This window comes from Mya arenaria, chromosome 11 (assembly GCF_026914265.1).
Source record: "Mya arenaria isolate MELC-2E11 chromosome 11, ASM2691426v1".
Lineage (NCBI taxonomy): Eukaryota > Metazoa > Mollusca > Bivalvia > Myida > Myidae > Mya > Mya arenaria.
In genome coordinates, this window is record NC_069132.1 from 10,374,278 (window position 1) to 10,446,366 (window position 72,089).

A 72,089-nucleotide genomic window follows, 5' to 3' on the forward strand; every position below is an offset into this window, starting at 1 on the left:
ACTCTCGTATATTAATAATTGATATGATTTTAACGTTTTAAACAATGGACTTCGATGTAACAGCTCCATGTAACTCTATTTATCGCAGGGTCATTTCCTCTCATCCTCTTGAGTAAGGGTCGCTACACCTGTGCGACTTTAGAAATATCTTTTGACAGCCACGGCGTGTCTTCTTCGCTCTGTGTGCTCTGTACATTCCCTATTTTTGTAGAATAACGCAAACGTTAATGGTGTCAATGCTTACACTATCGACCTGTTCTTATTACATAAGCAGGATACTTGTAAGTTGATCGATCTTGTAACATTCTATACAAACAAATTCTTGTAAAAATGTCCTTTAGAAGTACAAACAACATGAAATAATATCACTTTTTTACCTTTGATTAAAGTTAACCATTGATAACAATAAAATATACACCATGTCAAAGCCCTTTAGCACCGGATTGTACTGATAATTCGTTTAATTTTACTAGTCTATTTTTGCAATCTTAAAGACTTACGTCAAACACTTTCGGACTATTTTCAAATTATTGTACGATGTGTTTTAATTACTGTGAGGGGTGATGTAAATATAGGTGTTTATTGTTGGTTAAAGCACAAGTTTAAATGATATAGAAACTTTTATTGTTATGACTTCATGGAATTTTATAAGTTCGAGGCCAAGTAGTGCTCAAACCTATTAAGCATATATATGTACATGAGTTATGGTTGATCTTGTTTGCATTGTTATCGGCAGTATTTTCAATAAATGATGAATGATATTTTGTTTTCAAATTTAATGCAGTAGTTATGCACAAAATAAAATGAATATATCACTCTTCGCCTTTATCAAGAGCCGAAAAATCTCCATGGACACGTGAATTGTGAATCAGCCCGAAAAGGAGTTTCCAAATTATACATTGTCGAAACATTCACCGTTCAAACGTTATTTGTGTAATGATGTTCGAATTTTAAACAAATCGACAAATTGAGCATTTTTATTGCTAAAATGACATGTACATGACCGATATTGAAGTTTCCAAAATATTCCGATCGTGTTGCAGCAGACTAAATCTTCGAAAATAGAATCCCAGTCTACTGTGACGTCAGCTTTATCATACAATACCATTTTCTTTCATCGGTCAAATTTAAACGGCAGCCATGTTGGATTTTACGGAGAAAGAAAACAAACAATCATTTACCATTAAAATGATAACCAACCTTTTGGAATGAAAACATATTTTATGATTAAAGACAATTATTTAATTACCTAATTGAACAATCGAAAATGTGTAGTATGACCAATGTTTATCAAAGTTTAGCCAAAACAGGAATTTTATACAAGTTCTAGAATCAAGGGAAGTTATAAGAAATAGCAGTTACTGAGTAAGGCCGTCAATGGAATGGTTAACATATTCATATAGATTAAATTTAACAGTGAGTCACATGGAATAAATGACACGAACTATTTCATGCAATACAATTTCGTGGCATGTCAGTGCCAACGGAAGTCAAATGGAATAAAATAGAATTAAACTTATATGCAAATACGTATGCAAACGGGTTCTTACTCAATGAAGCCAAATGTATGAATATGTGCTAAAGCACGTAAAATATTAACATATGAAAGTGATGACGGTGAAGGGGCACATTGATAAAAAGATAACTAAACATGATTTAGTAGCATTTACATGGTAAGTCCATTTTTACTACATTCAGTACATGATTTAGTTTTGTGTGCTGATTCGCACTGCATCAATATAATTGATGATAAAACAAATTATTTTGTGTGTAATAACCATGGATTATATGTTAGCATACTAAGATGTAACTTAATTCACTTCAAGTAGGTATTGTCGGCACTGTGACCAAAGACTCTTTGTTTCTCCAAGATCAGCAGCAGAACTTGACAATAATGCCTGCCCGGTTGACATTTACTTGTTGATTGATAGTCCGGTCTAGCTAATGCAGAGGCTAGATTGTAGCTAGACCGCCTGGTAGTGTTGTTCTGAATTGTCAGTTCGCTAAAATGATATATTCAAAGGAATCAAAAGAACGAAATAATAGTCAAAAACTCAAATTATGACGCTTCTTCTAAAATTATTTGGAGATCCATTATTTCTGTTCCAACCTTGACACGCATTCAATGATCAATAGCTAAGATTTACTTATTTTACAATGATTGTGAAATGTTATCTTATCAGTAAATATAACTTTCTTCACAATAGCTCATTCCACACTGGTTCAAGTCATGTGGCGAATAATAACATGTTTGTGCTCGCCATTGTAGAAAAAAAATCTCCGAGTTAAAACATGTGGCCTCTGTTATCCAAACAACATCACCCCCAGTTTAAAACAGGAAATTACCATAAATGTCATATTAAACGAGCAGGACGGGTGCCTTTCGAGAACTTTGCGCGCTTAAAAAGTCCCGTTTTGTAACTTTTTGAAATTCTTCTAATTTCGCGTCAAACACATGAAAAAGCGATCAGTAGCCGCTGCAGCATAGCTGTACACATACCATGCTGTGTAAATCAGTAAAATAGATTACTGAATACATGCATTGGCTTAAATTCAATATATCAATACAACTCTCCGCAATTTTTATGTCACTCATCAAATGTATGCAATAGGGTATGTTTATTCAATAAACGCATAACAAGAGGTGCTATAAAAAGCGGCCGTAAGAATGCTTTTCATCGTTTTTTTTAGTTTAGGGTTAAGGTCATCATAGTTCATGTCTAAGAATTGGAAAATTAGACCCTTGAAATACCCGTAGTACGTTTTATTAGGACATGCACATTTAGTAGGATATTTACGGTATGAACATATGACTAAGGATGTAACAGAACACACATCTGCATAAAACTCCGATGAATAAGTGGGTAAAGCGCACATGCATGGTAATAAAAGGTACAGCCCACTATAGGAATAAACTATAAATGTTCTTCGTCTGTCTCACTCAAATTTCGCAAATGTATCAAACTTATTTAGTAGTGACCGGTTTTAATCATTGCAAAAACAAATCTGAAATATTACGTATAGGAATAAGCTGTGACAATCAAGCCCAAAACAACCATTCTTTGCAAAGGTATATATCTTTACAAGGAAGTCGATATCTTCTTGAAATTGATTCTTACAACCCCTAATCGAGCAATGTGTAGGCATCACATATATATTACCTGATACACACGTTCAAACGCCCATTACACAACTATGTCCACAGCTGTAGGTCTATATTGGACGTTATATATATGATTTTTTTCTATCAGCAGCTTGTTCACGGATAGTAGTGTCTGTCGATTTCCGTTACAGGTTGGTAAAAATCAGAGTGAAATGGAATTTGATGGACTGCGTATTTGATAATTTCAAATTATTATGTTCCTGTAGCCATAGCATGTACTGCCCTGGGGTCCAAGGAGTTCAATATAACGTATGTATTAAAAACTTTTGCAAATTTTATTTTTTGAAACCGCAAGGCGGAGGCCCTTGAAATAAGGTATGAATATTTATGCGAAAAACTACAGAAAAAAGCTCAGTAGCAAAAAGTTTAAACATAAACCCGGTTTAATGGCACTGAGTAAACGCCAAAGACATAGAACATAAAAACAAAATATCACCAATAAAAAACATGGAAGAACAGCACAAAACTCCACAAAAAGCACATTGCATACATACTATATAATATAAAAAAATCTAGGTATGTTTATCAATGATTGTTAGGTAGCCATATGTTCTGGTCGTTTGTTCAAATTATTTTCTTGCCCTCACGACTGGCCCTACACCTGTTGTACTAGGTTTTTATTTACTTTTATAGTCTTATTTAAGTCCCCTCTTAAACTTCATTCCAGAGGCAAGCCTGATGTTGTGGCTCTTGTTAAAATATACATGAGGGGCTTACCATGCCCTGGGAGTTATATATCTCATGACCCGTAATATACTAACTTTGAAATGACTTATGTAAGGAAATGACTGCAGGTGTTTTATGAATACCTTCCTAGGGATCCCATATTTCATCTCAAATCACAAGGCCAAGACCTTAGATATTGGTATGAAGACTCATTTAGTGCTTAGTTACTAACTACAACCATAGCAACCAATATTTTGTTTTTGTTTAAACATTTTATTATTAGAAGTTTTTATAAATATAAACATAGAATTACATAATGGAGACTCGTATATTGGATATTGGTTAAGTATGAGGTGTTCATAAACTTGAGCATTCGGGAGATATCATTAGTGTCATTTGCAAGTATACATAAGTGATGTGAGCCTACGACTAAAGAATAAGTAACTTTTAATTACACACTTGACAGTTGTTTTAACGTTGAAATTTCAGCGTCTACAACTCTTTCTAGACCTATCATAATTCGCCAACATTTCAACGTTGAAAAATGGCTTTCAACGTTGTTGTGTCTGCTGGATCATTTATAAAATATGAATATCGACCCGGTTGTTTCAATGTCTTACTGAGTCATAAATTTACACATTATCGCAACTTTAATTTCGATGTTGCCCTTTGAATAATAGGTTTTACAAGGTTTTTAGTTCGACCTATAAAATTTTCGATTTTAGTCAACACACCATCGATATAATCAAGGCATTGCCGCATTCAGCACTTTCAGTGCTTTGATATTATATTTGAGAAAAAAAAACCAGTCCCTTTGATGAGCACGCTGATACAGTCAGTAAACGATGTGTCTAAATAAAAAAAAATACTTACAAAATATTTGTGGCAGTTTTAATACAAGGAAGTGAATATAACGACTTTATTTGTTAGTTTATTTCATCGTCTAAATTAACTGAAGCACGAACATCGGCATATTTGAATGTTATTAACGAAACACAAGATGACAACGATATCCAACCACTAACACTAATTTAATACCGTATATTCCTATAATATTTTGGAAATCTTTGGCGTCACCCTTTTTGGCGTTATGGCGCTTCTCAGTGTCCTGGTGGCCATGTTACTCTTAGTGGCAAATGACCTCTAGTTGCGCGATATGATTAGCTCGGGTGGCCCTTTCCTCTTTGTGGCAGGTGGCGCTTGCTGCTCCAGAATGTGTTTAGCTCAGGTGGCCCTTTCCTCTTTGTGGCAAGTGACCCTTGCTATGCCTAAATGTTTAGCTCGGGTGGCCATATTCCTCTTTGTGACAGATGGCAGTTTGCTGCGTCAAAATGTTTAGCTCGGGTGGCCCTTTTCCTCTTTGTGGTAGATGGCCTCTTGCCATGCCAGTGTTAAGCTCGGGCGGCCCTGTTCCTTTTTTGTGGCAGATGGCCTCTGCGTCAGAGTCTTTAGCTCAGAGTGTTCAACTCGGAAGGCTATGTTCCCCTTTCTGGTAGATGACCTCTTGCTGCGCCAACCGTGCATCCGCTCAATATTGGAATTCAGGACATGCATTTTAGCAGCAAGGTAAAATCAGTTACTATCAAATTCTGTAAGCGAAATAAGTGATTTTGTACTGAATGCAAGCATTATATGTATAAGCTATGTGTACCAACCTTAACAAATACTCACTGCGGTTTTGTTAAGTGGTAACCTTATTCTTTTATTTTACATGAACTTATGTGAATTCACGGATATGACATAACACACGCCTATTTACACACATATTCATATAATTTATATAAATAAATATTGGAGTGATATTGTAAAGTTGAGGATAATAGGATTGTGCAGAGCGAAATACTGCAAAGTAAACTACAGGGAGAAACCCAGTAAACACACAATCTGAAGGCACTATGAATAAAATCAAATTCTTTAATGTATAGGAGCGAAATATCGAACTAAATTGTCAAACAAACATAAAATTCTACTCAGAACCAGTTCCATTAGACAAGTACAAACCGTAGATGATGGCAAAATTATGGAATTGGATTTGATTACCAAAGCATAGTATATACCGGCTAGGCGATAAAGGGCGCTTGTAAATTTCATCTGTTGTTACGGAAAGTGATGTGATTTGAATTTTTGATAACCATAGCTTATTATATACCGGCTAGACGATAAAGTCGTTGGTTAAGTAACATTCATTGACAGGAAGCGATACAAAAATTTATTATTCATAGTTCTTGACAATAGGAAGACATAAATAACTACTACTTTGGAAGCCTCTTATTTTAGAAGGCAGCTATTTTAGGTAATATTAGATAGTTCAAGTGGTCTTTTACATACAGTTAAAAACCACGTGAACAATCTAACATTATAAAAAATAGCTGTCTTCTAAAATGTCCGAGAAGGTATAAACTTTTTTTCAACTGTCTTCAAATATGCCCCTCTAAAGATTATGAGAGCATGATGTTACTGACAGATGTGAACAATAATTCGTATCTTCAGAAAGTCTGATACAACCAAGAGATAAAGATTTCATTCTACTTCAAGTACAGTGGTATTGAAGTATCATTTTCACGAAATTGAAAATTAAACACTACCAAAATAAGGCGACGCAATGTCCATATTTACACTTACACCACTGTAGTTGTTGTATTTAAACAAATAACGAAACATTCTTGTAAACAATTTTCATCGTGTAAGTTTTTCGACACTGCACGACTTTAAAAACAAGAATAACCGTTGATAACATTGTGTGTTATATCAGGGGCCAAAAATACCATTGTATGATATTTAGAATTACTTTAATATTATTAATTGGCCAAACGACGTTAAAGCTATTCCAGTCAGTGCGCAATACTGATATCACTTATCAGGAATGACCGGCGTTTGATCTAGACGTAAAAGGCAGGTTCTGTTAAAAATTAGGAAAATGTTTAATTTTCGACCCGTAACAGAAATCTGTTTTAATAATGTTGGCTGTTTTTGTAATAATAACTGGATAAGTAGGTTTTATCATAAACATAAGCAACTTATGCCTAGGTTATATTGTAATAATCTTACTAATGAATTTCCTTTGATTGAAATCTGTTTGAATAGACATGCTACGAACGAGTTTATTCCGTACTTTTAAAGGAGTTTTTTTAAATGGCAGTAGTGTGAAAGCATTTAATCTGAATGTTACCCTAAAGTTAACGTGTTTGAGCGGAGCCATTACATTGTGCTCCTTCTCGACCAAGATCATGTAGCGGCCTTAGTTTTTGAGTTAGATGTAACCGATATGAGAATAGTAGGGGTGAGGGTTTGTTAGAAACGTTTTATAATGTTATTCTTAGAGGTTCATTGATTCAGTGTTGACTGGAGAAATGGTCGTTAATTTGTTTTGGAGGTTTTTCTGTTTAAACTTGATGGATGTTTATTCTGTGTTCTGAATTAACGTAATTGCATTGAAAAGAAGAGTTTTGTATGAAACGCTTATGTTGACTGTATTATAGCCAAACTTTGAAAACGAATATATTGTCAGTTTTGCAAGATAAACTATTATCACAATTGTTGATGAAATTCTTAAAATTGATTGTTTAAGGTATAATGCTTATTGTGCTAAAGATTCCCTTTTCATATTGTAATTTATTCAATATCCGCAAGAACTTGCAATACTCCAGGCACAAGGGATCCCTTTTTTATATTATTATTATTATTATTATTATTATTATTATTATTATTATTATTATTATTATTAAACGCCGAAGGCAGAAAAGATATTATTATTATTATTATTATTATTATTATTATTATTATTAAACGCCGAAGGCAGAAAAGATATTAGTTCTAGAGCTTTGATTAAAGAACACATCACTTCCAATAAGTAACAGGTAATTTGATAAAATGAGATTGGAAACTCCTACACAAGAACTAGAGAAAACGTTTGATTTATGAACAAGAAGTATCATACTTTTCAAAATACAAATAAATCACTTGCACCACATGCGAAAATGTCACTGAATTCCAATATACAATACTTTGTTACGGCTTTGTGAATTTGGACTGTCAGATATTCAGTTTTGAAGAGAAAAACATGAACGAGGTGAGGTAATTAAAACAAATAAAACATAACGTCTACGTAGAAGTTAAGAACAAATCTTAGGGCAAAATCGTATTTTAGACAAAACATGTTAACGAGTAGAAAAGTACTTTTAGGAAAATGAGTGCGTTTCTGAATGCTGACTTATGCCTTCAAATAAACCTTGGCTGCGTGATTGAGTAACAGTTTATACTTGCGTTACTGCAGAAAGACGGCGTTACCTAAAGATGCACGTACGCCACTATGTGCGACCATCGTGCAGTGATTCAACGTGTCCCGAAGAATAGTTTGACAGCTTGTTTGATTTCAAAGACATTTGTTTCGTAATGACGAGTGATTACGGCTATTTGAAGTGTACTTACTTAGTTCCATATATATTTATTACATAAATTGTCATGTATATTTTGGTTTTGAAAGCACATTGTTAGATATGTAGTTGTTTTTGTTATTTAAAACTTCATCGACAATGTATCTAAATTTTATTTTAGTTTTTATTCATATTACAAGAACGTCAGCTAAAAAATAAAATTGACGTTAATCATTTACAATACTTGTTTCTTTAAAACCATCGAACGTTATGTTGTTTATATAACAACGTCATTCCAACGTCGTGACGCTCGATTATCTGCATATTTCAGTTATTTGTGCATATTTTGAAAACGGAAAACAGATTTGTTTTCAGAAATTATTTAGCTTTCTTACTAATGAAAAACCTAAAAATGTGCAAAAAATGTCCGAAGGCCCAAAATCGCACGACGCGGCCCATATAGTAATTTGTGTACACTAAACAGAAAATGCATGACATGTTAATAAAATGAATCAAATAAGCTTGGTATTTATCCTAATCATAAGGATGTTCACTTTCTTGTTCTTTACATTCTGTGATAATATAATCAATCCATAAAAAATCATTAAGCGGCTAATCAAACAAATTCTAGGACACAACATTCTCAATGGCTAACCTGGTTCACATAGATCTTATTCTTGTAGTAAATCAAATTTTATACCATCTGCATACGACACACTGGGAACACATAGCAATTTCTTTATCAGGACAATTTTGAATTAACAGACATGCCCTCAACTATTGCGCAGTAGCCCCGACTCTGGGAGGGCATGTTCTAAAACCTGGCCTGGCCTGGCCTGGTCTGCTGACTCAGCATTTTGTGTCGGGCCAGGCCAGGCCAAGCCAGGCCATATTTTATACATATTGAGATAAAAAGGACTGAATATACTGGAACACAATGGTAGATCTTTTTAGAAATGAAACTGCATGTTAAATGTTATGATTTTTTTTATTTAAATTAAAAGTAGTTTAATTGGAATATTGTTAAAACTAATCAGACATTTTTTAATTTAACTGCACAGATCTGGGTTTACAAATCGAATCTTAAAATAAAAGTAGATTTAGTATATATTATTTTTTACATACATATATGTTTTATTTTTGATGATTTTTATGTTTTGTCTTTATATAAGATGAAGATATTCCATCTCACAGTTCATATAGTTGAACATCACATTGTTCAAAACTACATGCATAGTTCAACTGTAAACTTGATTTTTGTATAAGTAAATTAATTAATTATGCATTCAATCAAACTAAAAAAAATATCTAAATAAAACTCAGAAAAAAATATATATTAACGATGCAATTTAGTTTCTTAATAAGGGTCTATCATTGTGTTCGAGTATATTTAAAGCTTGTACTCTCATTATGTATAAAATCTGGCCTGGCCTGGCCTGGCCCGGCCTGGCCCGACACAAAATGCTGATTTAGCAGGCCAGGCCGGGCCAGGCCAGGACAGGTTTTAGAACATGCTATCTGGAAGTGATTCAGGCTCAGATCAAGCGTGTTGTTCTCCATGAGAGAATCCTTCTGCCAAAATTCCCCTAGGATATTAAAAACCCATGTATATGTTATAACCCAGTCATTTTGTCAAACGTCCACGCTTTAGATACGGAATAGTTTTGTGTGTGCCTTCCTCAAATGTATGCAGTGATTTGATCTTGCATTGAGATAAAAGCAAACTGATAATGTCTGGCCGGAAAATGACATACCCTTCCAGTATATAGTGATATGACGTTTTAATCACCTGGTTTTACACAGTTAAATATACATGCATATTTTCTTTCTGAACGGAATCATTAGTCTCTTCATTAATATCTCTAATGTCAGTTCTGTTTTGTTCTATTTTATTCCTTTGAGGGGTCCATTGAATTCTTTTTATAGGACTTAAAAGAGGTAAGATTTAGCGTTTAAAGTGTAGGGAATCAACATTATAGAGAGACGCAAACACTATTGTCTTCATTGACTTCTTATTACATTAGCAGACGCTACCAAAGCTTATTGTAGGTCAGATCTTGTAATATTCCATGCAAATGCATGCAAAAACAACATAGCAAACATCACCAATTAGCCCTGGATTGAAATTGATCATTGCCAACAATAAAACACACAACACTGCCGAAGCCCTTTAGCACTGGCTTGAGCGACATTCTATTTCATCTTCCCTACACTGATACAGTCTAAACTTGCTTTGTCGATCTCTGATATCTCGATTTTCCGATTGTGTCGAACCTTTTCACCGGTCCCAAATTTATTCCTTCTTTTTCTATATAAAATAATTCTGCATATGTTGATTTTCTATATCGATTTTTTTTTCTTTATGTCGAAGTCATATTACAGTCCCTTTTGTCGAATTACACACATTTTCTGTGTTGTTTATGTCGAAAAACAGATATAGCTTTAGGTGCGAAAAAAATCATGACGGTCTGTGCCATGCCGCTAAATTACCGAGCGTATAAAATCACAAACTGTGGAGTAAAATTGGAAAGTGTGAATAATTAAAGTTGTTTGCTTTTGTTTTTGATTAAAGAGACATTTATTTACCAAGCTCGTGATTTTTTGTTTATGTTTAAAACAAGAGATTTTAATTGTTCGATGTCATTCTCAAATGGGCCCAGAGCGAATACTTTTAAAATGTCAGATGTTAGTTCCACTGCTCTGGTCGACCAAATCAGAAGGACCCGGTGTAAAATGATTGTTTTATATCTGTGATTGTGTAATCAATAAACGTGAAGTTGAGTTTAGTTCTGTTGTTCCATGTTTCTTGTTTATGATTGTTTGTTTTGGTTTTCTATGTCTTCGATGTTTACCCCGTGCCATTTACGGGGTTTATGTTTAAACTTGCGGCTATTGAGCTTGTTTCTTTAAATTTTACATATAAATATTGGGTGGTATTGAACAAATTGAGGAGCTCTTGGATGGAATGCTTGTACGGTAAAAGTTATCTAACCGATTCATTTTACAATAAGAGGCTTAAGAGGCTTCACGTGATCAAAGGCAACTCTAAATACGTACGGATTACAGTTCATTTCAAGACGGTCGGGTAAGCAAGCTTAGCGTCTTGAAGTCGGGCTTTACTGCCAAGTTCTGGCGCGTGGAAACAATCATTCAGAACGCAGATTAAAATAGTTTACCTCATGTAAGTCTTCTGTTCAACGCCAACAAACAAACAAATCGTTTTCTTATTATTAAAATGTTATTTTTGGTATAATTTCGAAATAATCCTGTATTAAGTTTCATTTTTGAGCGCTTTTGTATGTTTATACATTCTGATAAAATCATGACGTATAGTTTTATTACACGAGTACAGTGATATAGAAATATCATTTGCGCATAAAATGCAACGAAAATATTATAAAAAACGACGTATTGCCCATATTAACATTTTAACAATGAATTCTCATTTTTGAAAATTAGTGAAACGTTCTAGACTTTGTTTTATATTTCTTTGACACTATTCATCTGCAAAAGTAATAACCGTTGAATGTATTTACGTATGTTATCTTTGCGAACGACGTCGTGCTATATACGATTCGTGCGCAATACTGATATAACTTATAAGGAATGAATTGCGTATGATACTTAAAATAAACGTCATGTATTTCTCTAAATCATATTCCATGGAACACATTAATTTTGAAACCATAGCAAAACAACGTTTTGATTATACATGCATTGGCTTCATTTGATGTAATAAATAGATGCTTTAGTTTCGTGGCAAGCCTTTTCTATGGTATGTGTAGTATAAAAAATATGACTCGTGAATTTTTGAAGACGGTGCATTTTATAGTGATACTACTAACAACTATTTCCCGTACTTTCAAGATGAGTAAAAAGATTTAAAAAATGGTAGCGTCAATGCGTTATATGATATATTGTTTAACCTGATTGTGTTTATTTGGTTTAACGTTGAGAGCGTTAAGAGTTGGTTGTTAGCGATTTGAGAATAGCCGAGCTAGAGGTTTATAAGAAACAATCACATCTATTTATATATCTCTTAAAATGAAATTGTTTCATTGTTTATTATATATTACATGATTTTGCGATAATAATCTCCAACCATGTTTACTTATTGTAATCTACTTTTCACTGGAATTCCCAATGTTACAGATACAAGAGCTGCCATTTGTCATTACTATGAAAATAAAGCACGCGGTTTGGACTGCCCATAAATGTAACTAGTAACTAGTCCTGGAACAATCTATTACAAGACGGAAACGATATTAGATGAGGAGTTATGACTTTAGCACACGCCACTTTCAACAAGGAACGTGTAAATTGATATCTCGAGGGGAGACTCCTACACAAGAACAAAACAAAATGTTGGTTGGATTAATTGACATGTGATATATTTCAATAACTATAAATAAATCACTTTCAAGACATGCAAATGTGTCACAGAATGCAACTAAACAGTGTTATACGGCTTGTTGAATTGGGAAAGGCAGATATTCAAATTTGTGGTGAAAAACTTGAAGAGATGAAGAAATTAAAACAAGCAAAACACAACGTGGGCGTCCTTGAATCGGTTGTGTCGCAAACAGTGTCTTTATGTATATAGTTTCTGATGATACAGAACCTGATAAATTTATCTCATATATGTATGTTGATATCAAAGTATATATACGTTACTCACTACTCGACTAGGCGTATTTAATGCAAAGACAGCCATTGTACATACCACGTCATTTGATGTCATATTGAAACAGAACGTTGATATATTTTTTGAACGTTTTACAGCCAGACATAAGTATTTCCCACCAAAAATGACCAATGCAACAACATGATGATCGCGTGAGAACAATGTTTACGTACGACAGAATTAATTAAGAACTATTTAGTAGCACATGTGTAACAGAGGGACGAGCAAATAGATATCCAAATATTCACGATCTAGATACGGGAGATTTTGGTAAGTATGTGCACCGGCTTGAATGTTATTATATTTCATCTGCCCACTACTGGTAATTTGATGAAATGAGACGAAGTCAGGAGCTTTTAAATGGTCGGATCCCTTGTATAGCAAGGTAAATTTTACCAAATCATTATACAATTTTGAAGACTGACGTGATAAAAATATAACAGACTTTTTTCGATTCTTTTACTCTACGTTTCTGATTACTGTGAGAGGTAATATATATGTAGCTTATGATGTACCGGTTTAGTTAAGGTCGCTGATTCACCAACATTTATAGACAAAAAAAAGCGATTCATATCATTACTATACATACTTCCTGTTAATAAGAAGAAATAAATACTACTTCAGGAAGTTAATTTTCATTGAATGGGCTGGTCACTCCTTGCGCGTTAAATACCTCGTTTTGAACATACTTCACAACTATATAAAAATAGCTGTCATCGTGTAGATTCTCCCCAATGAACTTGAAAAATCAGGTTACGACATGTACAAATATCCTGGAAAAGTGGACTAATTTTTAGACGACACTTCATCCACTACGTTTATATAAACATGCACGGACTATTCAACGTTCTTACCATAGACTTACATTTTTAAAAGTTTTTCCACTAATAAAACATGCACCTGTTAACAAGTATGTTATTTACGCGTTCCTTGGGATCAATATTAAAGCTACCATGCTATTTACGCGTTCCTTGGGATCAATACTAAAGTTCCAATGCTATTTACGCGTTCCTTGAGATCAATACTAAAGCTACCATGTTATTTACGCGTTCCTTGAGATCAATACTAAAGCTACCATGTTATTTACGCGTTCCTTGGGATCAATACTAAAGCTACCATGTTATTTACGCGTTCCTTGAGATCAATACTAAAGCTACCATGTTATTTACGCGTTCCTTTAGAGCAAAACTAAAGCTCCTAGTATGGTCAAAGGTTATAAGGAGGCCAGAGAGGCGGTATCCGATCGTGTCCAGCCAATCTTTAGGCTCAAGCATTAATAGCACAAGAGGGCGGCTCGGAGTTCGAAGTTTGCATATCCAAGAAGGTAACGTCATGCATGACGCTACCGCACAGAAACCTTGTAAAAAAACCGGTGTTTCTCCTTCTGGCGGTCGGCATGGTGCTTGAAGTTAGGCTCCTTCGTCAACTTCTTTTGAATATAGACACAATAAGGAAGGCGCACTGTTAAAATTTTAAATCAAGTAAAGATATCACATTTTGTTGTCTGCACAACAAATCGAATAAACCAGTCCCGCCTTATTTAGTTACTGGTGTAATTTTCTATCTGAAACTTTCGAGAAAATCGGTTTTAAAAGTTCATTTGGAATAAAAAAAATATTCCAGACAGAAAATTATGTTACTGGGAGATATAATTTTTCAGTACCTTAAAACATTCTGAAACAAACAAGATATATGGCTTTTTACGACTGCAGTGTTATAAATATTCCATTTTAGCAGAAATACCGATGCAAAATTACACATAGTGCGACGCAATGCCCACATTTGCACCTGCATCAATGATTTATTATATTATAATACTGATGTAACTTATAAGCCTGACTTGCGATTGATACAAATATAAACATCCAAATTTTCTCCAATACCGATCACTAACGAAATTTTTAAGTTGAAACCGTTACAGAATATGTTTTATCATGTTGGCTTTATTTTATATAATAAATATACGAGAATGTTGTATGATACACCTTAGCAACTTCTAAGGAATTTCTCGTTATTCATTATTTATTCTCACTCATGAATTCAAGCTTGCTATTTATTGTTACTACCAACAACTATATTTCAAGATGAGCTATTTCACAAAGGTAGTAGCGCCAATGCATTTCATGTGAATGTTACCCAAAAATTTATGTGCTTGAGCGGGACAGTTTCTTTGCGCTCCTAACAGACCAAGATCACGTAGCCGCCTTCGTTTTGGAGTTGGTTGTAACCGATCTCAGTAGGAGGGATTGGGGGCTTATCAGAAACAATCACATGTTTCTATTTTGCTAATAACAAAGTCACTGCTGCGGTTTTAATTGCCAATATTTGAGCTTAAAGTTACAAAAAAAGATGAAGCCGATTTTCATTGTGAGAAATAATCATGAATAAAATTTTGGATGTTTTGCTGTTTGAACATGGCGTACTATATGTATGATTTTATGTATGATACATTAAGTTTCATATTTAAAAAGCAATACATTAAAAAGAGGTCATGGCAATTTTGATGTAACATTCAATAATTTGTTAATGATTGTGATTTAGGAAAGTCCGATAATCAGTTTTGTGGTGAAAAGCAAATTTTTTTTAGATGAATGTATGAAACACAACTTGCGCGTAACGTAAACTTTAACTAAATCTTAGGGAAAACATTCATCGGAATTTGAGGTAAGATCATCAAACGAGAGGAAAAATTGAAATACTAAAATTAACAATCTCATCTCAAATGAGAATATTTTAACGTACATAAAGTAATGTGTGTGAAGTTGGCTCAGCCATCGGCAATCGACAATCGACATTCGATATTATATAGCAAATCTTCAATGTCGAGCTGCAATGTCGAGCTGGACCGAATTCTAGCTCGACATTCGATATTATATAGGAAATATTCAATGTCGTGATGAATCGTCGAGCTGGACGGAATTCTAGCTCGACATTCGTTAGTATAAAGCAAATCTTCAATGTCGACCTGGAAAGTCGAGCTGGACGGAATTCTAGCTCGACATTTGATATTATATAGCAGATCTTCAATGTCACCCTGGAACGTCGAGCTGGTAGGAATTCTAGCTCGACATTCAATATTATATAGAAAATAGTCAATGTCGTGAAGTATTGTCGAGCTGGACGGAATTCTAGCTCGATATTCGATATCATATAGCAAATCTTCAATGTCGTGATGAATTGTCGAGCTGGACGGAATTCTAGCTCGACATTCGATATTATATAGGAAATATTCAATGTCGTGATGGATTGTCGAGCTGGACGGAATTCTAGCTCGATATTCGATATCATATAGCAAATCTTCAACTTCTTTCAGCTCAGATACCTTAATGTGGTTAACTGGTATCAGCACTCATTTAGGTGGTTAAACCAAAAAACAAATTGGCCAAGAAAGCTCTTGTACAGCAAAGGAATTGTCAGGAAATCAAAAAACCACATTTGAATAATGTTGAAGGTGAAATCATTGCAAAGACAAATATGTATTTTGACCTTAAACGAATCAAAATCTCGTTTCCCCCATTTGTAAACAACATACTGGTCGAAGGTTTTCCTTCAATAACGTTTTTTATTCCGTAACCTAAAAGCAAGAAATAAAAAGCCGAGGGAGGCATGGTAATTGTATAGCAGAATGCACGTCATGATGTTTTGGAAATATATACTTTATACTACATACAAGGCGAAAACAGGTTCCGAAAATCCTATTTTGTTCATCGTTTCGCCACCGTCTTGCAGCTCAGATACAAAAACCTCACTTAAATCATTGCAGATTCAGAATTCGTGTACCATCCTGTGAATGGCGTCTCCAGAAAGATTAAGGAGTAGAAACATCGTATTAAAACAGGAATAATAAGCATTTTCATTTGAAGATAAACGAAATCTGTTTTGTTGATTCACAGATAGTTTGAAAAATCTCTTTAATCAACATTCTCATGTGGTTTGTTGTTCTTTTTTGAAAGACTTGATGCCTGTGTTCTCCCGACGAAAGACGGAGTGTGGAAGTTATACAACATCTTCCGTTATGCGATTACATAGAACAAAGAAAACATATCATATTAATTTATAAAACACATTAGTGTTGTTATTTATCTAAAACGTTTGGATTTTCCCCTGCCTTGATTCTTAAAAACTGTGTCAATAAGCGGATAAAACAAACAAGTATTATAGAAAGCATATGCGGTTGTCCGGATTCCGCAGTGGTTAGCGCACGCGCCTCTCACCAAGGCCACCATGATTCGATTCCCGGCCTGGATGCATGTGAGTTTGGTGAGCGGAACTGAACAAGTGGGTTTTCTCTTGGTACTACAGTTTTACCACAGAACACAAGACTACGCTCCCGTGCAACATCGTGCCAACGAGAGTGATTTAGTACATCATATTTTTCTCCACAGTCGTTGTATAATATATAATTTTAAAACTAATCTTTAAACTTAGATCATATGCTTAATCGATTGCAGTGTTAACCTTAGTGGTAGATACCTCTTACTGCGGTGGCACAGAGATGACATCCGCAACACATAATTTTTATGGTGACCACAACTAAGTAACTTGAGGCCACAACTTAGTAAATTATGGCAACAACTTAGTAACTTGTGGCCACAACTTCGTAACTTGAGGCCACAACCTAGTACATTATGACAACAACTTAGTAACTTGTTGCCACAACTAAGTAACTTGAGGCCACAACTTAGTAACTGCAGGTCACAGCTTAATAAATTGTGGCTACAACTTATTAAATCGTGGCCTCACCTTGGTAACTTGTGGCCACAACTTAGTATAGCTGATCAAAACAGCTGTGTCATCTCTGAGCCTTTATGGCTTTTACCGGTGATAGTACGGTTCTATGAATAGCCCGTATATATTTTGCCTGTACAAACAAGCCTTAATCAGTCCTGATGGAAGCAATAGGAAGAAGAAAGTGAAGGGAACGCTGTCATGCTAGCGAGTCATAGTTAGGGACATGGATGATAAACTCAAACTTAACGCCCAATTCCTTCGCCAAGCACCATTGTCTCATAATTCTGTAACCATGATTACGTCCAGAATGCTCGATCACGTTGTCAACAAAGTCACAAATAGAACGAGCGTCACTGTACTCTCTTCGTCTCAATACTCTATGCATAGGACTTATTTGAATTACTAGTATATGACTTTTCCTCAAAAAGGTAACAATTTAAGCATAAGAAATACCTTCCTAAAAGTAATCTGATATAAGACTTCGTCCATATTATTCACCTTTGCTGGATACAAATAGGGTTTTTAGTATCAGGGTGCTTACTATTTTATAACTATAAAACGGCTGTTTTGATTGGCTACACTAAGTTGTGGTCACAATGAGAATAAAGAATTGGGGATGTCACCTCTGTGCCACCGTATGTATATGGGATAAATTCTGAACGCATGGCAATTTCCTTTTCAAAACATTGACATTTCTACTGCCATGTGACCAGCTTACCGTTCGCCATGAGAGAATCTACAGCTGTGTATACACATCTTTTATATGATACATCTCTTGAAGAAGCTTAAAATTGTTAGGACAGGTCCAAATAACATTTATTGTGTCTGTTTAGAACCAATATTTTATAGAAATGCTACACTATGTCTCCATTTTAACTCATTCTTATAGGATAAGCAAGTCGCTGGTTAACCTGGTCGTAGTTAATCTAGATCTTGTAATTACTATAAACTGAATTATGCAAGAGATTATAAGAATCACAAACAGCATAAACAATATCACCATTTTACCTCGGATTGAATCTGATCATCGAAAACAATATAGGAAATACCATCAAAGCCCTTTGGCACCGGTAAGAGCGGCGTTCCGTTACAACTGCACTGAATTTATTGTAATTGGATCGCAGTTGAAGACTCACGTGACCAAAGGCTTTCAGACGACTTCTAGTACGATATGTTCTTTAAACTGTGAGGGGTGAGTTAAGTATAGGTGAACCTTTAGGGTTAAAGCATTTAAAAAAGTAAAACAACGACTTCCATAACAACATTTTGGTCTCATTCATGCGCACTCACTAGTTTCAACAATTGAAATTTTAAATATTTCACACAAAACAAAAACTAACAGCAATACAAATTTTAGCTAGTAACAAAAACTACATATAACGTTTAATAAAAATATAAACACTTTGAAAATGCTAGGGAATACTTCAGGTCACAGCTTCATACGCATGAATAGGAGTATATATCAGGACAATGTCGGCACAATATTATACGCCGTCTCAGAAAACGTACTTGTATATACAATTAAATTACCTAATAACTGTCATTCTATATGGAAAAATCACGTTCTTGAAACATTTAAACAATAGGACTAAATGATAAACAACTAACAAAAGAGTTGTGCTATTTTTGATACATAACAGGCATGAGAATGAGTTGTACTGTCAATTGTCAACTTAGATGCCAATACATAAAATAAATAACGAAAATGTATAAACAATTTCAACGGTTTCTTAAAATTAATTAAACACTACAACACTGCATATTTGAATGTTCACTAACGAAAAACAAAACATTCCAAATAACAAAAGAATTGATATAATTGGCAAGAATGATGACATCAGACAATTGACACAGGCTTGATGACGTCAGATTCCTGTATGATCTTCTGGAAGTCTTTGGGGTCACCCTTCTTGGCTTGGCGTCGTCTGTCCGTGTCTTGGCGGTCTTGTTCCTCTTTGTAGCGGATGGCTTCCCGCTGGGCCAGAGTGTTCAGCTCATCACCCTGCATCAGCTCCCTAGTGGAAGATAAGGACATGTATTTGAGTCGCCAAAAGTCGGATGAATTACTTTTAAATGTTAAAAACGAAATCAGTGAGTGACTTCGTACTGTAAGAAAGTATTGCATGAATTAGCTCGCTGCAGGTGATAAGAGTCCCAAGCATTTAATAACTCACTGTGAGATCAAAAAACGTATGTATTGAATTTATCTTTATAGCTATTAAAGCCACAAAATATAGGCTTGATAACTTTTTTTAAATTACATATTATGATGTTAAACTCATTTGACTTAAATGATCAAATCAAACACAGCAAATGATTGGTGTACTGTTGATAAACAATAGCGATATTTTGGCGCTTTTTTAACCACGTAGCTATTAATTCATAAATCCCACTTATTATTCCTTATATTCTTTCATCTGTGCACAAATCATATGCTTTTTTGTTTTTAACATTAAATGTAGATCGGTTACACAACATAATGCAATACACTTGAATTATACGCCTTAAAAAACAAACAAACAATCAAACAGTATAAGCAATTGGCATTATTGAAATCATGTTTTACATATGCTGTATCACTGAAACTAAACGCCCGAAATTGCAACTTATCAACAAGTTCAGATCTAGATAACCCATATCTTCTTAGCAATTGAACCACACTCGAACACTTATTACTTCATATCGATGGTACCGCTGTTGTCATCGTCCAGTTTCTTCATGAGCAGGTCAATCTCAATGTCCGTCATGTCGATACCCGCATTCTGCAACATGCATGAACCAACAAGTTATAAATAATGCAGTGGAAATGCAAAAAAAACTATTCAATACAATCTTGCTTAATGGCGACACAATTATTTATTTGAAAAGGAATCGGATAAATACACGGATTTGACATGAAACCGTACATTTTACACAAATAGTCATGTATCATCTGGTATCAAATAATATTGGGGTAACCGTCTTGGAATGGTCAGGTTGCAGTCTACGCTTACAATAACAAATACCATTCGGAATACCTCGGTCATTTTCCATCAAAAACAACCTCGGATATATGCCGGTACATCAGAAGAAGTAGTTCGTGCTTTTTTAAAATAATAGTATTAATTAATTGTAGTGTTTGAACATGTATTTTGTATTACTAAGTTTAAATCGATTGCCAGTGTTTTATTGCACAAATAATTAAGATATTAATGACTAAAGTCATAAAATCGAACTGCTAAAATGAAATTGCTACGCGATGTATTTGCAGTAGTTAAATGTAAACATTTCTGACATTGTAAACCGCCCATAGACATCCGCGGTTGTTTTCAATGAAAAATGGCCTTGGTGTTCCAAATGTAACAAAGACGATGTAACTGCAGAGCAAAACAATGCAAAAAGAACAGGGAAAATCATTGTAGCCACACAACCTAGAGGCATTAAGAACAAAATCAAATTATTGAAAGTAGAAGAGCATACATAGAACTAAAATGACAAGCAATTAGAAACTATTACTCAGAATCAACTTCCCTACAGTATACGAGAACAAGCCTTGAATGACTTCAAGCAGAACATGCAGTGTCTTCCATTTTTATGAAATGCTATTTCTTCGAATATTTGATAAATACAAACATTTGTTATAAACGGTCGCTTGTTCGTTTAATTCCATTGTTAGAAAATATGATGTTTTTTTGTTACCAAAGCTTAATGTATACTGGCTAGGCAATCAAGGCCGCTGGATCATTAACATCCATAGACAAAGAAAAGCGATACCAATCGTTATAACATAGATCACGACAATAGGAAGGAATAAATACTACTTTATGAACTTCATTTGCATTAATAGAACCGGCTGTTCTATAATTATGTGTTAAATACCATGTACAATGCATACTTCCCGTCAACTATAAAAAAATAGCTGTCGCTGTGCAAATTCTCCCTATATATCTGAGAAATAAGTTCAGATAGGTCATTGAAACAGACACAGAATAGTCCACTTTCTTATCTTACACTTAAAAAGTATGTCCACTAAGACAGCATACACACTCCTTACATGGATTCCATTTTTCAGTTCCTCGAGATCAATACTAAGGCCTCCGGTCCGGTCAAACGTTAACAGGAGGTCAACCAGGCGAAAATTGGTCTTGTCCAGCCACTGCTTCAGCTTGGTCATGGGGTCGTTGGCGTGGGCGGCCCAAGGGTCGTACTTGGCGCATCGGAAGGAGGTGACATCAAGCATGACGCCTCCGTACAGGATCTCAATGCCGCGTTCCTCCTCTAGGCGGTCGGCAAGCTTCTTGAAAGTTGGCTTCACCGTCAAGTTCTGGCGAACATAAGCAAATGTAAAATGCAAACTATAATTATTTCACCTCATCTAAAGTTATCTTATTTTGACAGTTGTCGTCTGCTTGGTGACAGGAACATTACCAGTAGTTGCCTTTTTGTTATAGATTTTTATTTATCCATTGTTTTTGTAAACAGTTTTGCAGACAGAAATATTCTTGAATGTTTTCTATTATTCAAGATTTGACAGCATACACCTGTAAGAACACTAATAACCCGTTGATTGTAAACTCGTGTTTCTTTGTATATGTGTATAAACGACGGTGTGCTATTGCAATCATTGCACAATTCTGGTGTCACTTAAGCAATGACTTGCGTTTAATACAAACACATCCAAGTTTTTAACTGTTTGAAATACTAAGAAAGTGTATATTTTGGAAATATAACGAAACAAATTTTTGATTATGTGAAACAAATTTTTGATTATGTAGGCTTTATTTCATTTAATTAATGTTTTATGAGAAACCTTAGCCACTTCGAGATATAGAAAGGCTGTGATATTCTTACTCATGCCTTACTGTTTTCATAGACCTGTGCATTTTATAGTGATAGTTACAACAAGCAGTATTCAAGTACATTCAAGATGAGTCATTTCAATATGTAGCAACTTCAATGTTTAAGTGTAAATGTTACCCCGAAGTCGATGTGTTTCAGCGGGGCCGTTTCATTGCGCTCCTCCCCAACCAAAATCACGTATCCGCCTTCGTTTTGGAGCTGATTGTAACCAATCTGAGGAAAACAGGGGTTGAGTTTTAAAGGAAACAAACACATGTGTCTATTGTGCTATTTAGACATAAATCTTACTAAAGCGACTCTCAAACCATGTTTACCTAGTGTAGTTAATTATTACCTATCCACTAAAACTGACACAGCTGTTCCAGTCACAAGGGCTCTCTTTTTTATTATTATTAAAAGGAGGCACCAGGCTGGGACTGCACATGAATGCACGAAAGAAGCAAGACGATTGTCCTGGAAAAAATCTATTTCAAGACTGGAACAATATTAGTTATCGAGTTATGACCTCTGCACACGCTACTTCCAATAAGAAACGTGCAATTTGATAACATGAGATATCATGAGAGGAAATTTCTACACAATAACGAAACGAAAGGTATGATAAATTGACAGGTCTTATTACGAGTTTCCAAACATACTAATAAATAACTTGCCAAGCATGCAAATATGTCTCCGAATGCCAAGAAACAATAATTTGTTACTGCTTGGTGAATCATGAAAGTCAGATATTCAGTTTAGTAGCGAAATCCAGAAAAGAGGTGAAGAAAAAAAAAAGAGTTAATAGTAAAAAATCTGAGGGCAAAATTTTATAACAGAATTTGAGACTTTAAATCTTAACGAGTAGAAAAGTTCTTAAGAACTTGACAGCGACTTAATTAGAGATGCTTTTACAAATATACCATTCAGGATGAAACGAACAGGGAGATAATCTCGGCTGTGTCATGACTGATCAATAGAAACACATTGGTGTTGTTGCCTGTATCTTGTAGTGTCGTTGTTGTTTTTCAACAAATTAAACACACGTTCTAACACGTTTTTTTAAGAGAGGGTTTATGGCGGCTCCAAACAAATTCAGAAATGTATACCATAAAAGTTATCTGGTAAACAGTCTAAGCAACTATTTTTTTCTCCTTATTCAAACAGACAGAACCTTAAACATCGTGGTGTTTCACTGTGTTACCTAGATACTATACCTCAGTAAAATTTGATGTAAAATCCAAATATTTGACCCAATTTCTTACATCGAGTCTCTCCAGCGCTTCGTTGTTCTGTATGCCGGACGCAATGTGGGGAGCACCCTTCAGGGGTATCCTGCAGAAACTGATGTCGAGATCCAGCAGTGTGCGGTTGGACTTCAACATTTCCTCCAGCGACACAGAACCTTCCAGTCCGAACCCGTTCATACACAAGTTCAGGGACTTGATACCAGTGTTTTCCTGAATGCAGATGTTGTGTAGAAATTATTCATCATTATATGCTTTGACGTGGTTTATAAATATAACTCCGAGAGATATAAATGGCAATTCACTGTTTTCGAACTTGCTATCAGCTCTCACTTCCAAAGCCCACTGTGTGCACAGTGCTGGGACACAATTTTAATGGCGTAATTTTCGAAACTGCTTTGCACCAGCATACAATGTAACGCGCATTTCTTTCAAATGATAATTCAATGTCATTTTGTATCACTTTCAGGCATAAACAATTGTTTTCTGTATTAGTTCGCATTAAATTTCACTCAATGGATTGCAAAAGTTGATATTTCCCTAGTGGTCGCACCATTCGTGAAATATAGCCTTAGATGCTCACTCGGTGAAATAAATATTGCGATGGTAAACAGAAACAAACATTTATATTTTATTATATCTTCAGTATTTGTGAAGATCGAACAACAAATGGTTATCATACTAATGTTAAAAAAAACAAGTTTGGTAATTTATCTTAAACATTTGAATTTTCACTGTCTTGCGTCTTGGATGCTGTTTCAATATTGACAATAATATTAAAAGGTTTGCAGTGGATAATGCAGCATATGCTCAACTGCTAACCTTGATAATGTCTATGTAGTTTTTGGTAGTAAATTACCTCTCTACAATAGACAGAAACATTACATTTGGTACACATGGCAATTTTCTTTACAACAGATTGTATTTACCACCATGCCCTCCGCGATTGCGCAGCAGCCCCGCCATTGGAAATGGTTCCAGCTCAGATCAAGCGTAACAAGAGTATCGTTCTCCATGAGAGAATCCCGCAGCCATCGTGCACCCTCGTCCTCGAAATTATTGTGTCGCAAGATAAGTGTCTTCAGGTCCGTGTTTTTCTGGTGTTTATTGAACATAATGAATTCAGCTAATACATGTAGGTTGGTGTCCAAGCGTATATATGTTACTTGTTACTCGTATTTAAGGCAAAGAGAGACTCTATTTGTACAATTCACATAATTGTGCGCCATTTGTAAACATTAATACATATATCGAGCATTGTTCAGTGAGATATGCAGGTTTTGCACTTATAATTATTGTCCGCTTAAATGCCAATGCTTCAAAACCAAACACTGGATGATTGCATGAGGAGTATATTGTAAGCTTTCAGGAAGTCTTAATGAAGGTATGTATGTATTCGTGACAAGTGACTGTAAATAACAAAGATTCAATCGAAGTCGTTCATAAGAGTGTAATATGGTATCACACAGCCCTTAAAGAAATTCAGATATATCAGGCCCTTAAAGCATTTATTATGTCTGTAAATAATTTATCTTTTTATTCCGATCACTTATGAAACTGTCTAATTGTAGCCGCTTTAACAATTATTCGTTACTCCAAAAGACAAAGACAATACTTTGTATAACATTTAATAAATGCCAAGTATATGGCCGAAAATTGCCGCCACGCTAGTAATCTAGCGATTACAATTTACAATCGATACAATTGACCACGAGACGCTTCTTACTCGCTTAGAACATCACTTCGGTATCACCGGGACACCACTTACATGGATGAGGTCCTACCTCAGTGATCGCTATCAAACAGTAGCCATTAATGGTGAACTCTCGGACCCAGTGCTGATGAAGTACAGCGTACCCCAAGGGTCTGTTCTTGGCCCCAAAAACTATACAATGTACACAAAGCCTGTTGGAGCTATTTGTAGAAACCATGACTTGGACAACCATTTCTATGCGGATGATTCGCAATTATACTTATCGTTCAAACCATTAAACACAATTTCAATTGAAGAATCTGTCAATCGCATTGAACACTGTCTGAATGACATAGTGAAATGGATGAACAACAACATGTTAAAGCTAAATGCGGACAAAACAGAATTAATCATATTCTCATCTGAGCACAACTCAAAAACAGTTTCAAATGTCTCCGTCACCGTCGATGGCTCTGTAATCAAACAATCACCAAGTGTTAGGAATCTGGGCGCTTATCTTGACTCAAACATGAAGCTGGATCAACACGTCAATAGTGTTTGTAGAAATTCTTACGCACAATTGCGACACATTGGCCATATAAGACCTTATCTAACACTGAACGCAACCAAATCTCTGGTAAACTCTCTTGTTACATCTCGCATAGACTACTGCAATGCTCTCCTGTACGGTGTTCCAAAGCAGATATTAAACAAACTACAAACTGTTCAAAATACGGCAGCTAGAATTGTTACGAGGACAGCAAGGTACGACCATATAACCCCCGTGCTACAGGAACTACATTGGCTCCCTGTGCAATGCAGAGTAGAGTACAAAATTCTAACACACACATTTAAAGCGCTCCATGACCAATCGCCTGCGTACATTGTGGACATGTTAGAAATATACAGAGCATCCAGAAATCTGAGGTCGAAAAATAAGTCACTGACGTTAGTTGTGCCTAAATGTCGGACGGCGCGTTATGGTGACAGAAGTTTCCAGTCAGCATCAGCTAAGTTATGGAATGCCCTACCATCTGACATCAGAGACTGTAACACCTTGCAAAGTTTTAAGAAGGCTCTGAAAACCCACTATTTTAAACAGTATTATGGACGATAAGTGTTTTATTATTTTATTTCCGAGTGCATGGATCTATCCGGGATTTAACAGCTTGTTGTTACTTTATCTTTAAATTTTATTGGTTTTCACTAACTCTGAAATTATTATTCTATTATTTTATAGTTATTTCAAACATTTTATATTATATTAATTTTGTACATATGTACTATGCATAAACACTTTGTTTTAATTGACTAGCGTTAATATTGTTATAAGCATTTTAGTTTGTCTATTGTTTTATATTACATTGTAAAGCACTTTTGAACATACTTTATGTATGAAAAGAGTGCTATAGAAATATGGTATATAATAATATAATAATAATAATCTAATTAGTATACAAGTAAATTATTTCTTAGTCATACGTGAACGTCGCGGCTTAAAGACCGTAAAACATTTAAAGAAGGGAATTACTAACATATTCAAGTTGCAAATCAACAAGGAAAAATAAAAAGGGAGATCGGAAGTGAAATACTGGACGTCTGCACGGGACGAAATTAAACTGAACAATGACAAGATCGGAAAACACATCAGCGAATGAGGGCGACTGCGAAATTTGTCATAAATTTAGTAACAACAGGTCATAATATTATGAAAGAGTATGGGAGTTTTGCCTTTAATTACTTAAAATATTTCAAGGCGACAATGTGTGCCTTAAATATACTTTTACCATTTACAACATAGTCATGGAAAAGATGTAAATTCACAAATAAATAAACAATTAATAAAATGAAGTACAAAAGTTAGAATATCGCAAAAACATAATTGTAAAAACAACAACAATGCATCAATAGTTATTAATGGTTTCGTCTGCCATGCAATCGATTTCAAATGCATGTGCCCTTATAAGCTTTGTGAGTCCCCTGATAAAATTGGCAAAAGTGGTCTTCAGGCTAAAAGATGGTTGGTATAATTTGTATAGCTGTTTTTCCAAACACGAGCAATAAGGGGTAAACATACATACCGACAACATGTCATAGAAGTTTTCTGCTACACCGTCTTCGATGTAATTGCCTGCGACCAGAAAAGCAAGCGTAGTCGTGCGAAAGTATTCAACAGATATGAATAAATTGAAACACATTATACAACAATTTCAAAACGTAATTGGAAAAATAGAAAGGATATATACCTTTTAAGTCTAAATAGGTGATTGTCTTATTTTCTACGAGTAACTCGCATATTGCCTTTGCCCCAATATTGCCCATTTTGTTCTCTGATAATATCTGAAAGATAAAGTGATTCATTCCATCATAGCATAAAAATGTCTGATTTTGACCACAGAAAATATCCCTGTTTAATAAGGTTCAAAAAAAATAATCAAATATCTGTCTAAAGATGAGAATAAAAAATGCAGATGATGAATGTTTTCTTAAAGGTCAATCGGTTTTGGAATTATGCTTTATAGTTCTATGATAAGTTTTTGGTACGAAAACTCATTTCGCAGAGCATGTGATCCTTGTAAATGGTTTTTGCATTCATGTCTTGGAAACAGTAGATATATAATCGGTGGCCAAAAAAAAACACATAAACATATATAAACAATGTATTATTATTGAGACAACCTTTAGACCTACGTAGAAAATAGAAATCAAGGATGAATTGTATTCGAGGCAAAATAACATGGGAACGACCAGATCTATCCCATCGAGTATTGATAAAGATATTTTGATGCAAATGTTGTTTGTCTGTACCTTGTGTCACTTGTTCAGAGTGCATGCTAGGCCTTAGCATTTTGCCATCAAACAGACTCTTTATTTATGTGTTGGCTACTGGGATTATCATTGTATTATTAAAAAAACGATACATAAGTACAGGTTTGCTGTTGTGAGACAGGTTTGCATAAATCGCAGAGAATGGTGTTAGGTCTTAGGGATTGATTATTTACTTGTTTGGTGGTATTAAACATATATATTTTTTTTATCCTTATTCAAGACAACGATCGTTGTCTTTTCACAAACCATTGGTAGGCCTTAAACAATTCAGATCTGCTGTACTGTTATGAGAAACAACCCTAACTTGAGTAAAGAACCTGGCCATCTGTGTACTCGTGTTTGTCTGTGAGGCTTGATCAACACCATCATATTTGAGCTAGGGTATTGAATGTGTAGTCATCATACTAATTGATGGATAATGTGTTAAGAGTATGCTCAAAAGCTGGAAACGACGTTGATCACATAAAACATTGGAAACTACAGGGACAAGCCGAGTCCCTGCTCAAAGGGACCACTTGGATGTGAAACATGGAACACACCCTCAGTATGTTGTTTTCGTCTTATGAATCATTACAGTTACAGTCATACAGATATTAAGAAGTGGAATGTGAGTAAAGACTGTGCTCACGAGCTGGGTGACGTAGACGTTGTCTTTGAGCACATTCGCGAGATAGGTGGCGCCCACTCCCAGCATATAGTTCCCCTCCAGATCCATCCGCTCGATGGTCGTATTTGTCTGAAACACCCACACTTGAATTACGAATTATGTAGGTTAATTAATTACTTTTGCTAAGCTAAAAACTGCAGTTGTACATCGGGGACTACATTCATTTTGCGTTTCTCAAGTCAGTATGCATCGTATTAACTAATAATCATTTTTGATACTAATCATGACACATACTATCATGATAACTGAACCAATTGTAAAAGTTTTATTATATGAACACAGAATGTCTCAACTGCAATAGGGAGTATTGGCTTTAATCAAATTAAAAGATAAATAATGATACAGTCGATTCCTTTTATAGAATAAATTTCATGGGGATAATACAAACGGGGCCTCTCACCTCCAACGGGTCCGACATGGCCTTGACCCCTAGCGGCCCCAGTCCGTGGTACTTCATGATGAGTTCCCGGTCCTGCATGTGCTTAAGGAAGTAGGTGATTGGCTGAATTTCGAGCTTCGTACACATGCGCAGATAACGGTTGACACCGGTTGTGTCATGGTCGTACAACTCAGGGTTTAGCCACTCTGAAAACATTACGTATTATTAATACTTATACTAAGATAATAATACGAAATGAGTACCTCATACTAATGGTTTTACATAGACTATACTGACCGATAAATCGGAATAGATAGTCAAGAATTATTTCGAAAAAGCGATCATACGATGAGTGATATGATGACCCCCAATGTACGTGCAAGTATGCTGAAGAATTATTCATCGAAATAAGCTGCAAACCACACTCCACCGTATTTACTAGGAGTACAGAACTTTAACATTACGACAACAATATTATATACGAGGCATATTTAAACAACCCACACAAATCATACTTTTGTTTTACATCTTTAAATAGAATCAACTTTTATTTTTAGTTTTTTTTATTATACTAAAGTTGGTACGATTAACTTGTTTGAGGGAACATACTGTCGGGTTCAAGCTCAAGGTCCGTATCATATTCTTCCTCCAGCTCCTCCTCTTCCTCCTCCTCCTCAGACATGGAAGACACACCCGATCCCCCTGAACCCTCCCCGTCACCCTGGCCACCCATCCCAGAAGCCACCCTGGTATCTGGACAGTCGACTCCCTCGAAATCCTCGTTGATTGTGCTCATCTCCCGCATAGAGATGTCCGTCAGAAATATCTGAAATGAGATCGTGCAGTGTTGTATTCAGTATTATGTTTAAGAGCTTTCGTATGAAGGTGTTTTAGGGCACATTATTAATGCCTAACAAAAACTAAACAAGATGCACACAAGGTAAAGAAATACATAGACATAAACATGTATATGTTTTAGCAAGCGAAGGGGTAAGCGCCTTGGAACGGTTGGTAAAACCAGGAGCTCATGATCACTTGGGGTAAAACCAGGAGCTCATGATCACTTGGGGTAAAACCAGGAGCTCATGATCACTTGGGGTGAAACCAGTAGCTCATGATCACTTGGGGTAAAACCAGGAGCTCATGATCACTTGGGATAAAACCAGGAGCTCATGATCACTTGGGGTAAAACCAGGAGCTCATGATCACTTGGGGTAAAACCAGGAGCTCATGATCACTTGGGGTAAAACCAGGAGCTCATGATCACTTGGGGTAAAACAAGGTTTTGAGTCAATCTCAAATTTGCTCCAACACTTACAAAGCATTAAAAGCGTACTTCTTACCAGGCATGAACTTGAAGACAATGGAGTATAATTTATAACAAATAATATACAATAACTTATATACAGATATATACATCAATTGAAAACGAATGAATCCAGTCTGAATTCCAACTCCTCAATAGTACGATACTATATTCCAAGATAGCTTACCAACATTGCTTACCCTATGAAATTTAATGTTTAAAACATTGTGTCATATTGTCTTACAATGACTACACCATTGAGCAAACAGGAGGTTAGACACCTAGATAAAAGTTCAACTACAACGACAACGAGGAAATACGTATGCTGTGGAATATTCTGCGAAATGCGAACAACGATTTACACGTTTATGCAATATGGCATAATTACCACCGAAATGTGTTTATTAAAGGATTTATAAACAGCCTACATGCTTGTTATAATAATGGACGGACTAAAGATAAGAGAGCAAGAAAAACATAAAAAAAGAGAATGTATCTAAAATATGATTTGAGAACAAATACTTCATTCAGGCCCAGTCGAAATATGTAGGTGTTGAAATACATGTGAGTCATTTAAAGTCGTAGAAAGTTTAGACCATCACGGACTTTAAAATGAAATTCACCTAACTATTATACTTGCACATTTATAATAATACATAAGTGCCTTAGAGACAATCAAATATAGTGCTTATTTAGATAAATTTACCGGTTCTTTATCATTCAGTTCTCGGGGGGCATCCGGCGTTTGGACAAGAGGTGACTGAAGACCATCCTCCTTCCGGGAATCCGCGCGTGACTGCAGCTTCGCTTTCGATGGAGATTGCAATCGAGGCGGGGTGACCGTCGGGAGAGGGGATCCCCCCACTTTGGGAGATTCTCCCGGCATCTGATGAAGAATATAGAAAATCATCATCATCATTATTATTATTGTTATTATTATTATTATTATTATTATTATTACTACTATTATTATTATTAATAATAATTATTGTAGCAGTAGCAGTAGCAGTGGCAATATAATGGTAGTGGTAGTAGTAGTAGTAGTAGTAGTAGTAGTAGTAGTAGTAGTAGCAGTAGCAGTAGCAGTAGGAGCAGCAGCAGCAGCAGCAGCAGCAGCAGCAGCAGTAGCAGTAGCAGTAGTAGTTGTAGTAGTAGTAGTAGTAGTAGTAGTAGTAGTAGTAGTAGTAGTAGTAGTAGTAGTAGTAGTAGTAGTCGCAGTAGCAGTAGCTGTAGCAGTAGAAGTAGCAGTAGCAGTAGCAGTAGCAGCAGTAGCAGTAGCAGTAGCAGCAGTAGTAGTAGTAGTAGTAGTAGTAGTAGTAGTAGTAGTAGTAGTAGTAGTAGTAGTAGTAGTAGTAGTAGTAGTAGTAGTAGTAGTAGTAGTAGTAGTAGTAGTCGCAGTAGTAGAAGTTTTAGTCGTAGTAGTAATTGTATTACTATTATTATTATCATCATTATCATTATTAGTTCATTATTATAATTATATTTATTATTATTATTATTATTATTATTATTATTATTATTATTATTATTATTGTTATTATTATTATTTTAAGTATCATTTTATTATTATCTCATGTAAGGTAAAATAGTGAATAATTTTAAAATAAGATACCATTAATTATTAAATGTATTTAAATCTAATGCTTCTAATATCAACACCTCGTTCGAATAAGTGAAAACGTTCTTTATTTATCATTAACAATTATTTTTCAATTAAAACTATAGCAAATCATCAAATGACTTACCATGTAAACAATCCGTAACAATCTTATTCAAAATGGCAGGTACGGTAGTTATGTTAAGTTAACATTTTTCTACATAAATAATTATGAAATATTAAAGCATGCGGCATTGATACAATTTGGCAATTTGTAAATTAGATTGTGGCTAAATGAAAAATAGACATTTAATACTCAAGTCCTTGAAAAAGTAAACATATCCTTCAAAACTTCAATATGATCATTTAAATATCTAAAACACAATCGTTCGAAGGAAATACTGTATTTTAATTCTCATCGAATGTACAGAAGGTTTAAAACAACTCTGATTCAGGTTGCTAATATTTGATAAAGAAGACGCTTCAGACATGTAATTACAGACCTATAGTTTCAAAAGAACAAATATTCACATAGGCATATAGTTCAAACAATATATATAACCCTACAGTAGACATATCTGCTAAATCAACAAAGATCATTGAAATTGGATATAAGAGCATTGGCATCCATTGTTTGATCGGCGATGTACCGGCGATGGTTGGTAATCAATTCAGTCCTTTATTTCATGAGTTGATCATCAGGGGCGTAGTTGGGCCATTTCTATGTCAGTGCTTTATTGCATAACTTGATAATATTACAGAGGAGTTTAAATGGCATTAAATGAAAGTTAAACATCCGACATTACCAATATGTACGGCTCGATAACAAAATAAATATGTGCTAAGGATGTCATAGTAGAATCTACCACTTCGAAATTTTATCTATTCATTTAAATTATATTATGATTTTAATGATATTACCTTGTTATGCAATTCTTATACAGTCGAATCCCGTTGGCCCGAACTCGCTTGGCTCGATCGACTGCATACATATGCTCTGTTAGAGTGTCTCTTTAAAATCCTGTATAATGTTACATTTGCTCAGTTTGTTTTATCTATTTTAAATTGAGACTACTTCTTTGCTTGATTCTGGCTACGCGATGGAGTTAATCATTGTAAACACTGCACTTAAAATTAGCATTCCAGCCAAGGCGGTGTCACCAGGCCGTTATCATGCATTCAGTACACTGGGACGAACTAAAATAACAATGCTAGCACACTTAACATTCAATTATAAAACGACCGCAGAAGACGACATCACTTAAAAATAATATGATTGTTCATACATTCGTCTTCAATTCAATTAAATCAATGTTAGCATCATACTGGTGATTTAATATCGTAATTTTCTACTTCCGCTTTGTTATCTTGGTGCATGGTTTTTACATATTCAAATGAAATAATAAACAATCTATATCATATACACATTATCTTTGCTTGAAATCTAAATTTAACAGAGGCAATATCAATACTGTTAGTTTTTGTACCATTTTATTTAGATCAATATATAAGTTTATTCCTAAACGGTTATGATCAACTCACGATTAATCGATGATTTTAGTGCACGTACCACGCCCCTTTTCAAATGACGCACTTCTGGATCGAAATACTCATGATTTTACATCGTAAATAATGCAATAATTATAATAGTCTCCGTCTGCAGAGCGAGAGGCCACCTGGATAGCCTGTATCACGGACCGCCATAGTGCGTGGATAGGATCTAACCCACGACATCTCGACCTGCAACGTCTCTTTTGTCGAATACACGATTTCTTTTGTTGTAAATAAAACTATTGTGTTAAACAGAATATAATTTGATATGCACTTTGCCGAAATTCTTTATTACTACTATCCAGAGACCATCTGTTCATAGATATAATTAAACATAATTAGTAATGTTATTGTAGCATGTCGAAATGAAATCTTAGGTACGTGATGCTTCTATGGTTAAAGATATTAGTCAGAATAAAAAAAAATAGTCTTGTAAATTTGCACAATACATTTTATTACAGGTATACGAATAATACGAGCAATATCCTACACAGACAAGTGATATAGTGCAACTTATGTTATTATTTCTTTAGTAAGAAGCACAGTTTTCTGAGAAAGATAACACTATCCCCCCCCCCCCCCCCATCGTGTGTATAGTAAAATACATCACAGATTCCGAGTCTCATTTAGAACGGCACAAAAGCAAATTCTATGCACTGTCCAAGCATCAGTGACCATTTCACAAAAGTAACACCGTCTATTGTAATTTGAAGATAAAATATTGCCGCCTTACACAGGGGAGCTAATTGTGAACTACATCTGGCAGCTGACTAAATCCCAAGCGCATTAACCTCCCTTTCGCTATTATTAATGTATTCATTGCAATTGCGTTCGCAGAGTCTGTATTCTTGTTCGTTTTTGACTCGCCGAATAACGTCCAATTCGAGAACATTTTTCTACATTTGCTTTGATGGAACATTTTTCTACATTTGCTTTGATGGAAAGTTCCAGTGGAACGATAATCATCAATGGCAACATTCAGCTCATACTTTGCAAGTAGCCTGTAAACCGACCAGCTGTTTGGTTATCGTATTGCGCATGTCGTCTATTATAAAATATATCTTTGGCTTAGTACTTGTAATTGTATAGTGTATATAATTGCCCAAAGAACTACAATATCTTGAGTTTCTATAGCAACGGTACTTAATGAGTGGAGAACGAACTCCGTGTAAGTATGTTTGTAGAAATTCCGTGTATATATCAGGACAAAGTGATGGCTCATTCCGAATATCCGTATATGATATATTAGCCCACAACTCACTATAACAAACCCTTAAACAGACATTTTCGTGTTTTGAATATGTTTTTTTTTTTTTAAATTCTTTCTATTTCTTCCAAAATATAGCATGTTTTATGTGACGTTTGGTCATAGGGTTATCATTTTTAAGTGACTAATAATTATAGTGATGTGAATCAGACGTGATCGCATGTAATTTTACGAAACGTAACTTATTAAACTATCCAATAATATCCCTTATTAGGACCCGAGTCGACATGTATTTATGAGGCAACTTTTCTTTTTAGAGTGAGTCTATGGCATTTATGTAAATAATATGATAGCGCAATGTCAAGAGAAGGGGATAGTTGCTTTATCATAATATAAATAACTCGTATGTAATAGCATACACTTACAGAATGGCTTGTTGGTCCACAGTCAAAAACATTTGCCCGAAGTCGGTGAAGGACCAGTTAACTAAAGTTAATTTGGTCCTACCGCGACATAGTGCAGATGTCTATTTGACTATTCACTCGCAAAAAATTCAATAAGTATTTTATTGCATGACAGTAAAAAAACAAATAAATATATGATGAAAAGCTCATAATACAAGTAAGTCTAAACTGTATCGCCTACAGAACTATTGACCTGTCATATAGCAAAAAACAATAGACCAGTGGTTAATGTAGGAAGTCATGAAAATGATTTAGGTTTTGTGTTGCCGTCCCCGCATGGGCCACCATTCTCACAGGGAAGAAAACGATGAAGGTTTGGTAAAGCCTCCCCTAGACTGACCACAATTGCCACGTGTTGTTACTGTACGTTGTACGGCATTAATCCGAATGTTTTTGCACATTGTGTTGAAAAGTAGATTGATATATAGATAAGTCGTTGGCGTGAGTTTCACGGTAAAATGTTCCTTTCGCTTTTACATCATAAATTGCTATGTCCGTGAAGTTAGCAGTGCATGCTCGGATATGAAATCCTCGTGCGTTGCATATAATCTAAACTAAAATAAATAATACCTTTCCCGAAAATGAGACATTACAATTGTCAAACAACGAACACCACTCACACATACATTGCCGTAACAAGCGTAATGTAATGCAATCATATTCAATGTGTTTAAATGCGTATCTACTATCAGTTAAGTTTGAATTTTGTTAAACAACGTGATCTGAGTGGAATATTTGTCAGTATGAAATTAAATATCAAAACCCTCAATAAAGCAAACAACATAAATCTTATCATACGTATTTCAATAGCAGGGGCCTTTCTTTCTCCCCAAATTTCATTAAAAACCCATCCGTTTGCGGTTACTACACGATGTACTTGTAGCGTAGCAAAATGTAAATAATTCTGACTTTGTAAACCGTTCATTAACATCCTAGGATTTTTTTCGATGGAAATGGCCCAGGTGTTCCGACTGCAAGTACGGATGAAACAGTTGTCAATGGTAGAAGCGTATGTCATGCGCACAAAGCGGAAACGATGCGTACTAGTTGTGGTTTGGGTTTGACTGTCTCAGGCACCTCTGAAGCAAATGGGTCTACCAAAGCATTTCACAGTAACTTAACAAATGTTATTTATGAGCATTGTGATTAATCAGTGAAACACAAGACCGCTATTGTTTTTTTCCTATCGCATGCGTTGTGACTGCAACTCACATTTCGTTTATTCGCATAAGATGAGCGTACCAATGTTGTGTATCCTATATCCAATTACAGAAGATTGTATTTGATGTTTTGTGGGAATCATGTTTTATTCTCGTTTCGATTTTGTGTTTTTTCATGTCATGGTGTTCTAAGGTCGATATCGGTGCCCAATTGAGGCTTCTCTTCGTTCCTTCATTAATTTAATGGAGTTTAATATTAAAAAAACAACAACAACGACCGAGCGTGATTTATAAAAGAAATCACTGCAACATAAAAATGAAAGCCGATTTCCTTGATGGTGAATTAAATGGCTTTAGGTCGTGCAAACATATCAATTTTAATAAAAATACCGCTCGATAGCTTAGATAAACGATAGAGCGGAATGCATGCTTCTCTTGTTTATACAGAGGATAAAAAGTATATATTGGGAAAATGTATTGAATTTGCAAAACTCAATTGATAAAATATCAGTCACTTAATGCTCATTCTCGACAGTTTTCCAGCCTAATAGTTGAGTGTTTGCTTCGGGTGCGAAAGATCGATGGTTTAAACACTGGCCGCGTCATACCGAAATACATTAAGATATGATACCATTGGCTACCCTTGCGTTACGCTAAACATTAAAAAGCAAACACTCGGAAATGGTGGACTAAGTACAATTTCATACTCAGGCCACTCCTTTTTTATTTTTTGGTTTACAAGAATTTTTGGAAAAAATGTCCACCGGGTGGTCGAAAAAAAAAAAAAAAAGGAAAAAAGTCACAAAACATACCGGTACTCTTAAAGGTGAAAATCAGAGAACAACATAAAACCATTGTAAATTTATATCAATAACTTGACATTTTTAAACTGCTTTTAATGCATGTTTTAATATACTCAAAGTTTCAAAGTTCTAATTAAACAAACAGTTTAAATCTTACATACTGTGCATATAAAATATCAATGAAATTGACTATAAAACATGTTTATATGTATAAACTAAACTTTTTTTTATCAAAGATACATTGAATATCACTCAGCAAGACATTTGTTTAGCTTTAATGGTATGTTTAAGTGAATGCAGAACACTTAAAAACTGACCAATATTAAATTGAAAAACAAAAAGAGAAGGCGAATTTTACGCATTAAAATACACAAAAATTGCACTGTATTAAAACAATACTAGTACATTACATTTTCTAAACATTGTTTCAGTTATTTCAATATTGGAAAATGTCAATAAAGTGAAATAATTACCAATTTTGAAAATAAGGAAGTTACATTTTATGAAGACATTTGAGCTTTAATATTGTGAAAACAATTCCTGAAAAAATAAAAACCAAACTAGACCTAGATTTGAGTTTTAATAACCCTTACCATGCGGGGTCCTAGTTGTGTGTCACCCGATCCATGCTAAGACCGGATATTTTCGGACAAGGATATTTACCATGGGATGTTCACCAAATCCATTTCAAATTCAAATCTTGCAGCAAATTACCACATCAGTACATAAAAATCACATAGAGAAGTAATAAATCTTCATAAGCATGTGACTTAACTTTATGTACCAATGATAGTAAACTGACAGAGGATTCCATAATTATGTATCGGATATTTTCATCTTCTCCCAACTCCGCCATTTTAAGTTCACAAGGCATCTATACTTCATGCTTGTTTATTTTTCATTTTAAAGAGTATTCCTTGGTTACAACAACATATCTCATTTATAGTGAAATGTCAAGTTCATTACAAATTAAAATGGACTTATTCAAAACAGTTTTCCGTGCTGTTTTATCTAAATGTTTTGTACACCACTTCCGGCATTAGTAAATGCCATTGACACATGTGTTCAACTCTTTCATTGTTTTTACTCTACTATTAACCCAAACATGAATAAACATGTACTCTAGAATAAACACAATCTTTACATTGACTCAATGACAAGTATTTCCAAACCATTCTGTGATTTAAAATCCATAAACATCACCGACCGAACTTGTAAAACTAGGTCACCGGTGTCAACTTAGAAATTTTACTTTCGTTTTCACCACTCACACTTAGTGCACTGTTATTTGATATTTAACCATAACATGTTATAAAATGGACTTCTCACACATAATTTACAGATATTTGTGTCAACTAATTCGATGGCAGTCGCTGACACTTTTATTTTTAATCTATAAACAACAATATTTTCATGACCTAAATTGGCAGGGGAAAACAACAATCACGTGACAGTTATTGTTTATGTTGGCTGTAAAATTTGCCAATGTTTATTGCTATTGTTATTTAAACAGCTCCTGCATATTTTAATAATTATTTCATACAAAGAATGACTGCTATCGTCAATTCCGCCATTGCCAACGGCGCTGCCATAACAGTTGACTGACTCACATGCTATCATTATAAATTGGCGAATACGGCTACGGAACAACGAACCAGTCGAGATCTACTGCATTCGTACTCTTATCTGTTCGTTTTTCTTTCGTTTTGCACCAAAATCAACACGGTCGGGAAAATAATTTTGAAAAAAAAGTCAAATTCATTTTTTATTTTTTTGGTACTTTTCGGAAAATTAGACCCGCCGGTTTTGTAAACCAATTTATATAAAAGTAGTGGCCTCAGGAAAGTTGTTTCTTGCACACCGGTTAGACATTTCCGGTGTAATTGCACGTGCTGGAAATTTTGACCTGGCACCCAAAGCCACAGCGCACTTATTTAATGTAGTTTATTGAATCTTAAGTAAGACATTTCAAAAGAGCGCTTATATATTTACATGAACTTTAATCAAACAATGATAATAAGTAATCGCCAAAAACACATTTTAGAGGAGCTATTTGACGTCAAAACTGATTTGAAATTATTACGCGTAAATGACGTCAGTAAATAACATCGCACGTGCTGTTTTGTAAAATGTACACAATGCGTTTTCTACGTCGATGTTTCCACAAGTTGATGAGATAAGGTATGCAAGAAAAAATACTTATAATGTGTTTCTGTTCAGGAATGAAAATCCATCACTTGGACGGGGGCAGACCTTCAAAAACATTAACAAACAAACAAGTTCTAACGTTAATCATTTTACGCCTTGAAGTCAACCGCATAACTTAACCGTGACCAATTAAAGACCTAGTTTAAGCCTTGTGACTCCCCCCCCCCAAAAAAAAAAAAAACAACAACAACAACAACAAACAAACAACAACAACAAAAAACCCGTGTATTTGTACAGAACCCCTGTTAATTGATCTTTATCTAATTGCCTAATTGTCTTATCGGAGCTCCAATCTGAGTATCCTGCTGTGCAGTTTTATTATATAAATGGACCATAAATGGCCCTGAGCCAACAAACGAATACACAGGAAATTGGCCCCTACTGTGACACCAATGCTATTAGCAGGAGATGTACACCAGGTGATTATCATGCCCAACATTCCTTAAACTAGGCCTTTAAGGCAAAAACACTTGCGTAAAGAAGGTTATACCGGCAACTTTCTTATGAACTTCATATCTGTTCAAATTACTGCGTCCATGCATACCACTACAGTACGGAATGCCGTTAGGGCCATCGCCTATGAATGTGTTGATCTGAAACGCGATACTCGATAGCACGATGATGAAAACGCGACAGTAAGATAACGAAAACGCGATTATACGACAGTACTATGATGATAATGCGATGAACTATCGTGTTTTCACCATCGTACTATCGCGTTTTTATCATCGTACTATCGCGTTTTCAGCATCGTCGTGTCGCCTTCCGGTGCGCATGCGCATAGAAGAATGTGCGATACTATTTCCCGGCCTCTCACCGTATTATCCGGTCTCAGCCGGTCTCCTACAGTATGATGATGAAAACGCGATAGTACGATGATGAAAACACGATAATACGATGATGAAAGCGCGACAGTACGATGTTGAAAACGCGATAGTTCGATGATATGAAAACGCGATAGTTCGATGAAGAAAACGCGATAGTACGATGATATGAAAACGCGATAGAACGATGATGAAAACACGACATTACGATGATGAAAACGCGATAGTACGATGATGAAAACGTGAAATCACGATTGGTGAAAACGCGAAAGTACGATGGTGAAAACACGATAGTTTATCGCATTATCATTACCATACTATCGTATTATCGCGTTTTTGTTATCGTACTGTTGCGTTTTCATCATCGTACTGTCGCGTTTTCACCATCGTAATTTCGTGATTTCGCGTTTTCATCATCGTACTATCGAGTATCGCGTTTCGGATCAACACATTCATAGGCGATGGCCCTAACGGCATTCCGTATTTCTTAAGGTTGTTTTTACCTTGGCCATAGTTTCAGCAGAAGTTCAGCACGCAAATTCGATCCGAGAATTCTTTATGAATTATCTCACAATTTCATAACCTTCAAAATTCGTATTATTCGAAAAAGGAGATAAAACGTTGGGTTTCTGGAAAACTTTTTTTTTAAAACAGTGTTTGCCAAAGTGATCGGACATCTCAGCTCGTCAATGCAAGTGCCACTATGTGTTTTCTTTTGTTTTCTTACTACAAAAATTCAGTTATATTCGTCAATGTTCGAAATCTCTATAAGAAACATACTTACCATATATATATATATATATATTATTTTAATATAAATATAGCTATTTCATGTCGAACCAGCCACCTAAGACCAAACTAGTAATTTCAAAACTGGTATGTTGGTGCTGATCTAGCGAAAGGAAAAACTCTATTTCAATCGATAATTTTCATGAAATCTAATTGTCTTCACTGTCTATGAATGTCTTCTTTTCTTTCATGATTTTTGGTTAAATACTGAGTTCTATCAGTGAAATGACAGGAGTGAAAATATCACTTGATATTTTCACAGCAAACAAAGGATTGGAAATATCAACTTTAAGAACTCCTTTCAAAATCCATTGCAGTTACTTCCCTTGGATAACAAATATAATCTCGTCCCTTCAAACCTAAAAATGTTGTCAAAATAATTATTTGAAATTAAAACTGGTTGCATAAGATAAGATTAAGATAAATTTGGTAATAAACAACTGACCGTGTATTTAAAAAATGCAATCCTGTTGTTTCAAGGTGTTTTTTCAACTTTGAAACTGAATGTTCGAACATTTGCTTTTATTTAAACACAAATAACAAAATAATCATCGTTTAAATTTTTTGTATAACTGTTTGTCTTTGTAAAACGAAATACGAACTTCCTGGAAAATTTACACAACAATGAACAGATTAACTAATGCTCTTTACGCCACCAACGCCTAAAAACTCAAAAACAAAACTAAGAAAAACGTTATGATTATCGGAATTGTGTTGCTGACACGTTCGATCTTTCAAATGTTCATTCCGCTGTGTAGTATTCTGGGTCATGTATTCATGTCCTGTTTAACTTAAAAGTGATTAACTGTGTTTATTTGGAACACAGCTGCATTTATTAAAGTTCATTGATAAATTTTCATAAAATGTTTGCACTAAAACACGAATAGAAGCGTAGAAAACATTTTAAATACGAATAAAAGTCCGAAGCATAAAGCAACAGAACATTTGTTGATTTCAGTGTAGGGTCGTATTTTATTTCACTCGTGTTAAAAAAAACTATATTTTTACTCATGGCGAAAGCATTTATTTTGCTCGTGTTCATATAAAAAACTATATTTTCACTCGTGTCTTCGCTACTCGAGGAAGGTGTTTTTCTACGACACCCGTGAAACAAAATACGATCTTACACTGATATCAACAAATATCCTCTATATAAAACATCATTGTAGAGTATCAAACACAAACGTATGAATTTACTTATCATACGATATATTTCAAGTATTGAACACTTTTAAACTTGATAAAGATCTACGCTGAACCCGTGATAGGGGCTAGTACAGCGGAGCATAGTCCATTCAAAGTTCTCTAAATCCATCAGTTATTGACGTTTGTTCTTGCAATTTTCATGACAGGTAAAACAAATCCACTTCTTCAGTAGGTATAATATATATTCAAATGAAAAAGATGAGAAAAACGAATAAAAAGTTGTTTAAATAAATTGTGATGATGGAGCTCAAACGCTGATAAAATGACAAAACTTCTGTTCTATTTCATACTTCCACTACGCTATATATCCGAAAATGTACGAGATTTTCACAAATATTTTTTCAGAAATGTTGTTTTCAATAAAGTATAAAAATGCCTCATCCTCTTAAAGGTTGACTTAGCTGTTCTTTGATCGTTCAGACCTCATTGTTAGATCATAGTAACATTATATCATTACTTGGATCATATTTTTGTATAAGGTTATTAAAAATGATGAAAAAGTACCATACGAATTCTGTTAAAAATGTACAATGCATCTGATCCAAGGAATCACCAAACCCAAAGCGTTATTATTGTAATTCTGACAATGTTATATTGTCTGGTGCCTGTTTGACACGAGCCAATCTGCGTCTCTTTAGTTTCCTGAAGTTTTGTTTTCTGTTTGCGCAATTTGCAAGCAGCCTTGTACTGTCCAGGTATATAACGAATGACACGATAGTGCCAATCACGATAACTGCGAAAATGCCCATAGCGATTGACGAGACACGATCGTCCGGGGCGCTCCTACACTTCCGGGTTGTCTTTGACAGGTTTCTTTGGTCAAGGGTCATTTCGGTAATCATTGCTTCGAAGCTTTGATACTCATTCGCAGTGTTGACGGATGCCAGTACAGCATTAGACGGACAATAAAGGGTTCCATTCACAACTACCGACATATTCGGATATATTGTGTATGTTGTTGTATTTGGAAAAACTAGTATCTCCTGATCTGTTGTCGAATTCAGTGAAATTGATGTATCTGAAGTAAAAGTCATAACATCTGTTGTCGATGACGTCAAAGGTGATGCTGATGATATTTGACCTGCAAAGTTATGAATATACTATTGGTAAAATGTTCAAATACTAAATTCTTCCGCCGACCTATATGTTTTGATTTATTCATTTTTTTTATTTTTATTTAGATTGCGTTTTATTTTAAACATTCATGCTTGTAAATGGATTGATCCGACTTGATTATATTGGATGTATTAATACCGCAGCTTATTGGCCATTACACGACCTATTGATGACTACACTCTATAAATCCCAAACTGATAAAGCCACTCATTTGTATCTGTAAGTCAATTACGTTGTTTAGACGAGCTAGACGACATCTAGCAACCAAAAGATAAATTTCGTGCTGGCACGTAATTGGACATTCAAAAAATAATTCGTGTTGGCATAATATTTGACATTAAAGAAATAAATGATGTGCTTGCACTACTTTGGACATTAAAAAATTGAATGTCATGCTGGTACAACACTGAACATTTAAAAAATGAATGTATTGCTGCGAAATTGGAAATTCCGTGATTACCGTGCTGGCACGATATTTGAAATTAAAAAAAAATCATAAAAAGGATGTCATGCTTGCACGACGTTGTCATTCAAAAATTGAATGTCTTCCGGAACGACATTGTACTTTGAAAACAATGGATGGACATTCAGTGTATAAATAGTTTGAAATGTTAAATGCACGAGGTCCATAATCATATTTGCGATATACTTTATTAGGCCTTAACAAATATATCTGTATAATGACATATTTAGAGTCATTGACAATTCGCTGTGACCATTTATTCATAAAAGGAGATCTGATGAGGTCCGCAAATGTTTGAATCAGTTTTGCGTGAGACTGTCATCTTTCCTTGTAACACATATGGGGCTTTCCTTTCATTAAAAGCTTAATTAAATGAACTCCAATCTCTTTTGATACTTTCGAAGTAATGAGATTAAAAAATATAATTGATTTTTATTTTTGTTTTGTCCAATTTAAATATATATTCTGAAAGTATTACAATACAGTCTTTTGGACAAAATTTAATAAAAGCTCCCCGAAAGTATTACCAGTTACTTTCGCTTAGCGTACACAACGTGGTATTGAATACTTAATTATATTTCTATTATCAAAACAATAATAGGTTCATCCGATTGTTACGTTTATGTACCTTTCAACACAAACTATTGACACTTCAGTGACTGATTGGTTTTGTTTTGGAATACCGATATTTTAACGCGTTGTGGTATGACATTTGTTCGAACATATTATGTAGAAGCGGCATGACACTTCCCTGTTGCTCGCAGTATAAATTTACTTAGTCTATCTCGATTTGTTGTCACCAAATGTATGAAATGCAACATACGTGTATTTTATTATTTACAGGCTTAATGGAAATGTAGATAATAAAAACAATATTTATTAAACAAAACACTTTGCTTATAAGATGGATACAATATATACATGTTAACTTTGTATCCTTTAAAAATGTACTCACTGATTAAACAGTTTAAACCGGTGAAACCTGCTGCGCACGTGCACATGTGCGCGTTCACGAGGTCGATACACGTGCCATCATTACTACAACGCGATGGCCTACAGTCATTCACATGTGAAAAAAATAGGTATTGCCACAAAACTTACCTGCTGCATCTCCATACACATCGACGGTGAAGCACCTTTCTTGGTAATCAGAATCACTGTAAGATAATTAAATATCAGTTTTTATATATATTTCAATTCGGAGTTTTGAGTACAAACCAATTCCCTCTGTACGTTCGTTTGAAAATGTTCGTTTCATGCATATCTTTTTTACACCATGAATGTATGGGAATGCTGTCAAAAATATTCCATGATACTAGTGTTCTAGTCCGGCAGCATCCTTCAAGAACCCTGCTTAGCTGTGTTAAAATTGTTTTGCATATTTTGGTTGTCTAGACGCTCTTTTAGTCCGATTGATAATCTCTAGCCCTCTTTTTTTTTATTTCCAAATGGCATCCAAAGTGGTTGCCGTTGGTTTCAAATGTACAATTTTGTACAAATATATACATGAACCTTGACATTGATTAATAGGTCATACCATTGATTTCGTTTGAAAATGAGGGAAATGTGAATTGTGTATCAAATGAAAATAATTAAAATTCAAAAGGGCGTAAGAGATGGCAGCTTAATGTACGGCAATGAGCTTCTACATTTAGTTTCGTGCTTTGTCCTAAGTTAATTTCATGGTATTGCTTAGAATAAAAATATACTTAATGCAAACTCTACATCGAAATGGTGTACAGGATGGCTGTCGAAATGTACCAAAATGATAAGTTTCTTTTAGAGCTATCCATTGGCTCGTTGTTTGACCAGCTATTATTGTAGTGTATTTGTTAACAGTGGACAAGTACACTAAGTTGTAGTAAGAACGTTTTCGACAATATCAAGTTCAATATGTCGCCAAAAATGGCCCCCAGAATTAAACAAAATGGAGTTTTCTCTCAAATGGGCGTGTTTTCAAGGATGTCAGAGCTCCTATTTGATAGATTGGAAGCATTTAGTAATGTAAAAAATCATGCACGTAAGCCAGAAATGAGAATCCAAACTTCTAAAACGTACAATTTTCTTATTCAACACAAATGAAGACTTTATACAATAAATGACACAAACATAGACGTGATTAGCCTCTTTTGTATGCGGCAGTGTTAAAAATGAATAGAATAATACTTAAATAGATTTCAACCAAAGGAGCCTTTAATAAAGAATATAATCAACACAGCAGTTATTGGCAATATGTCACACATAAAATCAACTAACAACAGCCATAATAGATATGGAAGCTAAAACTAACAACAATGGCTCTTTAAGCAATCAACTCTTGTACTCTTGAGAGTGCAGAATCACAACATGACTCAAGCATATATGAGGCGATACAAACGGGCTTTTGTTTAAACAGTAAACCGCTATTTAGTGATAAAACTTTATTGAATGTGTAAATATACTAGACGATGTAATGTTTAATGTTTCTCAACACTTACTTGTTTTTGCAATTGTGAGTGAACCAGTCATACGGAGAATTAATGGAACGTAAATTACCGAATAGCATGGTATATAATAAATCAGGCACACATATCAGAGCATAAAGCCAAACTATGTATACATTTACAAATAAGAAATACAATTGGTGATGATGACATTGATAAAGCAATGATATCATCATGTAACCAATGTCTTTTACCATCTGAATTCAATCGCCATGCGAAACCATAATGGACTCCAAAAGTGAAAAAAACCATATAGTGTACAGCGCGAAGTAAGACAAGTGTGCACCCTAGAAGGCCAGGCAAAAGGGTGGCAACACAAATTCAACGTGAAATACAAATGCTGCAAACACTTCTATGTAATTGAAAAAACAAATAGAAATTAAACACGTTGAAAAGCATTTAAACAGTCAGCGCATTAAAGCAACATAATTCGGTATCATATTTTTAAGGGGCTTTATTAAATCGAGGACAAGCAAAAGACCATCTTCTTATTCTATTTTATTTTTTTACAAAAAACACCTCTGTTTGTGAACAAGGCTATATTTTAAAGGTGTTCACAAGCCGTTTTCGCGATTTGTACTCTCCTCTAGAGTGCTTGTTGAGCAAAAAGTTCAACAACTAAAATTACCAAAAAATATCGCGAATATCATTTATGAAATAAATTCAACTTTCTCTATCGCAACTATTAAAACATCAATTAAAATGTTGAAAAGGGGAAACGCAACATAACTTGATGATATTCTTATAAGCATTTGATATATGGAGCATGCAGTAGGAGAAATGAGCATCTATGCGGTAAAGGTAGTAACGGAGCAAAGTTTTAATCGAATTATCATTCTAAAGTTTGGATTTGCTGAGGTACAATATTTTATATCCCTGATGAAACAAAGTTTAATACTAACGCTGACATGAAGCAAATGTCGTGTTGTCCCTCTGTTGCAAACTCAAATCCAACCTCACTAACACAAGCACTTGTTTCGTCCGGCCGAGAACTTTGTAGTATCACCTCGGGCATAACTGATCTCACTTGATTGCTTATGAAAATAAACAGTATCATACAGACATACCGTTAATGGTATATATTAAAATTGTGGATTCAAATTATACAGCTAATGGAATTTTATGTGCACAATTTCTTTCTTAGAAATGACATGACGGATCATTTTACAGATCTGATTTGAAAAAAGTAGCATTAACAATTGAATACCATGGATTTTTAAACGTTGTGTAGAGAAGTACGTTGCACATCGTATTTGGCATACAGCGAAACACACTGTGGGCTTGTGGTGTGGGGTTGATAAATCGTACCTTGCAATAGAAAGTAACTGGGTAGAAAACAAGCACGACTTTAATTAAGGTTTAGTTAACTTAACTAATAATAAAATGTTTCTATTGCACGATTGGTATTATAAAGGCATTCTAGTACCTACCCATCCATCTGTTAATAGAAAACATAGCTTTGGGTAGTAATGCCCATACTCATTCTTAAATGTATGCCTCATTGTCCTGTGTTGTCTAATTTGCTATTATTTTCTTAAAAAGTTGACGAAAGCATATATAGAATATTTATATAAATGTTAAATATGAATGTGGTTTCAGATAACATTATCCCCATAACCAGTGAATTGTTGTGTTCGCTGCCCAATGCTGTTAACCAAACGTTTATTGACAACGATATTTACATGTCAATTTAGTGTGATTTAATGCAAACGTTATTTGTCTGGTGGCTAATCGTGCCTCTTTTGTATCAGTTGGGCTTTGATTCTCGCACCTCTTCAACATATAATACAATGAAAACTACAGGGACAGCCCCAGTAGTAAATCACTCGAAAACAAACCCTATTTAGAGGCCCAAGGCGATGACCAAAACGACAATAAACTAGAGACACAAACGTTTAAACACCACATACACAAGTACAAGCACCACCATCATAACATCTTCAAATTAATACTTCATATTTTGTCTGCTGTAAAATATTTGTGTTGTCTTTTGTTAGTGACCAACATAGTTTTGCTTATTGGCTTAATTTGAATTAAAATTGTTATCGATATAGTCTCACTAAATTATTATAAAGTATATACTAGATTATAAATGTAAGCACAAAACAATGGAAACCGCGGTGACACATTCTATTAGTCTCAACTTTAACCAGCATACGTTTAAAGGCAGAATGTTGAATGCCGAACAAAACCTAGACGAGCGACACACATCGTTAAAAGATGACGCACAGTACAGTATACACGTATCAAAATAAACAGTGGCAACCACTTTGTCACGGTCATTAAAAACTAAAAAGACCTCACTGTGGTTTTAGACATTTTACAATCACCTTATGTTTACGATGACATATTCATCATAATCTTTATGGACTGAAATGATATTCGATAAGGAAATATGAAATACTTACAGAAGCAGGTTTTGAAGAACCAGGATCTGAAATAAAGGGATTTATACATTCCTCTGAGGTAAGAGGTCGATGAGTTAAAAGTATATCCATACCGATGGATGAAGTTGCAAGGTAAGTGCGTTATTGTACAGAATTAGTATGCTTTATCCATAATGGCCGTGAATAAAAAAGCTTCTTACTCGAATTCGAGTGTATAATTGAATTACTGAGCAAAACTTTAAATATGCCGAAAGTATCGTGCGTGGTAAAAGACCTTGTCCGATATTCATAATTTAATACCAGACTATTCCGATATCCATATAAAATGACGTTACTGGAATTGTTTCACTAGATCTCGTCGTCTTTTCACATGTCTATACATATCTCACCAAACTCAACCTACCTGATAACAAATCCAGCTCAACGCAAACATTGTCCGAGTCCATTCTGTAAGAAGGTATTAGACGTTACATCATTTTTACCTAACATTTGTTTTAATTATTTATAGTGGTAGTCAAAAATCTTTAATTCAGACTCAATTTCCATTAGTTAAAAATACGTAAAGCCATTAAACTATAAACATGTTGCAAAAACTACAGAAATCAAACCTTTCAGAGCGTTTCTTTGTTTAACAACATCACCAATTCGTACCATTATTTTAAATTGTCTCTCTTATTTCCATTGAACGTTAGTATTTTGCGCATAACAAAACAGAACAAAGTTTATACATACATTAAAGTTTTGATATTTCACCAAAATGCAAGGACAAATTGATGTCATAATTCATAAGCAATGTAGTTTGATTCGGAATGCGATCTTTACAAAAGAGATACACGTTCCATAAATTAAATGTTAGTACTTTCTTTACCCTAGTGTTGCTTGTACGCACACATACTGTCCCGATCTTTCATATATGTTTATTGTTCCTTTCACTGAAATTAAGCTCGAGAAAACATGATCAAGTCCTGCAATGGTCTGCGTTGATTTGGCATTAGACGATGTTGTTCGGCTCAGTGCAGGTGAACTAGAAACCGTAAGCTGGGGTGGTAGTCTAAAATATAAAAATGCTTGTTTGAAAGACAAAATACATCGCAGGATGAAGAAACACATAGTTATATCGACCCCTAAAAGTCATCAAACATGTGGACGAATTACTGGACGCTATATTTACAACCGCAATAAATTGCTTAAACTAGCTTAGACGGTAGATGTATATATTCTGGGAGTAAGGTCTTCGGGAGCACACAATACCTCCATAATTTGACGTCAGCAGGCTCGATGTAATGGAGACTGGTCAAAGTTAACTAGATTACTGCTCTTGTGAAAGAAACCATTAACTGGTGCAAAACGTTACAATGATACCTCGATGATAGCGTGTAAAACAGACAATGTTGGATAAATTATCGTATTTGTGCAAGTTACACAAAACTGAACATATTTTTAGTATGGAGCATACCCAGTCTTTGTTTCGATGAAAATCATGAACTCGCACTTTTGAACTTCATTCTGATACAAATAGCAAACAAGCTTGCTTCCATTCTTTAGGGTTGGGTCAATAAACATAAGATTGTAAGCCTGAAAAAAAAACACACGAAAGAGTAATCAATACAGTTATATGATCACTGTGATATGTATAGAGACGTACTTAAAACGAAAAATATGTTGAAACATGAAGTACCATTATTATGTCATTTCGTGTATTAAATACTTAACTGTATACATGTACTTACATTGGAACTGGCCCCAAGTCCTGTAAAAGGCAAGATATTAATTTATAGAACACTTTATTCAAATATAATCATCTGCAAAGTGATTCTTATTTTAGTTATGGAAAACTTCACAGCCTAACACGTTATGTTTTTTTTTCAAAAGTTTAAGATGGAATGTGCTTATTATATACCTTTGCATGCAGCTTAATTTGTATTTGTATTTGTATTTAACAGAAATATATCGTTATATTAATCTGATAATGCAATATTCTATGGGTACACTATGGATATCTAAATATAAAAAAGTGTTATAAAACTAGGCAAATACTCACGTAAAGCACAATCCGATCCTATATATCCTAGGCTGCAATGACACTGGAGCTTGGACTTGGACATCACGCATACTCCGTGTGCACTGCACATTGGGTTACAAGCGCCGGCACCTGCAGATATAAAACACTTTCAGAAAATAAACATAGTCGGAAGGGAAATGTAAGTAAATATAAATTGAAGAAAAAAGATTTATACACGATTTGTACATGAGCGAATACCTTAACAGAACTACACATTTAAACGAAGTAATTTCTTTGAAGCCAGTTAAAAACAAACATTCATGCCACAGCTTAAATATAATACCGAGCATTCCACTTCAGTTTTTGCATCCTTTTTAAGAAACAAAGAAGTTTGCTGCTTACATAGTTAATCTTTTTTATTTTGTATATCAAACATATCTATTTGCTGTGCGCTAAGCATAGGTGCAAATTCTTACCATAACTGCACTCCTGGTCCCTTGGTTGGCTTGGGCAGGTATCTGTATGCGGGAAACAGCAATTAAATCAATTTATAATGCCGTACATACTTCATTTCCATATTTTTTATCAACCATTGTCATTTAATCACATTTTCACATACCAAGTCAATGGGGCCAAATATACACGCAGCCAAAGATCAATCGAGTCGCCCATGATGCACTGAATTCCTTAAAGCCACACGAGAGTTTTCAAATTTAATTTAAATATCAAACAAACTTGAAAGTAAAAAAAAATAGTGTAATAGCACTGATGATTAAAATAGAAATCGACCATTGAATAAGGTACACCCATAAATTGAAATTTACAAATAGGATTTGCGGAATCTGAAATATAACGGAACTATGACTTTACAATGTTGTTAGCGTTTTACAATTTCAATATAAAGACATGTTGGTTCTACAATTTTGATAAGAATTAATGCAGTCGCATGATTCGTTTAAAATCGATTAACGTACTCTTGGACATGGGCGGAAGAACAAGTTTTCACTTTTTTATATGTTTTTTTAATAATGTTTTTCTTTGTTTGTTCACAGTTTTAGTACAATGATGCTTTTCATTATGAAACTCTATGCTCACACAGTTTTAAACTCATTATTTGCTAAATTAATTTAATAGTTTCAATAACTGCATCATATCTTTAAAAAAAATGTTTGCATTAGGTACTCTGAATCGTATTCCTTCGTCTGCAGAGACAGTCGGGATCCCTAAGCATAGAAGTACGTGGAGTTAAACTTTTAGTTTATTATAATTTTATTTATTATTAAGTTTCCTCAAGTTTATGCATACTTTGATACGATTTACCCTTTACGTTGTATTTTATTTGGGGGTGTTGGGAAACGAGTAAGGTTGAGCACACAAACTGGTTTAATTCCCCAGTTAATTTACATTATACTGACCGTTCCAAGGCGGTACCTAACAATCTTTGATAAACACTCCTAGAGTTTATATAGTATATATAAACTGTGTTGTTTGTGGTCTTTTGTGCTGTTTTTCATGTTTCTGGCGTGTGAGTGTTTGGTTTTATGTTCTATGTCGTTGTCATTTACCCTGTGCCATTAAATGAGGTATGTTTTAATTTTCGACTATTGAGGTAAATAATGTCACATGCGGCAAAACAAATGAACCCTTTCTATTTCCTCAGCCTGAATATAGCCCACACACTTCTGAGTGATAGCATACAAAAGCATATTTTTTTAATATAAAATATATATAGGGTCTTGGTAACACTTTATTCAAGCCTAAAGAGAATACATAAAGCGAAATGCCTTGCCAGCCAGTGGATTGACTGCCTGCATAAATAACCCTCCACTAGAATTAGGACGACCCCGGGATAGTTAAATAAATTCATTAATTTCATAATGTTTAGAAATAACATTCTTAAGGCTTCCTGCAAATAATCAGTATTTTTTGTTACTTTTTCGTGATGTTAGTAAAAGGCGGAAATGGAGGAAATGTAGAGCACAGCCCGTGACTTTTGTGACTTTAACATTTGATTTTTTTATATTTATTACATATGTACATTTCTTTATAATATACTTTTTTAATATTAATTTGTTTGTTCAAAACATTATTGTTGGGTCGTTTGATTTTCTTCACAATTAATTGGACTGTCCCCGCTCTCTGCTATTCCTGACGTTTGACACCACATGGAATTTACCAGTTTCACAATGGACTCCGGTATATCGCATAAAACAGTTACAGGAATAGTTCAAAATCCCGTCCACACAAAGGCCATGTCCGTTGCATGGATTGTCAATAGCGCAGTTGTCAATCCCTGAAATATGGTTTAACCCTTTGTTTAAAGTATTACATACGTCTTGACATTCTAATTCATTTGGAGGTTGAAAATATCACAATTACATTAAGGTCATTTTTATTTGCATCAATTGGCTTTGCAGCTAAATATATGTATGTTCGCAGACATATAATAAAATTAGTACTTTATACTCACGATATTCACAGTTCGTCCCATTGTAGTCATTCATGTCCGACATATTGTCAGAGCAAAAGCAATAGTATGGTCTTATATTGCTAAGGCAAAATCCGTGTGGTCCGCATGGATTTGGATTGCAGAAGTCCGGCGCTACAGTTCATTAAGCAAAACAAAAACATACAGTGTGGTTTAACCAAAACCGTTTGAAATTCTAACTGTAAATTCAAAAATAAATTATTACACGCGATTATGATTGCATTGTTGTATTGTATACCTGTTTGACAATAAGTGCCTGTGTAATTATTAACACATTCGCAGGAAAAGGTACCCAATATCTTATCAGATCTGCAGACACTAGAAAACATACACGGTGCATCCAAACATGGATCTGAAATAGTAGTTATAGCGTAATGAATCATTATCATATTAACTAACTTTAAATTACAGAGGGTCCACAATTAACAAAGATTGTTTAAGTGGTGTCCAATAGATCATTCTTCAAATGAACTCGTATATAACTATAAATCGATACATAATCAGCTCACTTTCACTAACGTCTTTAAAAGACAGGACTGTTTAATTGTTATCTACACGGTATTGTTTTTAAAAGAGTATAATGCAAAATATTCGATAAACGTGAAACGATAATTGATGAATCGTTACATTATAACATTTCGTTAATGACAAAAACGTTGTATCTTACCGGGAGGTATAATCCTTGTTGAGAAGCAAAAAAGATCACTTAAAACACTGGAAAAAATAATACATAACAGTCAAATCATCGGGTCGAACAAGAAGTTTTTCTTGAGCTATTAAATCGTTCTACATTAATCAGCAATTGATATATTGATTCAGTGTGTTCTCATGCCATATATGCCGTAGTTGTCATGTTTCGTGCTTTTGTAATGAAGACGGAAGTTGCCTTAACAAAACAGGAAATAAGAAACGAAGACTTGTGATTTAAAAAAGGAAAATGCGTGGTGTAAAAACACAACATGTGGGGTATATAAGTACCACTACCTGGTTGACACACGCAGGTAAAGCAAAGGTATTCAAACCATTCCAATGTCAAATAACTACATTCAATTAATTGTTGCTCGTGGGGTCAACGCTCGAAAAGTGATACAATGAATCTGGGTAATATCGGCCCAGATACCATTGCAGCATAGTCCGTTTCGTCCCAGTGACAAACTCGGCCAATGGTATGTTTAGTAATTTAAAATAAATAAAAAACGCATTGAAGTTACATTTAAAATGTGAAATGAAAAATTCACAATTTACTTTGAATATTAATAAGAACAAAGAAGCCAATTTGTACCAGGACGCAACTATAACCGGCCTGGAACAAATTCACTTGACACCGATATGATGTATATATCCATGTATTTCGTTTATGTATGATAAAATAAATCAAAGCACCGAGCGTGCTGAATACAGCAGTTCCTTGATGATGCGGGCAGCGCGGTCAATGGTTTGTTGAATAAAAGCGAAAATAATATTTTCCTAATATTTTAAATTCAAAACCCTAAATTCAAACGACAACAACTGAATATAAAAATATTCAAAATCATGTTCAGACACTGAGACGAGTAAATAAGCCAACCGATTCCGTCTTTGTGGTTTTATAAAACAATCCCAGATACACAATAACTTTTAAATACAGTTTAAGTATAACTGCAACTGTGCTTCTATGAAAAAAAAATGTTTTCATTAAAATTATTTAAACTAAAGTATTAGGCTTAGATGATAAGTAGCTGATTCATTCTGGACCACCAAAAACTCTAACAAATTTGAGGAATCAAGTTAGGCTCATGGTTCAGAACACTCAATCTAAACCAATGTCTACAAGGCTCAATTAAGTAGTATGTATAAATAAATGTACACGAGTTACTATACAATGTTTACAACAGCAACAATAAAAACGCGAATATTTTTTTCTTAATCCGTTTTAATATTTCATGAATATATAGAACGAGAAAAATGCTGCAATGTTTCAAATAATTTTTAAATTATTTTTCCTCCTAATTGCATACGTATTTAAAAGTAGATTATATATAAAAAAAACCCGTATTAAAACCGCGTGTATGTCTTTGGAATTAGCTGATATTATAAAACCCAACATGGCTGTCTAACGTATGCTGTCTGCTTCTGATAGGTATAAAAACCTAAACCTCGCCGGTCTTGCTGAACATTAATTCGGCTTTGACCAGTGTGTCGATTGATGACTTTTCATCCTTATTTATGTTTTTGTTTAAATTAACTTAAACGGAAAAAAACATTCATTGATGGCAAACAATTGCAATTAAGCTTTATTTGCAACAAACCTGTTTTTTTTACCTTGTTTTATGTAATGTCTATGCAGTTTCTGTATATAATAAACGCTTTTTATACTTTCGAATCAAAAGTCACACCTGCCATTAATTTTCAGACAGTTCGCGCTAATTCGTCCAATATGAATTAAAAACAAACACACAAGAAGATAAAGTCAGTACTAAATATGAGCGAATAAAATATGCGAACTAACGTGCTTAGGAGGTTAATTACAAAATTCCATGTTTATTCGCATCATGTGTTTTAATGGTGCTAAGCAAACGGTCCCTAATGTCACCTATGGATCAATCAACCTATACATTAGTTAATATATACATTATCTCAATACATATTACCCGTTGATATCCTCTGCTTGTAAACAAATTTTGACCTCGTCAGGTTTTGGATGTTGAAATGACAAATCTGCCTTATATAAATCTTCACCATCTAGGTCTAATTTAGATACATTTCCTAGTGTTGTAGACCGTACGAACGAGTCTCGAACGTGAATTTTGCTGAGAGGACTGAAATGGAGGTCAATTAAAATATGAAGTATTCAAAAACTAAAAATGACAAACGAAATCAATCATCATTACAACATTGACTTTAAATATAATTACATTCGTAGAACTCTGATTTCTACTGGCCTTACCCGCTCTTATTTTTATGGATATGTTCTTAATAAACGGTTAAAACCTAAAACGCTTCTTTGAGATTGCTCGGCTTAATGACATTTTTAATAAGAGTTTATAACGGCATTATTTTCTTATTAAAAAAATCTGTTGTTTTTCGATTGAGTTGGGCGTAGGACTCCTGTTGAAACGCTTTTTATAGCCTTTCTTGGATGTCCTGATGATTTTATAAACACTGGTTTTCATATCTGAAAACCGATTTTCGTGACTTTTATGCACTTTCCGATTGATGACGACCCAACCATGACGACATGCACTGTTGTATATCAAATAAATGGAAGAGTTTATGTTCTTTCGCAACATAAAAGCCAATTATTCAAAACAAACTAATTATTTGTTTAAATTACATTTCTTTTTCATTATTAGAATTTGTGTTGGTTTAGGCCATTTTACATAACAAACCACATCTATGCCTTTCAGTTAATTTTCCCTTAATGTTTGGTGAGCGCATGATACTATTTTTGTTGTCCTTCTTAGCACCTGTAACCAAACTTATTCCTCACCACGATTCCCGACAAGAAATCGAGCATGCAATTAGAGGTCCATTTTCATCAGCAACGGAGTCAACAATTCCTCCCGAAAAGAGGTCCGTTCCAAGCAGCGACAACAAAAAGCCCTCCGCACTGAGATTTCCTATTAGAGGTTCGTTTTAGTAGCGACAAAGACAAAAGCTTCGAGGTTATTGAGTTGAGTCCGTATTCCAACTGCGATATAAGAAAACAAGATTGCTTCGAGCAGTGCATCCGGAGAATTGGCGCCTTGCCAGTAGAGACTCCCGGGCGAAGGCTCGCTCTCAGCAATGACTTCCGAGAGCAGGTAAACTTTAAGCAGACTCACCAGAAGCGGTCTGCTCCTAGCAACAATTCCCGAGAATAAGATCACTTGCGGCGTCGACCTCTGAGAAGGGGTCCACTCTAAGCAGCGAGTCCTAAGAAATGGTCCGCTCCCAGCAGCGACTGCAGAGAAAAGGTGCGCTTCCAGCAGCGATCCCCGAGAAGAAATCCGCTTCCAACAGCAACTCTCAAGAACAGGACCATTTTAAACAACAGGTCCCGAAAAGGGATCATTTCCAAATATTGCCTGCTAAGGAGAGATCCACTGCCATAAGTGATTACCGAGAATCGACCAGCTATAAACAGCATATCCAGACAAGAGTACCGCTTCTCAAGAAACGGTCTGCTCCCAGCAGCGGCCCCAAGAAGTTATCTACGGCTAACAGCAACTCCCTTGAAATTGCTTGCAGCAACGAGTCCCGAGAAGAGGCTCAGTTCTAACAGCGATTACAGGAAAGAAGTCCATTCAAAGCAGCTACACCCGAGTACAGGTTTGCCTATATTTAGACTCTCTATTAACATGTATCGATGCAAGAAGAACATATACAACTTAATAGTCTTGACGTAAAGATAACAGAGGAATTTTCTACCAAGGTACTGTATGTAGCTGAAACAGCAGAAATTGTTTGAGTTTAAGCAATATAATAATGCTTCCAAACGACGTTTCTGATTGAGAAATGAAGTCATACAGAGTAAATATATTTTATGTCAACGTATATGAAAGTTTAAAAAAAACCCTCATCATACACATTTCGGATAAACAAAATAACAATGAAATATCGCAAGGCACGATGATCAAAGTATCGACGTGATAATCGTTCCGACAATAGCTGCTCCTTTAAATAGGACTCCACAATGTCTGAAAAAATAACCTATTAAAAAGATTTTCTTCAAGAGGGTTGAAGTAAGAAATTACTGGAAAATAGTCATAGATCACCGTATATGAGGCTTTATAACAGCATCAATGAACTCAAGAATATCTTGTGATGGCAGGGAGGACCCCGACGATGGACGCTAGTGCCTCCTTGTGATGGCAAGGAGGACCCGACGATGGAAGCTAGTGCCTCCTTGTGAAGACAGAGAGGACCCCGACGAAGGAAGCTAGTGCCTCTTTGTGGTGGCAGGGAGGACCCCGACGAAGGAAGCTAGTGCCTCTTCGTGATGGCAGGGAGGACCCGACGAATGAAGCTAGTGCCTCCTTGTGATGGCAGGGAGGACCCGACGATGGAAGCTAGTGCCTCTTTGTGATGGCAGGGAGGACCTCGAAGAAGGAAGCTAGTGCCTCTTTGTGATGGCAGGGAGGACCTTGACGAAGGAAGCTAGTGCCTCTTTGTGATGGCAGGGAGGACCTCGACGAAGGAAGCTGGTGCCTCATTGTGATGGCAGGGAGGACATCGACGATGGAAGCTAGTGCCTCTTTGTGATGACAGGGAGGACCTCGACGATGGAAGCTAGTGCCTCATTTTAAAGGCAGGGAGTATCTCGACGATGGAAGCTAGTGCCTCTTTGAGATGGCAGGAAGGACCCGACGATGAAAGCTAGTGCCTCCTTGTGATGGCAGGGAGGACCCCGATGATGGAAGCTTGTGCCTCTTTGTGATAGCAGGGCGGACCCGACGATGGAAGCTAGTGCCTCTTTGTGATGGCAGGGAGGATCTCGACGAAGGAAGCTAGTGCCTCTTTGTTATGGCAGGGAGGACCTCGACGATGGAAGCTAATGCCTCTTTGTGATGGCAGGGAGGCCCTCGACGATGGAAGCTAGTGCCTCATTGTGATAGCAGGGAGGACCCGACGATGGAAGCTAGTGCCTCTTTGTGATGGCAGGGAGGATCTCGACGAAGGAAGCTAGTGCCTCAATTGTGATGGCTGGGAGGAACCCGGCGAAGGAAGCTAGTGCATCCTTAAGATGCCTGGAAGAATTCCGACAAAGGAAGCTAGTGCTTCCTTCTGATGGCAGGGAGGATCCCGACGAAGAAAGCGAGTGCCTCCATGTGATGGCAGGGAGGACACGACGAAGGAAGGAAGTGCCTTCTTATGATGGCAGGGAGGACACGACGACGGAAGGAAGTGCCTCCTTGTGATGGCAGGGAGGACCCCGACGAAGGAAGCTAGTGCCTCTTTGTGATGAAAGGGAGAACCCCGACTAAGGAAGCTAGTGCCTCCTTGTGATGGCAGGGAGGACCCGACGATGGAAGTTAGTGCCTCTTTGTGATGGCAGTGAGAACCTCGACGAAGGAAGCTAGTGCCTCATTGTGATGGCAGGGAGGAAACCGGCGAAGGAAGCGAGTGCCTCCTTGTGATAGCAGGGGGAATCCCGACGAAGGAAGCTAGTGCATCCTTAAGATGCCAGGAAGAACCCTGACAAAAGAAGCTAGTGCTTCCTTCTGATGGCAGGGAGGATCCCAACGAAGGAAGCGAGTGCCTCCCTGTGATGGCAGGGAGTACCCCGACGAAAGAAGCTAGTGTCTTCTTATGATGCAGGGAGGACACGACGAAGGAAGGAAGTGCCTCTTTGTGATGGCAGGGAGGACCCCGACGAAGGAAGCTAGTGCCTCTTTGTGATGGCAGGGAGGACCCCGACGAAGGAAGCTAGTGTCTCCTTGTGATTGCAGGGAGGACCCGACGATGGAAGCTAGTGCCTCCTTGTGATGGCAGGGAGGACCCGACGATGGAAGCTTGTGCCTCCTTGTGATGGCAGGGAGGACCCCGACGAAGGAAGCTAGTGCCTTTTTGTGATGGCAGGGAGGCCCTCGACGATGGAAGCTAGTGCCTCATTGTGATAGCAGGGAGGACCCGACGATGGAAGCTAGTGCCTCTTTGTGATGGCAGGGTGGACCCGACGATGGAAGCTAGTGCCTCTTTGTGATGGCAGGGAGGATCTCGACGAAGGAAGCTAGTGCCTCTTTGTTATGGCAGGGAGGACCTCGACGATGGAAGCTAATGCCTCTTTGTGATGGCAGGGAGGCCCTCGACGATGGAAGCTAGTGCCTCATTGTGATAGCAGGGAGGACCCGACGATGGAAGCTAGTGCCTCTTTGTGATGGCAGGGAGGATCTCGACGAAGGAAGCTAGTGCCTCAATTGTGATGGCTGGGAGGAACCCGGCGAAGGAAGCTAGTGCATCCTTAAGATGCCTGGAAGAATTCCGACAAAGGAAGCTAGTGCTTCCTTCTGATGGCAGGGAGGATCCCGACGAAGAAAGCGAGTGCCTCCATGTGATGGCAGGGAGGACACGACGAAGGAAGGAAGTGCCTTCTTATGATGGCAGGGAGGACACGACGACGGAAGGAAGTGCCTCCTTGTGATGGCAGGGAGGACCCCGACGAAGGAAGCTAGTGCCTCTTTGTGATGAAAGGGAGAACCCCGACTAAGGAAGCTAGTGCCTCCTTGTGATGGCAGGGAGGACCCGACGATGGAAGTTAGTGCCTCTTTGTGATGGCAGTGAGAACCTCGACGAAGGAAGCTAGTGCCTCATTGTGATGGCAGGGAGGAAACCGGCGAAGGAAGCGAGTGCCTCCTTGTGATAGCAGGGGGAATCCCGACGAAGGAAGCTAGTGCATCCTTAAGATGCCAGGAAGAACCCCGACAAAAGAAGCTAGTGCTTCCTTCTGATGGCAGGGAGGATCCCAACGAAGGAAGCGAGTGCCTCCCTGTGATGGCAGGGAGTACCCCGACGAAAGAAGCTAGTGTCTTCTTATGATGCAGGGAGGACACGACGAAGGAAGGAAGTGCCTCTTTGTGATGGCAGGGAGGACCCCGACGAAGGAAGCTAGTGCCTCTTTGTGATGGCAGGGAGGACCCCGACGAAGGAAGCTAGTGTCTCCTTGTGATTGCAGGGAGGACCCGACGATGGAAGCTAGTGCCTCCTTGTGATGGCAGGGAGGACCCGACGATGGAAGCTTGTGCCTCCTTGTGATGGCAGGGAGGACCCCGACGAAGGAAGCTAGTGCCTTTTTGTGATGGCAGGGAGGCCCTCGACAATGGAAGCTAGTGCCTCATTGTGATAGCAGGGAGGACCCGACGATGGAAGCTAGTGCCTCTTTGTGATGGCAGGGAGGACCTCGACGAAGGAAGCTAGTGCCTCATTGTGATGGCAGGGAGGAACCCGGCGAAGGAAGCGAGTGCCTCCGTGTGATGGCAGGGAGGACCCCGACGATGGAAGTTAGTGCCTCTTTGTGATGGCAGTGAGAACCTCGACGAAGGAAGCTAGTGCCTCATTGTGATGGCAGGGAGGAAACCGGCGAAGGAAGCGAGTGCCTCCTTGTGATAGCAGGGGGAATCCCGACGAAGGAAGCTAGTGCATCCTTAAGATGCCAGGAAGAACCCCGACAAAAGAAGCTAGTGCTTCCTTCTGATGGCAGGGAGGATCCCAACGAAGGAAGCGAGTGCCTCCCTGTGATGGCAGGGAGTTCCCCGACGAAAGAAGCTAGTGTCTTCTTATGATGCAGGGAGGACACGACGAAGGAAGGAAGTGCCTCTTTGTGATGGCAGGGAGGACCCCGACGAAGGAAGCTAGTGCCTCTTTGTGATGGCAGGGAGGACCCCGACGAAGGAAGCTAGTGTCTCCTTGTGATTGCAGGGAGGACCCGACGATGGAAGCTAGTGCCTCCTTGTGATGGCAGGGAGGACCCGACGATGGAAGCTTGTGCCTCCTTGTGATGGCAGGGAGGACCCCGACGAAGGAAGCTAGTGCCTTTTTGTGATGGCAGGGAGGCCCTCGACGATGGAAGCTAGTGCCTCATTGTGATAGCAGGGAGGACCCGACGATGGAAGCTAGTGCCTCTTTGTGATGGCAGGGAGGACCTCGACGAAGGAAGCTAGTGCCTCATTGTGATGGCAGGGAGGAACCCGGCGAAGAAAGCGAGTGCCTCCGTGTGATGGCAGGGAGGACCCCGACGAAGGAAGCTAGTGCCTCTTTGTGATGGAAGGGAGAACCCCGACTAAGGAAGCTAGTGCCTCCTTGTGACGGCAGGGAGGACCCGACGATGGAAGTTAGTGCCTCTTTGTAATGGCAGTGAGGACCTCGACGAAGGAAGCTAGTGCCTCATTGTGATGGCAGGGAGGAAACCGGCGAAGGAAGCGAGTGCCTCCTTGTGATAGCAGGGGGAATCCCGACGAAGGAAGCTAGTGCATCCTTAAGATGCCAGGAAGAACCCCGACAAAAGAAGCTAGTGCTTCCTTCTGATGGCAGGGAGGATCCCAACGAAGGAAGCTAGTGCCTGCATGTGATGGCAGGGAGTACCCCGACGAAAGAAGCTAGTGTCTTCTTATGATGGCAGGGAGGATACGACAAATGAAGGAAGTGCCTCTTTGTGATGGCAGTGAGGACCCCGACGAAGGAAGCTAGTGCCTCTTTGTGATGGCAGGGAGGACCCCGACGAAGGAAGCTAGTGCCTCCTTGTGATGGCAGGGAGGACCCGACGATGGAAGCTAGTGCCTCTTTGTTATGGCAGGGAGGACCCGACGATGGAAGCTTGTGCCTCCTTGTGATGACAGGGAGGACCCCGACGAAGGAATCTAGTGCCTTTTTGTGATGGCAGGGAGGACCTCGACGAAGGAAGCTAGTGCCTCCTTGTGATGGCAGGGAGGACCTCGACGATGGAAGCTAGTGCCTCTTTGTGATGGCAGGGAGGCCCTGGACGATGGAAGCCAGTGCCTCATGGTGATGGCAGGGAGGATCCGACGATGGAAGCTAGTGCCTCTTTGCGATGGCAGGGAGGACCTCGACGAAGGAAGCTAGTGCCTCCTTGTGATGGCAGGGAGGAACCCGGCGAAGGAAGCGAGTGCCTCCTTGTGATGGCAGGGAGAATCCCGACGAAGGAAGCTAGTGCATCCTTAAGATGCCTGGAAGAATCCCGACAAAGGAAGCTAGTGCTTCCTTCTGATGGCAGGGAGGATCCTGACGAAGAAAGCGAGTGCCTCCATGTGATGGCAGGGAGGACACGACGAAGGAAGGAAGTGCCTTCTTATGATGGCAGGGAGGACACGACGACGGAAGGAAGTGCCTCCTTGTGATGGCAGGGAGGACCCCGACGAAGGAAGCTAGTGCCTCTTTGTGGTGGAAGGGAGAACCCCGACTAAGGAAGCTAGTGCCTCCTTGTGATGGCAGGGAGGACCTCGACAATGGAAGTTAGTGCCTCTTTGTGATGGCAGTGAGGACCTCAACGAATGAAGCTAGTGCCTCATTGTGATGGCAGGGAGGAACCCGGCGAAGGAAGCGAGTGCCTCCTTGTGATAGCAGGGTGAATCCCGACGAAGGAAGCTAGTGCATCCTTAAGATGCCAGGAAGAACCCCGACGAAAGAAGCTAGTGTCTTCTTATGATGGCAGGGAGGACACGACGAAGGAAGGAAGTGCCTCTTTGTGATGGCAGGGAGTACCCCGACGAAGGAAGCTAGTGCCTCTTCGTGATGGCAGGGAGGACCCCGAGGAAGGAAGCTAGTGTCTCCTTGTGATGGCAGGGAGGACCCCGACGAAGAGCGATACTTAACGAAATACTTACGAAAATTAACCATCCTTTGCCATTTCAATTATCGCGATCATAATAAGCGTACATGTAATCATGATACACCTCCTTAACCACGTTTAGTTTTCCTTTTCGGTTCAAACTCGCACTTGTTATAATATGTCTGACAGGTACACTAACTGCTACGAAAGTTAACTAAAAACAAGGAAACTAAGTCAACATTCCATAATGTTTATGTTATACATAATAACGTGCTTAAATGGTTTATACCTGTTGGACTTGACGTATATCGGAATAGCACATGTAGTTTCGGTTGGGCATTTTACAACATCCAGTGTTGACGGCATGTGAACAAAGTTAGGTTTATTCTGCAAACATTTGGAAATATAACAAAGGTTATACAAAATTTAAAAGAGAACAATACTTTCACGATGATATATGACATATTTGATACTTACAGTGGCGTGTGCTGAATGATTAAATCTCTCGCCTGAAATGAAAAACATTTTAGCATTAATCATTCGTAGGGTTGAAGGCATCTTAAGGAATGAAACTAGTGTCCTTATTTCAAATTTCAAAAGGAATGGCCCTAGTATACCCGAGTTTTTATCAAATGTGTGAAGGTATTTTTGTGGGAAAGAATTGTTTAAATATGATTGCGTTGAAAAATATAATAAGATCGACACAATTCTCAGTATTCAACATGTCATCACTCTCAGCCGATCATATTCACACAAGCGTATCAAGTATATTATGATTTTATCACATGCCTTGTACACGCCCTTTTAACTGGTGCCGAAACTGTCATAGGATAAATCATAATGTGATTTTCACCGGTAGAAGTGATCTTATTGTAATATTACCCGCATGTGAAACAGGAAGAAACATCCTCACCATTATTGCTATGTTTAAAACAAAATGCCAGAAATTGCATTAAAGGGGCTAGACACCAGATTGTCTCCAAATAAGCAAATAGAGAATTTCCTAAAACAAGCCTAGAACTGTTGAATCATGTGGCTCATAATACATAACTTTACATGATTTCAAAGAATAAATGCAGCAAAATTGTCGGCCATAACGCAGTCTCAGCTGAATTTCACAGTTTTGCGGAGTGGTTTTCCGGTTAAAAAAGCGCGGATTGTATTTTCAAAACACCTTGCAAGTCACGTGATTGTTTCAGACGCTAACCTGCCAATAAGCGTTTGAGCGAACTCGCTGCCATATTCAGCAGTGTTTATCTCTTTGAAAGGTTCCCATTGATCAAATTCATCACCGTTAATCTGTCGAGCTCTGTGACTACGTTGTTTTACACCAGTTTTCCGCTTCCTTGCACTGCCGTTCTTTTGGGAAGCCATGATGTGTGGATATTTAGCACGACACGTGATGAGTTAGCCCAAAAACATATTGAAACTTGATTTTGATAAGTGGAAAATAGATTATTGTGATTATCATAAAGACAATTCCTATGTTAAGTCTAATAACTGGTTAAAGGAGTAAAAAGTATACGGATAATTGGAAATCAATAATAGTGAGCTGAGTTTAATCCCGTTGTTATGGAAATTTCGAGAAATTGGGACCAGGTGTTTTGTCCCATTAACATTACTGACGTCATTTCGTGAGCATTGCAAAAATCCCAACAATATTCTTTGAAGGAAGGAAAAAAGTAGGCATATAAAAAACACTTCGTCTTGAATTTTACTGTCTTTGGATGATACGCCTTATGACCAGGTAACAACTGTATTTAAGTATAAGCACAACGTGTTGTGATAAAACATACCTTTAACAGTCACCACAAAACAACGCTGTTCTTCTGAATCCACCCTAAAATTAAATCCCATTTTTATTGCTATGAAAACATTTATATTTACGATTGTTCATCTATAATTTATTTCGACATTTATGTGGAACATGTATATTCCGATCGAGTTTAATGCAAGATCGTTACTGACGACTCATAAAGCATTATTGTGCTCATGAACATATTAATTTTAAGCTTAGGTCATTTATATGAAAAAAAAATGAACTTACAAAAATAATCTCAGATACAATAAAACAATATATCGAACATGGATAATATGCTAGTTTAATTTGTTGTTTGATGAGTTAAATCATTATTGTTATCTATTTTTCAAATCGGTTCACCCTGTCAGGTCGGTAGCTGTAAAACAGGCTAAATGCGATCCAACATCTGAGTCCCTCGGAGTCCATTTCACCTCCGCGAACTTAATCTGTTCTCGGCCATCGGTATAATCTTTTGCTGGCGATATGTGATAATTCTCTTCGTCGCCACCCATTACAGAAAATTGATCAATCGTTCTAAAATGTTCCGTTCGTGAAAATAATGTAATTTGTGTTAATTTTCCTCTTTATATTGAAAAAATATCCAAGCATAAAAACACAATGACAACTGAAAATGGGTGATTTATAGTTGTATGTATATAAATAATAACCAATAACACATTATTGCATTTAATATATACTGTCAATTAAACCTACGTGTTTTGAAAAGTTTGTGCGTAAACCAAGATTTTCCACATGGCTCCAACATGAATATAAAACTCTTGTTTTGCTGCTGGCGTTGGATAGATGAACACAGGAGCTTTCAAAACAGCCTTGATGTTTACAGCAAACTATAACGGGAGATACAAAGCAGTGAGCTTCATTGATTTTTCCATGTCAAACAATTTGTTTCGCGAATGTATAAAACTGAGCTTGTATTAAATCATCTATTATTATAATTTTTTGGTAATGCCTAACATTGTTTTTAATAATTCAACAAAAACAAGCTAAACCATTTTGTATAATTTACCATTGACTGTTGGAAAATGATTTTTTTACGCCACTACGCCGTAAAACATTCAAGTAAATACTTTTAACAGGTACGTTTACTTTCCTTAAATTCAACGATTTTCAGCTATGGGAAAAAATCAACCATCTTACCTGCACTGATGTGACACTGAAGCTATACATGGCTGTTGGAAAGGTGACAGAGCCGAAAGTCACCTCCGATCGAGGCAAGTCTACAACAGTAACCAGAATGGCTATCCAGTCGTCGTCCCTGTAACCATCCTTGCTGTACGCAGCAATGTCCACTGTACAATTCTGACAAAAGGAAATTACCATTTATTCAACAATATATACGGTGACACTTTTTGGTTAAACATACGTAATGTGTTATTTATGTAAACAAAAATCTATTCATTTTAACAGCTTCTTGCATTGATTTTTAATTTAACTGTATACTCAATGTCATTAGCAGCTTAAACATACTTTGTTATGTAACCTCAAATAAACTGTAATAAAACCTTTACACATCGACATATTATGAGATCCCTTATTTGACTGAAGCGTTTGTTCATTGTATTAAAATAGATAAATAAGTGCACGTCTATCACACAAATTTCTACCCATTTAGTTTAAAATCAAAAGTGAAAGAGTTACCAGTATCGGTTTTACTGACTGTTCTAAAGCGGTACCTAACAATCCTTGATTCACTCACCTACTTTTTCAATATAGTGTATATGTACTGTGTTGCTTGTGAAGTTTTGTGCTGTTGTTTCATGCTTCTTGTTTGTGATTGTTTGTTTTTGTGTTCTATGTCTTTGGTGTTTACCCCGTGCTATTAAACGGGGTTTATGTTTAAACTTTCGGCTACTGAGCTTGTTTCTGTAGTATTTCATATAAATTATGAAAATTGACCTTGAAACAAATAACCATCTAGTCATAGCAATTCTGATTGGACTACAGTACCTATTTGATAAATATTGACCAATCCATAAACATTTTGCCTTACTAACCAAACCAAAGAAAGAACCTGTTTTCAAAGGGGTACATGTACTGTGACAAATTGTAACGAACTGCATCTATATAGAGACGCAACTTAATTTTTTGTGGCTGTTTAATCGGTTATTCTGCACGTTCACCAACAGTTAAAGACACTCATAAACATAACGATCTAAATAGCGGATGATTTCTTCGTATTTAAGTTTAAGTTCGTTTTTTATCAGCAGTTGAAGTATAAGGTAGTTTCCAAACAACGTCTAAAACTAACTCATAATAGTACAAACATGTTTGTTATTTTCCCGCCGATCAGTCCAATGTCTTAAAATGGAGGATTTTATTCGTAAAATATTATATATATCTTTTTGTTATATTTAGTTAATGCGCTGATGAATACAGACAATGCCATATAATCTCATTTACGTTCAGTTGCTTTTCAATTTTTTTCAGTAAAACCACTTCGTTATTTATTTTATTGGGGATGGCTTGAATTCGGATAAATATATTATTGTTACATAATCAGATTAAATGGAATATCTACGATCTCTGTGGCATGCATACAGTGGCATATTAAACAATATTAATATTAAGTTATTATTAAAACGATAAATACAGGGACAAGCCCAGTAGTCGAACTTTCAAAAAAATAAACCCTGTTAAGGGACACAAGGCAAGAGCCCATAATACAATGGACTGTGTTCACAAACATATCAACATAACATACACAGAAATAAGCACGATAATCAAATTATACCCTAATCAAAATCGCTTTACCATTAAATGATGGGAATACCGACTTGAAACGGTCAATGAAACAAGAGTTCACTGGAACACGAGTCTGGGGGCTTAAACTAGTAAGCATGGCTATAATCTCACACTTGTCCCATCATTTATCAATAATTACTAATTTAAAAAAATAAAATGCCATGATTGACTTTCATTTTTTCGTCGTATTGTGGCCCTTTTTTATGAGCTAGTTTAATACCATGAGGAAAATATGTTCACTATTTGATCATTTAAATTCGTACTGTTCATGTGCAGACAAGATTTGTTTTTATTTAGAATGTTACAGAATATCAACATGTGTGTGCATTCAATCTACATATTTTCTTTTCCAATCGTACTTGAGGCTATTATAATTTTTATTTGATTAATTATGGAAATTAAACTACAAGTAAATGGCTGCTTACATACTATGGTTCATGTTTAATTACCTACCCTACTTGGTTTTTCTACCCTCGAGTTCGTTACAAAATAAGAATCAATCGTAAAATAAGATATAATTCACATTTTAAAAGTTGTTTCCTGTTTGTTTTGAATTTTTGTTCGAAATGAAAACCAAACTTTCTTCATGACTTACATGGAACATAGGATAGGAATCTTAAAAATACTTCAGTTGAATGGGGAACGTAATTGATTAAAAAACTTTTCATAAACAGTATCATCATCATCATCATCATCATCATCATCACCATCAACATCATGTTTATCATCATCACCATCATCATCAAAAACTACAAAAAATAAGAACAACAACAACAACAACAACAACAACAACAACAACAGCGAACCTTTATCATGAAAGTCGTCGACTAATTTATATAAATGGTTTCGGGAATGTGCCGCAACCCCGGTCACACAATGTTAAAGACCTACAATTTTCTTTATTTCATTTCCTTGATTGATTTATTGTAATTTACGTTAGTGTTTTATTAATATTTATCATTATTATTATCATTATTATTATTATTATTATTACAACTACTACTACTACTACTACAACTACTACTACTACTACTACTACTTCTACTACTACTACTACTACTACTACTACTACTACTACTACTACTACTACTACTTCTACTACTACTACTACTACTACTACAACTACTACTACTACTACTACTACTACTACTACTACTACTACTACTACTACTACTACTACTACTACTACTACTACTACAACAACTACTACTACTACTACTACTACTACTACTACTACTACTACTACTACTACTACTACTACTACTACTACTACAACTACAACAACTACTACTACTACTACTACTACTACTACTACTACTACTACTACTACTACTACTACTACTACTACTACTACTACTACTACTACTATAACAACTACTATTACTTCTCATTTAAAACATTTTAACAGATTTACTGTTACTCACCTCGTGTATCGTTATGCCAGGTAAAGTCATACGATATAGATCTCCGGCAGCAACGTTCTGTGTTTGTGAGCAACGCACTAGATCACCGTCCTTGTCCATATAGGGAATATGTATTCGAGATCTTGTGTTAAGCCTTATCCTTGACATGAGATAAAACGCACGCGGTTAATAAATTCAGAAGGCAGAAAGCATAGCTCCATGGCGGAACTTAATTAAAGCATTATGTGTTTCTTGTTATGTACATTTCTTACAGTACAGGATAACAATTATTTCGGATTTTAGGAATGTTTATAGCACTGGGTGTTTGTTTGAAATCGTGTCTATTTTAAGTCATTCATGTGCATAACAATATACATACAAAACAAAGGTAAAAAGATCGACATAAACATATTTTGTTCTGATCCAAATAAATTGATTGTATTTTATATCAATTTAGCTATGGAAATATTTCTGACGTTTATCCTCAGTTTATTCTGTCAATTAATTTATTGCTGGCCTGCTATGTATTTTTACAGAGAGTAATCTTGCTTCGCTGGTATAGATTTAAGTGTTATTTCTAAGTGACAACTGAGATTACATAATGAAGGAAATATTTCGTTGATACAACTTTCCGAAAATATAGGTTTCTCCAGCCCGGACGTAGTTATCTGGTCAGATCATATAATAAGCATCTACCATGGGTCGGATTCTTCCACGATGGCGCGTGGTTGATGCAAAACGAAAAAATAAAGTTTTGCTTCAACTTCGCGATGACGTGCTTTGTATTTTTCATATTTTTTTCTTTTTAAAAATGGATGGACGTAAACGCGTTCCAGATTCCCTAAATGGAACGATTGAAGAATGTCACTTATTTTCTTTTAGTTGGTATGATAAAATTTTAATCGATAAAATACATCCTTAAAACCAATATAAATTGTTCTTTAAGCGTTCATGGACGCCATAATTCATATCGGATATTGGAAAATATTAATGGTGTTAAAATTTTGTTAAGGGAACGGTATAAAAATAATATTACAAGGTGCTTTTCTTCCGATTCATGGATATATTCGATCATTGTGCTTATTCATCAGTTTCAAACCTCACAAAAATATTTTTAACACCAACACTTTGATTTGTAGGAATGGGGTAAAATAAAACCTGCATTTTTACATTGAAAATGCGCAATATAAGGTTCTGATCAGTAAATATTTGAATTATTCAATAACACCAAATAATTAAATGCCAAAGGTTCGACCTTAAACACATCTATCAGCATCCATATAAAAGGTACTTCCACATATGTTTAAAAACATACAACAATAGATCCTCATTGATGTGAAAATTGTTTTATATATGTACAGTTAATTACCAAAAATAATATAAGTAAACTACGGAATTCCCAAAACTTTAGTCATATTCATTCCCCACAGCATTTTCCATCTTGATGCCTCACATTGACATTCAAATATGCAAATCTGCCCAGACTTATAAAATTTGCATTTTGAGGTGCTGCATTTTGTGGTGCAGCCATATTCACCCAACTGCAAACGGGATACAGGTACTGAAGGTTTACCTCTGGCTCGAAATCTGCATTATATGCTTTGTATTTAGATCATTGATTGATAAGCTGCTCTCTTAACGTATAACGCGAATGCAGTCATAATTGGCGGAAGCAGCTCTTTAGACTTTCCTGCGTTTCGTAATAGTCGGCAGACATCAATACAGGGTTGATGGGTTTTGTGATTGCATTGATAAATACAACACATGAATTTCCCAAAGTTACCAGCATGTCTACCGAGCCCAACAGGAGATAGAAGTACAGGGTGTTCACAAAATGTTTTTCAACATGCATTTTACCTATTCCTGAAAAGAAAGATGTGTCGCATCCTGTTTGAGCGTGATATGAGAAAATGTTTGCCTTTACTTCAGCAGTTAATTTCTGCGATATGATACGTACCGGAAAACACCTAGTGTGCTTTGATATTCCAAACACCATTCATGTTTTAATTTCGCGGCCAATTGTGGATAAATAGTAGCAATACATCTTTACGATGAAACTGAACAACCACACGTTCATATCCCCTTGTAATAGCATCCTTTGTTTGAATCAAAATCAGCGTATCAGCTTCTCTAGTTAACGGACAAATGGTCGGAACTGAAGCTACGTGATTTCGCGTTGACATAGCATTTGCAGGCTTCCCCAGTAACGAGTATTGACCCAGGTGGTAGTGTTTCAGCATGATGTAATACCTCATTGTAAAAAAATCCTGCAAGATCGGGGTTTGTTTTTATCAATGGTCATGAACTGCTCCCATGTCTGCGGTACGGATACGCATAGGCCGGAATAAGTTTTCGTATAGGGCGTCGCTTTCCAGAACGCTTGCATAGAGTTGAATTCTTGATGGAGTTGCCACCATTATACGGGTCAAACGTAACATCAACGCGCAAAGTCTGTCATTGACATGTTTGAATAACAACTGCAAACATTGATAATTTGCGACTTTGTTGTGGTATTAATGTTACCACTCGCATTGGCCAAAGAGAGAGGAACAGGCGCCAATTCATTTTTTTAAACTTC

The 72,089-nt window shown here is 36.3% G+C and overlaps 1 protein-coding gene across 1 annotated transcript; it reads right to left on the reverse strand.

The window, feature by feature from the left end:
• Positions 1-18,873: 18,873 nt before the first annotated feature.
• On the reverse strand, positions 18,874-32,589 carry LOC128207517 (leucine-rich repeat-containing protein 74B-like). The gene is made up of 13 exons (XM_052910467.1): positions 32,299-32,589; positions 31,260-31,439; positions 29,857-30,073; positions 29,269-29,453; positions 28,830-28,937; positions 27,619-27,712; positions 27,454-27,503; positions 24,609-24,776; positions 23,698-23,892; positions 22,574-22,669; positions 21,651-21,920; positions 20,294-20,379; positions 18,874-19,632 (listed from the first exon to the last, which is right to left on the reverse strand). The coding sequence occupies exons 1-13, from the start codon at positions 32,299-32,301 to the stop codon at positions 19,455-19,457; spliced, it is 1,830 nt and encodes a 609-aa protein (XP_052766427.1). The 5' UTR covers positions 32,302-32,589; the 3' UTR covers positions 18,874-19,454.
• Between the last annotated feature and the right edge of the window lie 39,500 nt (positions 32,590-72,089).

Coding starts and splice junctions, on each gene's coding strand:
- LOC128207517 (XM_052910467.1), bottom strand. Junction 21,921..22,573: donor TGAAACACATCGACTTCGGG/GTAACATTTACA, acceptor TATGTTCGCCAG/AACTTGACGGTGAAGCCAAC. Junction 19,633..20,293: donor AGCGGTACCATCGATATGAA/GTAATAAGTGTT, acceptor ATCTTCCACTAG/GGAGCTGATGCAGGGTGATG.